This window comes from Mytilus californianus, unplaced genomic scaffold, assembly GCF_021869535.1.
Source record: "Mytilus californianus isolate M0D057914Y unplaced genomic scaffold, xbMytCali1.0.p SCAF_1, whole genome shotgun sequence".
Lineage (NCBI taxonomy): Eukaryota > Metazoa > Mollusca > Bivalvia > Mytilida > Mytilidae > Mytilus > Mytilus californianus.
Genome location: NW_026262581.1, coordinates 92,744,136 through 92,816,224, shown reverse-complemented (window position 1 = coordinate 92,816,224; position 72,089 = coordinate 92,744,136). Strand labels below are relative to the sequence as shown.

The window sequence follows — 72,089 nt, the reverse complement described above, 5'->3', positions numbered from 1 at the left end:
GCACAACAGCAAGAAATCTTCAATTGAATATAAATTCAAATCATATAACCAATTTCAAGTTCTTTGACTACATTTATTCTGTGTCAGAAACCTATAATGTGTCAAATATTTAAATACAATCCAAATTCAGACCTGTATCAAGCTTGAATATTGTGTCCATTTTTGCCCCAACTGTTCAGGGTTGGACCTCTGCGGTCGTATCCAGCTACGTTTGGCGAAGCAGTTTATTTTTGTATTTGTCTATAATGGTTCAGTATATTGTTGTCAAAATAAGTTATATTTAAGAAATAAGTCCTTCATGTCATGCTCTATGTAAAATATCGACAAATATAATGCCTACCTATGTTAAAATTAGCATAGAGCATGGCATGAAGGACTTATTTCTTAAATACTGTAAACCAACTAATTTTCGCGAGCTATTTATTTTCGCGACTTTCGCGAGCAGAAAAATGACGTGAATATAAATCGTCGCAAATATGTAAAATTTGGATTTTTCCTTATTGATCTACATCAAGTAAATTTGAGAATCGCGAAATTCAATCACCGCGAAATGGGCTAGAAAGGGCTAAATGTGAAATAAAGTATCCGCGAAAATAAGTTGGTTTACAGTTTACCTTATTTTGACACAGAAACCATGTCTGCCATAGTGCTGCTTAGTTGTCTTACTTAATGTAGATCTCATCTCACTGTTGTTATATGTCACATGATCAAAACAAATACACAAGTGTTCATTATACGACCGCAAAAAATTTTTTGGATCGTATAATGGTATGATATCGTTGTCGTCGTCTGCGTTGCTGTCCGAAGACACTGTGGTCTCCGGACAATAACTTTAGTTTAAGTGAATGGATCTCTATGAAATTTCTAAGAAGCTTCAATACCACAAAAGGAAGGTTGGGATTGATTTTGGGGATGATGGTCCCAACCGTTTAGGAATTAGGGGCCCAAAACAAGCATTTTTCTTGTTTCAGGATAATAACTTGTGTATAAGTATTTCGATTGCTCTGAAATTGTATGACAATGTTTAATACCACAAGAAGAAGGTTGGAATTATTTAAGGGGTTATGGGGCCAACAGTTTAGGAATTAAGGGCAAAAAGGAGCCAAAAACAAGCATTTTTCTAGTTTCCAGACAATAACTTGTGTGTAAGTGTATGGATCTCTCTGACATTGTACCACAAGGTTCCATATCACAAATGGAAGGCTAGGATTGAGTTTGGGGTAAATTGCCCAAATATGTAGGAATTAAGGGCCAAAAACAAGCATTTTTCTAGTTTCCAGACAATAACTTGTGTTTAAGTGTATGGATCTCTCTGAAATTGTACTACAAGGTTCCATACTACAAAGGATACTACAAAGGAAAGGCTGGGATCGAGTTTTGGGGTTATTGCTTCAAGGGGGTTTCAAAAAGGGGGGGGGGATTTTTTTTATCCAATTTTTTTAGAGGATTCATATTTTGTTTTCAAAATTTTTCAAATTTTGAATTTTTGAAAAGTTTCAAGAAGAAATCTTCAATCGCACAGTATTGCGCAATAGATTTGTAAGATCTTTGACCACATTTATTTTGTGTCAGAAATCTATATTATGTCAAAAATTTGATCACAATCCAAATTCAGACAGTATCAAGCTTGATTATTGTGTCCAAATTTGTACCAACTGTTCAGGGTTCGACCTCTGCGGTTGCATCAGGCTACGCTCAGCGAAGCATTTTATTTTTGCATGTTATGTGTTTTTATTTGATTAAGAGATAATGTCTGATGCAAAAATTTATATTTTTCATTTCTGTCTGTCCAATGAAATTTCCATTGCAATTTTCTTAGGAATTACAGATCAGATCATCAGAGCTTCCTCAAATTTGGCATGATTATTTCATATGAGCATGCTATGCTTGTGATGAGTTCTCTCCTCCATTGCTCATAATTTTCCTATTTATGGAATACTTACAGTTGTGTATCATTACTGCTCACAGTACATCTTGCTTTTTGTCGAAAATTACTACAAGTTTATTTGCTACCACGATAGAATTCATTTCCATTAAGTGACTGATATTTGCATTTGTACAAACTTCTTGACCTTGATTCTGTATCAAGTTATAGTTATACAGAAGCAAACATTTCGCAACAGAAAATATGAATATGCAAAATAAAATTGAAAAAAAAACAAAGAAAAGAAAAAAAGATTATTGTGGGCTTTTTTATGCCCCGGCCGTAGCGGAGGGGGCATTAAGTTTTACCCTTGTCTATCTGTCTGTCCATCCGTCTGTCCGTATGTCCCAAAATTGATTTCTGTTCTCTAACTAAAGTTTGCCTCAACCAAATGTTATGAAACTTATACACAATGCTTATTATCACAAAACACAGATCAAGTTTGAATTTTTGTGGCGCCACTTTTACCGTTCAAGAGTTGTCCACTTTTTCAAATGGAAAAATTGCTGAATTTTTATACGACCGCAAAAAAATTTTGCAGTCATATATTGTATGACGTCGTCGTCGTTGTCCGAAGACACATTGGTTTTCGCACAATAACTTGAGTATAAGTGAATGGATCTCTATGAAATTTTACCATAAGGTTCAATATCACAAAAGGAAGGTTGGGATTTATTTTGGGGGTGATGGTACCAACAGTTAAGGAATAAGGGGCCAAAAAGGGGCCAAAAATAAGCATTTTTATACGACTGCAAAAAAAATTTTGTGGTCTTATATTGGTATGACGTTGGCGTCTTCGTCGTCGTTCGGCGTCGTCGTTGTTGTCGTCCGAAGACTCATTAGTTTTTGCACTCTAACTTTAGTTTAAGTGAATGGATCTCAATGAAATTTTACCATAAGGTTCAATATCACAAAAGGAAGGTTGGGATTTATTTTGGGGGTGATGGTACCAACAGTTAAGGAATTAGGGGCCAAAAAGGGGCCAAAAATAAGCATTTTTGTAACTTCCAGACAATAACTTTTGTGTTAGTGTATGGATCTCTCTGACATTGTACCACAAGGTTCCATATCACAAAGGGAATGCTGGCATTGATTTTGGGGGAATTTCCTAAAAATTTGAGGAATTAGGGGCCAAAAAGGGGCCAAAAAACAAGCATTTTTCTAGTTTCCAGACAATAACTTGTGTTCAAGTGTATGGATCTCTCTGAAATTGTACTGCAAGGTACCATACCACAAAGGGAAGGCTGGGATTGAGTTTGGGGGTGATGAATCATAAGGGGGTTCAAAAAATATGGGGGGGATTTTTTTTCCCTTTTTTTTTCTTTAAAATTTTCCATTTCAAATTGGTTATTTCTGATTTATATATAAAAGCAAATAATAATGATATGGTTTGAATAGGTAAATTAAAATTTTTTAAATTCTTAGACCACTTTCATTATGTGTCAGAAACCTATGCTGTGTCAAATATTTAATTACAATCCAAATTCAGTGCTGTATCAAGCTTGAATGTTGTGTCCATACTTGCATGAAAGAGGAACGACAATTCCGGTAAAAAAACTTTTTGTAACTGTTCGAAAAATGTCTAATGAAACTCCAGTAATTTAAAATCGTGTTTGAACGTTTGCTGCATTTTCATGGAAAAACTCGTTTTCCATCATCAAAAAGAAGTTGAAAATGCTGATGAATGATTCTCGAACACTTCACGAGTGTTAAAATAAGTCAAAATAAAAAAAAAACAATAGAGAAACTTGTGTATGTTTAAACCAGAAGTTCGAATAGCACGTGTAAATGAAATTAAATACGGTGAGAGTGTAAGGAATATCCGTACTTAATAGATATCACTAGAAAAAGACTTTTGAAAGTAAAACAGTTTCATCCTTAAGTAAAATAATGTTTAAAATATCTATCATTAATGTTTGAAGGATCTTAAGCTAAAACAAAACACATGTGTCAGTATGAAACACCAAACCAAACGAGTAATGGATTACATTTTGTAGTTTATACATCGTTATGCATACACTGGTTCCCGGCTGACTTATACACTTTATCGTTGTTAAATTCTAGCAGATTCTAGTTTATTTTATACAATGCAGTGAAAAGAAACGAGAAATTTGTAGTGAAGCATTTAATTTTGAAATTTGTCAGTTTATATTTGATATTGAATAAAAATTGCATATTTATATGGAAAAGGTAAATTATTACTTTTGAAAATGATAAGAGTGCCCTCTACAATATCAATAACAAACATGGCTGAACATAAACAAACCATCTCGGGGAAATCAATTTTAATGCCCCCGCCGTAGCGGAGGAGGCATTAAGTTTTACCCTTGTCCATCAGTACGTCCATCTGTCCGTACGTCCAAAAATTGGTTTCTGTTCTCTAACTTTAGTTTTCCTCAACCAAATATTTTGAAACTTATATACAATGCTTATTACCATAAAACACAGATCAAGTTTGAATTTTGGTGGCGTCACTTATACTGTTCTAGAGTTTTGTCCCTTTGCAAATGGAAAAATTGCTGATTTTTTTCGTTTCCTTTCTCTCTTTAATTTGCCTCAACCAAATGTTATGAAACTTATACACAATGCTTATTACCACAAAACACAGATCAAATTTGAATTTTGGTTGTGTCATTTTCACTGTTCTAGAGTTATGCCCCTTTACAAATGGAAAAAATGCTGAATTTTTCATTTCCTTTCTTTAACTTTAGTTTGCCTCAACCAAATGTTATGAAACTTATACACAATGCTTATTACCACAAAACACAGATCAAGTTTGAATTTTGGTGGTGTCACTTTTACTGTTCTAGAGTAATGCCCCTTTACAAATGGAAAAATTGCTCAAATATTCGTTTCTATTCTCTAACTTTGGTTTGCCTCAACCAAATGTAATAAAACTTATGCACAATGCTAATTACCACAAAACACAGATCAAGTTCAATCTTGGTGGTGTCACTTTTACTGTTCTAGAGTTATGCCCCTTTACAAATGGAAAAATTTTCATTTCTGTTCTCTAACTTTAATTTGCCTCAACCAAATGTTATGAAACTTATACACAATGCTTATTACCACAAAACACAGATCAAGTTTGAATTTTGGTATGTCGCTTATACTGTTCTAGAGTTATGCCCCTTTACAAATGGATAAATTGCTGAAATATTTGTTTCTGTTCTCTAACTTTAGTTTGCCTCAACCAAATGTAATGAAACTTATGCACAATGCTAATTACTACAAAACATAGATCAAGTTAGATTTTGGTGGTGTCACTTTTGCTGTTCTAGAGTTGTGCTGAATTTTTTGTTTCCGTTCCCTTACCTAAGTTTGCATCAACTAAATGTTATGAAACTTATAAACAATGCTTATTACCACAAAACTCAGATCAAGTTCAAATTTGGGTGTTGTCACTTTTACAGTTTATGAGTTATGGCCCTTTATAATGTTATATGCAAGCAGGGGCATCATCTGTGTCCCATGGACACATTCCCCATTTTTTTGTGTTTTGCCTTATATGATAAAAATTATAAAAGATAAATAAACACTTTAAATCATTTAAATGATCAGCAAGTCAAGATCTTTTAACAAGTCAAATTTTGCCGATATAGTTAATAGACTGTTACTCTTTAGGAGTGATTGCCCTTAAATGAGGAATTTTGTTTACCCTCTTTTGTGTTTTGAGCAAAAACTAAAGAAGATAAAATGAAACTAAACAAACTAAATAATAAGCAATACAAAATCAACAAAACAGAGATTTTTGTCTCAACTGTGACGATCGGCGGGGAATGCGAGACAGAAGGATTGCTTTTCCAGCGACAACGATGATGGAGATTACGGCTCAATATCCGGCGTCAACAATTGTTAAGTTTTCTGCTTAAGTTAGTTTGATAGGAACTACTTGTGATAGATCATTGATATTTACTATGAAGTTGCGTTACTATCAGTACATATTAGTTTGATGACTATTTCGAGGCCCTGCCCACTAGGATATGGTCCAGTGACTTTGAATTAATTAGCAGTTTTCAATGTTAAGTTTTCTGCTTAAGTTAGTTTGATAGGATCTACTTGTGATAGATCAATGATATTTTGTTTGAAGAAGTTACATAACTATCAGTTCATATCAGTTTGATGACTATTTCGAGGCCCTGCCCCTAGGTCATGGTCCAGTGACTTTGAATTAATTAGCTATTTTCAATGTTCAGTTTTTATGCTTAAGTCAGCTTGATAAAAACTACTTGTGATAGATCAATGATATTTTGTATAAAGTTGCATTAATATCAGTACATATCAGTTTGACAATTATTTTGAGGCCCTGCCCCCTTGGACATGGTCCAATGACTTTTAATTAATTTTCTATGTTCAGTTTTTCTGCTTAAGTTGTATTGATAGGAACTACTTACAATAAACAAAGATATTTTTCTATAAAGTTAGATTACTGTAATTACATTTCAGTTTGTCGACCATTTTCAGGCCCTGCCCACTAGATCATAGTCCAGTGGCTGAATAAATAAGCAATGTTGCTGTCCATCAGATTGTCTTTTTCTGAATTTTATGCTGAAAGGCAAGACATATCTCTGTGTTTTATTTTCATGAATTCTATTCTTGTCTACAATGTTTGAGAGTGTCCTTTGTTAAATATGCACATAGACCAAGGTGAATGACACAGGATCTTTAGAGCCTCTAGTTAAGGTTTTAAAAAGGCTCTAGTGTCGATCTTGACATAGAATTGGAATTCATATTTTTTTCATTCTTACATTTTGGTTAACCATCAAGTTAAAGTTGTTGAAATTATTGTATTGTTATTTAAATATATTGAAGTTGTATCTTCAAGACCACATATTTACTTATGTAAATACAGACACATAATTTCTGAACTCCAAGAACGATTGAATAAGACTTTATGTATCTTCCGTTTCAGAGCACAGATTTATTCAGGACAGACTGATAAGTAAATTTTCAACCATGTGGGAGTTTGAGAGGTATGCTACGAGTACCCTAGACTGTGAACTATTAGGGAAGATAAAGATTGTGAAAAGTTACCACTGTAACATACCAGTTTATATCAACAAAATACTCAGTAAATGTGTGACAGATCTTAAGGATGCAGGTATGGTGAAAATTTTTAAATATAATATCCTAGATTATATCAACAAAGTATTTAGTAAATATGTGACAGATCTCAAGGAGGCAGGCATTGTGAAAACTTACCATTATAACATACCAGGTTATATCAAGAAAATATGATATGAGATGTATTGAATGATTATACGTCTCGCTACAAAGTAGCGTGGGTTAAATAGTTTTCGACCCGTCAGTCCCAGTCATTTTCGTATCCTTATGCTATCTCAATTGCTTTATATCGAATTGCAACCTTACTTAGATATATATGGTCACATATAATGAGAGGAAGACCCCTCTTGATTTTTAGGTCATAGATACTAAGGGACTTATCATTTTTTATCTGGGAGGGGGGGCTGGTCAATATGCAGGGGGGGGGGGGGGGGGGGTCAAGTTTTTTTCTGTATATGGAAAAGGGGGGGTTCAAATTTTTTATAAATTCAAAGTGGGGGGATCAATATTTTTTGCACATGGAAATTAGTAGTTCATATACTTCAAGAGACAAAATTTCAAGAAGAACATTATAAAACAGTCAAATCGAAAATATATCTTTAACACCATTCATATACAAATGTACAATTAAGTAAGACATCACAAGACTTTGGTGATGTAGGAAGCTGCCATTTTGTGTCATTTTGTCCCATATAAAATGCATAGGTGCTTCATAATCCGAATTATTCAGTCGTTATATTTCACTCTCTTCGATCACTTAATTGACAAGCATTACTGCCAAGTTTTGTTATAATCAGCTTAATAGTTTGAGAGAAATTAAGTATAAATTAAAACGAAATCAGCATGCAGCGATTTGTGCAAAATTTTGTCCAAAAATACAAATCACGCCGCATCATGAAAGAATATAGTGTAGAGCAATATCTTCTCCAATAAATGATTAAATACATGTATTGCATACAAACAGTTGAATATTGATACAAAAGATGATTCTGAGATGATGAACAACCCTTATGTATCTTTTTGTTTTCATTACAAGATCCCTTTGACTCCATTTATACCTCACACTCCCTCAAAATTTGTACTTTTTAGGCTAATAAATCTAAATTTTGAGGTTACTATCACACATTTATGAATGAAATGTGACAATAAATGAGTAATTGAATTGTTCAAGCTGAAATGAACTATCCATATAAAAGTTTAGCGACTCAATGGAGGTTTCAATAAGGCCTAAAGTTTAAGCAGCGTTCAAGAGAAGGACATATAATAGACCCCTCTTAGTAAATAATGTGTTGTTACTGTTTGAAAAGTTAACTTTTTAATGTAAATTTTTACAGAGTTACTTAGGATCAAGTTTTCTTTAATAGCCCAATATAGGAAATTAGAAAAAAAGTCAGAATAAGCCACTCAAAGCACTGGCTTGCTCAGCTTCTAATATTCATGGAAGAGCCCTATTTCAAGGCAATTTTCCCTCAAATATGTTTTTTGACTCAATCCACTGAGAATATTTCATTTTCAATATGTTCGTGAAATAAAATGATAAGTGTCTTGCATGTTAAAATTTTGGCATGTTTAATAGAGGGGGGATCACATTTTTTAAATGTTTTCACAGGGGGGATCAAATAAAAATAGTGAAATATTATGGGGGGATCAAGAAATTTTGTATTTTTGATTTCAAAATGACCAGCCCCACCCCCTCCCAGGTAAAAAATGATGAGTCCCTAATAATAGACTGAAATTTGTGCAAATAAGTGGTTTCCAGATGCTAAATTAAATACAACATATGGGATTGCAAACTTGCTTGGATATATGGTCATATATGATGAGAGGAAGATCCCTATAGATGAAAATTGATAGAAACATGTGCCGAGAAGTTGTTTTATGCATTATATGAGATTGCATCTTACTTGGATATGTGGTCATAATAATTAGCGGATGAAGAGGAAGATCTCTATTGATTTTTGAGTCACTTGGTGTAAGATCAAAGACATCTAATTTTTGTGAGCCAATATTACTGTCTAATATTGTAATTTATATGGGGGCAAGGAGTAAGTGAGATTGCTCCCTAAGGTCTGGCAGGTTTCATCTGACCTTGACATTATCTTCATGGTTCATCTTTCAATGTTAAGTTTTCATGGTTCTGTCTGTTTCTCGAATGTTTCTCCAATATGATAAGCAATAGGTCAACTATATTTGATGTAAGGAATGATTGCAAGGTGTATATGTATCTTACCTTTTCGTGGTACATTGGTTCACATTAAGTTTTCATGGTTACTGTGGATTCATTATTATTCGTGGGATACCAATTTTTGTTGATTACGTTGTTACAGTTGAACCACAAAATTAAATGTTCATCAAATAACAAATTTCTAATAGTTTTGTAGGCAGACTTTGGCAAAACCATGAAATCAAATATCCACGAAAATGCAAGTTTTCCTCAATCCAAGAAAATTGGTACCCACAAAAATAAATGAATCCACAGTATGTCTGTTTTAAAAATACTATAAGCAATAGGTTTACTATATTTGGTGTGAATGATTGCATGGTGTTCATGGCCCTCTAGCATGGTTCATCTGACCTTGATGTTATTTACATGCATCATTGGTAATGTTAAGTTTATGTGATTCATGTAGTAAAGCCTTTGTCTTAAAGACTTTCAAATTTAATCCTGATCAGTGAAGCAGGTGAAATATTTCGGGTTTTGAACTCTTTTTTTTCTAGTTACCAACTTTAGACTTCGACAATTGCATGAAATGTAATAATATAATAGTTATAAATGTCAGCATATATGTACTGGAATTACATAACCACAGGCTAGGCTGGATTTTGAAAACCCTTTGGGTTTTTTTCTTGTTTTGAAAGGGTTTCCAAAATGGGCTTTCTGCATTTTATAAAGTTCATGTTAATTGTATGAGGTTCAAAGGGGGAAGATTTTATTCAAATAGTAGGAGGTGCAGGGGTTGCTATAACTATATAATTTTAATCAAATGATAGTTGTATTTTGTTTCATTAAGAGAATACACTTTAACAGAAAAGGTAAGGGTCGATATTAACAATGTGTTCAAATTTTTTTTTGATAGAGTTTCAAAAGGGATTTTCATCATTTTTAAGACCCATTCTCTTTTTAGTCCCATACCGACGAAGTCGAAGGGGACTTTAGGTTTGCACTCCGTCCGTCTGTCTGTTCACCCGTCAGTCCAGCAAATCAGTTTTTCACACTTTTTTTCTTCGTGCTTGAAGATATTGATTTGATATTTGGTGTATTGTTTTATCAGGACAAGTTACAGATCAATTTCGAATATTGGTTCGGTCTAATGATTTTGTGCAGAGTTATGGTCCTTGGACTTTGAAAATTCACTCAAGTAATCAGTTTTCCTCACTTTTTTTCATCATGCTTGAAGATATTGATTTGATAATTGGTATATAGTTTTATCATGACAAGTTACAGATCAAGTTCGAATTTTGTTCCAGTCTGATGATTTTCTGCAGAGTTATAGTCCTTGGACTAATAAAATTCACTCAAGTAATCAATTTTCCACATTTTTTTTCGTCATGCTTGAAGATATTGACTCAGACATGTGATTCTTCCGGCAGGAGTCGAAATCTCACAATTTTTAAGCCCTCTTCCGTCCCTCCCGTTCATAATTCAAATCTTCCGTTGTTTCAAAATTTCAACCCCAAAAAATTGTCAGTCTCTATTATTTTTTATTACCATCGATGTCAACATTAAATACATTTTTGTGTGACTGATGAAGTTATTTTTACCTGTAAATCAAAGAACTTGTATGATTATATGGCTTCACTTGTCAGCTTGGGTGTCAAACATACTATTAATCAACGATTTTTACCTCAGGCTAACTGCTGTATGTAATAAAGCTTTGTGTATTTGAAAACAACACTTAAAAGAAATTTCGGGTAATTTACCTTGTTTTATCATGTTTTAAGTTACCATCCTTAAAATAATGTAAATTGATAAAAGAATATGAATGAAATACAAATTGAATGAAAAATCACATAAGGATGGTAATTTAATGATTTTAAATGTCTTAGGACAAATAAGAAAATATTATTTTGAAAATTATTTGAGAGATCTATACTTCTTTTCAATGCTTAAATTGAAATTTATAAGACATGTATTGACCTGATGTATTGACTGTGTGAGTATTAATGCCAAATCTGGCAAAATCAAAATTAGCTTGAAAAAAGGAATAACACTGTAAAACAGGTAAACAGTTATTGGATGATAGAATTGAGAAACATACTAATGATGACAAAGATGAGGAAAGGACAAAAATAACATACAAATAGTATAGCTTTATAGTGTAGACAAATATTTCACATGGTTACAATACAGAGAGAATACATTAATAGTAATACTGTTATCTTAAAAAAAGGGGAAGAATGTAGCTTTATCATCAAAATGAACACTGAAAACAGTGATAAATATGTCGATAAAAATCTCCAGTTATGAGGCCCAAACTCCAGCTGAAAATTTTCAAATCTCCAGTTGTGACTTGACAACTCTGTCACATGTATGTTGACTTGATATTTGTTATATAGTTTACGCCATGACAAGTTATAGATCAAGTTAGCATTTTGTTCCAGCACAATGAATTTTTAACCGGTAGGGGACTATGTATTGCCAGGCAATACTCACAGAATGCTTGTTAAAATAAAGACAGGAACATTAGACAGAGTTATACATACTGATACTCAATGAGAAATTATTTGGTTATTAGTTAAATTCTCATCCTTCCCCAATATGGAATAAGGATTTTATTTTATTATATTTTTTCCCCTGGTTTTCAATGGATAAACTTGGAAATTTGGAGAATAAATTTAAATTGTTTGATAAGATATCAGTATTTATATTCATGACAAAAATCAGGGCATAAGTAGGTAAGATTTATGCTTTGTGTTATCTTTCTTAAGCTTAAATCTGACGAATATTGAATTATATGCTGTGACTCTTTCAGATTTTGTATTGTCAACTGCTCACAAGGCCAAGGGGTTAGAATTTAGTACAGTCAGAGTTACAGATGATTATGGTGTTGAACCCATCCTAAAGAGGTATTATGGCAATAAACCTCAAATAGCTCAGCTACCAATGTGTTCAGGTATTTATGGAATTCGAATTTTTTCTAACTTTGTAAATTTAGTTTCATATCTTTAAATAGACGTATAGATTAGTTCTAGTCACATAAGTTTCAGGAAAATCTCACTTTGTTCAATGTTAGGGGTAAAAAAGTTGTGTTAAGTTTTTTTACCCTAAAACTTATAAACAGTATGACAGCTCATGTTTGTTTTTATTATGCCCACGCCGTAGCGGAGGGGACATTAAGTTTTACCCTTGTCCATCTGTATGTCTGTCCGTCCTTATGTATGTCTTTACGTCCGTACGTCCCAAAATTGGTTTCCATTCTCTAACTTTAGTTTTCCTCAACCAAATGTTATGAAAGTTATACAAATTGCTTATTACCACAAAATACAGATCACTTTTGAATTTTGGTGGTGTCACTTGTACCGTTTTAGAGTTATGCCCCTTTACATATGGAAAAATTGCTGAATTTTTCATTTCCGTTCTCTGTTTGCCTCAAATAAATGTTATGAATCTTATACACAATGCTTATAACCACAAAATACAGATCAAGTTTGAATTTTGGTGGTGTCATTTTTACTGTTCTAGAGTTATGCCCTTTACAAATGGAAAAATTGATGACTTTTTTTGTTTCCGTTATCTAACTTAAGTTTGCCTCAACCAAATGTTATGAAACTTATACACAATACTTATTACCTCAAAATTCAGATCAAGTACAAATTTTGGTGGCATCACTTTTACCGTTCTTCAGTTATATCCCTTTATAACTTTATATGATATGCAAGCAGGGGCATCATCTGTGTCCCATGGACACATTCCCCATTTATTTTTTAATTCCTTATTTGAAAAGAATAATTGCCCTTGGGCTACGAAAATTCCTGTATATGATTGTTTTATTGTCAGTGAGAAGATAATCACAAAATACAATTGCTTGGTACATACCTATTTTAATCAGGGTTGTACTCTCTATTATTTCTTAGCATGTTTGAGCGAAACATGTTTAAAGGAAATGTTTTCTGGAACTACTTAGATTCAACATTTAGTTCTGCAGACTGAAGAAAATTTTTAACATTATATTAAAAATTATTTAATGGCCAATTTTTGCTCAAATTGTACCTTCTCCTTTATACCACTGAAATTTAACTAAATTAAATATTCATTGAGTGAACCAACACCTTCTAACGCTATAATCAGGATGGATACTGAAGTATGCTGTGGTTGTCTTAAATCCTCAGGAAAATAAAACTATTAAAAAAATCATTAAATTGTCCTGAAGACGAAACATGTAGACCAGAGTAAAGCATTTCCTTGCAGTTATCCAGGATGTTGTTGTCTTTTTAGTCCCCTACCGACGAAGTTGAAGGGGACTTTAATTCCGTCTGTCTGTCTGTCCTTCCGTCAGTCCGGCAAATCAGTTTTCCACACTTTTTTTCTTCATGCTTGAAGATATTGATTTGATATTTGGTGTATTGTTTGATCATGACAAGTTACAGATCAAGTTCGAATTTTGTTCTGGTCTGATGATTTTGTGCAGAGTTATGGTCCTTTGACTTAGAAAATTCACTAAAATAATCAGTTTTCCGCACTTTTTTTTGTCATTCTTGAATTATTGATTTGATAATTAGGATATAGTTTTATCATGACAAGTTAAGGTTCAAGTTTGAATTTTGTTCCGGTCTGATGATTTTGTGCAGAGTTATGGTCCTTGGACTTAGAAAATTCACTCAATTAATCAGTTTTTCGCACTTTTTTTTGTCATGCTTGAAGATATTGATTTGATAATTGGTCTATAGTTTTATCATGACAAGTTACAGGTTTGTATTTTGTTCCGGTCTGATGATTTTGTGCAGAGTTATGGTCCTTTGACTTAGAAAATTCACTTATACATTGTATAATCAGTTTTCAACACTTTTGTTTGTCATGCTTGAAGTTATTGACTTGATATTTGTTATATAGTTTACACCATGACAAGTTATAGATCAAGTTAGAATTTTGTTCCAATACAATGAATTTTTAACTGATAGGGGACTATGTATTGCCATGCAATACTCACAGAATGCTTGTTATAGTTAAATGAGATATTTAAGAAATAATTCATGGCAGCCGTAGATTTGTTTTCATTTAACCATGGGTTGGGCATTTATATTAGATTATTTTACCCTGAGCGTTAGCGAGGGGTAATTTACGAATATAAATGCCCAACCCATGGTTGAATGAAAACAAATCTACGGCTACCATGAATCATTTCGATTCTAATAGGACAAATTTGGTTATTTTGTTAACCGTGAAAGCCCTTTACATACGATACTGTTTTGGCTGTTCCGTTTTACCCAATTTTGATAATATTAGTAATATTATATAATTCAATGATTATTTTTTTTTCAATCGCATTTTCACATATATATTTTAATCCAATGTAATTTTATTCGTTCTGAGGCGTTCAAGAAGCTTTAAAATGCCCGGTATTTACATTTGATTTTTTGTTTACAGAAACATATTTGTGACGTCACCTTGTTTCGTTGCCATGTCAAGATAATAACATCATTTCACGGAATTTTCGTTTTATGAAATTTTACCATGAAAAATATATTAAATGGACTGATTTGTTTATTTTGCTGTAGAATAGAGATAAATATATTGTATCTTAAGCTTGGCCTTCGTAGACTGGGGATTTTGATGTGGAAAATTGAGAAATATCTGGCAGTATAAATAAGTTGGTCGTAACGCGGAACAGCCGTTTATGTGTATTACTGCATTTGCGCTAAAGGTAGATATGTTGTGATTATACTGGTTGACGATAATAGGTCATCATATTAGAATGTTAAATCAACAACATGTTATCAGTGAAAAAAAATGATTTAGAATTACAAAAGCAGTTTACTTTCTTGCAGGTCATGTAAATATGGATGAAGGAAATCTCTTGTATGTAGCAGTTACCAGAGCTAAACATGCCTTACTGATGTCACCTATATTGAAAATTATTCTGGAATTATGTGGTGTAAGTTGTGGAATGCCTAGGGGAAATTTCACAACATCTTATCATTACACTTCATGTAATTCTCTTCTGTGGATACAAACTTCATTTTATAAATATGTTTATACCTCTGAAAAAAATGTTAGAAAATCCTCTGTGTTCTTGTCAAAGGCGAGAGACTTCTTGACTGGTAAAATTATGTTATCTACCTTTGTATAAAAATAAGGAGATGTGTTATGAATGCCAATGAGACAGATATCTTAAAAAAAACATAGGAAAAAGTTAAACAAAAGTGGTTAGCTGGTAAAAAAAAATAGTTGAGCATGATTTCTCATCAGAAAATAACACATGATATCCTCTGGGAATTGAACCCTGAACCTCTGTGTTCTAAGTCAGCAAACTAATCAACTGAGCTATATAAGAAATACTTCCCCCAACTCAACTGATTACAAATTAATTACAACTCAAGGGAATCAATCCTGTCACACATGGAACATGTCTGATTCTTTGTACACCTGTTACAGCCTTTATTATTGGTAGAACATGATGATAAGATAATATGCTGATTATTCTTATTCGATAATCAATTTGGCCATTCTGCAACCAATTGGGCAGGAATAGTTTTTAAGTTGACTTCAATTAAGAATGAACTGGTTTTCATAATTTTTATACGACCGCAAAAAATTTTTGCGGTCGTATATTGGTATCACGTTGGCGTCGTCGTTGTCGTCGTCGTCTGAAGACACATTGGTTTTCGCACTCTAACTTTAGTTTAGTTTAAGTGAATGGATCTCTATGAAATTTTACCATAAGGTTCAATACCACAAAAGGAAGGTTGGGATTGATTTTGGGGGTTATGGTACCAACAGTTAAGGAATTAGGGGCCAAAAAGGGGCCAAAAATAAGCATTTTTGTAACTTCCAGACATAACTTGTGTGTTAGTGTATGGATCTCTCTGACATTGTACTGTAATGCTGGGATTGATTTTGGGGGTAATTGCCTCAAAATATTAGGAATTAGGGGCCAAAAAACAAGCATTTTTCTAGTTTCATGACAATAACTTGTGTGTAAGTGTATGGATCTTTCTGAAATTGTACTACAAGGTTCCATATCACAAAGGGAAAGCTGGAATAGAGTTTGGGGGTAATTGCCCGAAACGTTTAGGAATAAGGGGCCAAAAAGGGGCCAAAAATAAGCATTTTTCTAGTTTCATGACAATAACTTGTGTTCAAGTGTATGGATCTCTCTGAAATTGTACCACAAGGTTCCATATCACACAGGGAATGCTGGGATTGATTTTGGGGGTAATTGCCTCAAAATATTAGGAATTAGGGGCCAAAAAAGGGGCAAAAAACAAGCATTTTTCTAGTTTCATGATAATAACTTGTGTGTAAGTGTATGGATCTTTCTGAAATTATACTACAAGGTTCCATATCACAAAGGGAAAGCTGGAATTGAGTTTGGGGGTAATTGCCCAAAACGTTTAGGAATAAGGGGCCAAAAAGGGGCCAAAAATAAGCATTTTTCTAGTTTCCAGACAATAACTTGTGTTCAAGTGTATGGATCTCTGTGAAATTGTACTGCAAGGTACCATACCACAAAGGGAAGGTTGGGATTGAGTTTGGGGGTGATGAATCATAAGGGGGTTCAAAAAATTTGGGGGGGGGATTTTTTTTTTTTTCCTTTTTTTTCTTTTTTTCCTTTTTTTTTTCTTTTAAAATTTTCCATTTTAAGTTGGTTATTTCTGTTTTATATTTAAAAGCAAATAATTATGATATGGTAGGAGATACACACCAAACAGGATGTGTAAATTATTATATAATAAGTATTGTGCAATAGCAAGAAATTTTCAATTGCACAGTATTGCACAATAGCAAGAAATCTTCAATTGCACAGTATTGCGCAATAGCAAGAAATCTTCAATTGCACAGTATTGTGCAATAGCAAGAAATATCCAATAGCACAATATTGCACAATAGCAAGAAATTGTCAATTGTACAGTATTGCGCAATAGCAAGAAATATTCAATTGCACAGTATTGTGCAAAAGAAGATACTTCGTATAAATTGCTTATTTCTTGACCAATTTCAATGGGGTTTTTTATTCTTGAATTCTTGGGGTTCTTTAATATGCTGATTCTAACCGTGTATTAAGTTTTTGGATTTTGGGCCCCGTTTTTAAATTGGTCCAAAGGGTCCAAAATTAAAGTTTGTTTGATTTCATCAAAAATTGAATTATAGGGGTTCTTTGATATGCCGAATCTAACCGTGTATTTAGATTCTTAATTTTTTGTTCCGTTTTCAAATTGGTCTACATTAAGGTCCAAAGGGTCCAAAATTAAACTTAGTTTGATTTTAACAAAAATTGAATTCTTAGGGTTCTTTGATATGCTGAATCTAAACATGTATTTAGATTTTTGATTTTTGGGCCCCATTATCAACTTTGTCCACATTTAGGTCAAAAGGGTCCAAAATTAAACTTTGTTTGATTTCATCAAAAATTGGGTTCTTGGGGTTCTTTGATATGCTGAATCTAACCATGTATTTAGATTTTGGATATTGGACCATAATAGGTGAATATCCAATTTAAAATTTTTAAGTTCTTAGACCACATTCATTCTGTGTCAGAAACCTATGCTGTGTCAAATATTTAATCACAATCCAAATTCAGAGCTGTATCAAGCTTGAATGTTGTGTCCATACTTGCCCCAACTGTTCAGGGTTCAACCTCTGCGGTCGTATCAAGCTGCGCCCTGCGGAGCATTTTATTTATTATTGGTTTCCAATAACACATTGAATTTAAATGAAATGTTCTATTTGTAACACAAACCAACATAAATATCTTTTAAGTTTAAAAAATGGTTACATCTGTTGTAAATACCAAAATGTTTTTGTTTGTAGGAAAGTCATCAACTCCAAGAACAAGATATCGCCATGAAATGTAGAGAGTCCCAGCAAGAATTCAAACCTTATGCACTTACCATACAGAAAGAAGTAGTCAAACTGGTAAGATATATTGTAGATTTATAACTTTCTTAAGGGGAGTCGATTCAGTTTCAAGTCTTTTTGTAATTTTCATTTCAAAACATCAAAATATTCTTTTGTAAATTCTTTAGATTAATAATTTTGCACAATTATTAGTTTTTAAAGATTTCAAGTCCTGGGGAAAGATTCCATTATTTTTTATGTCATAAACAAAACTAGTAACAATGGGACCTTGAACTTTCATTACTGTTTTTAATAGTTATCTCCCCTGTAACTGTGTCGGATCCCCTTCAAACAGGTTACTATTTGACCATTAAAGATGTTAGTGGTTGAATCTCTTAAGCAGGTTACATGTGCTGTTTTAAACACAGCACACTGGATGCACTTTACCCTTAATTTTAGAAATATGATATAAAAGGAAAAAAAAACTTCTTGAAATAGACGGGTTATTTCGCATTACTTGTCAGCCAGAATTATGCCATTTAAATTGTTGGAACTTTGTACTGTATCTGTATTCACTAGATTCAATAGTTCTTGTGTTTACCTATAAAACAGTCCATTTTGAGTAAATATTTTTATCATGAAGAAATCTATACGTCAGTAGTCCCAGGCTCGACAAAAAGGCATTAGAATGAATTATTTGATTGGTTTAAATTTGTTTTGTTGCCAATCTCCCTATCTGGGTTTATTTTTTCTTTCAGAAGGATACCAGTGAAAATGAAGAGAGTAATAGTGACTGTACTGAAAGTTATGATTTTATTGATGAAGATGAGGATTTCATTGATGATGAAGATGAGGATTTCATTGATGATGAAGAAGACTTTACTGAGGATGAAGATGAGGATTTTTCAGATGATGAGGACAGTGATTACAGTGAAGATACTGATGATGAACAGTAGTTTGTTTTCTGTATGGTGTATAGAATCAGAGATTTCCAATTTTTAGCCTAACAAAAACGAATTAAAATACCATTGGCATATTACGTCTAAGTCTTAAATGCAAAAAAAGGAAAATGATATATGATTATGGGTTTTAGTATTCATGACTGATTTCCCAATTTTCTAGTTGTTTGAAAGTGGGTAGTTTTCGTGGTATATATTGCTCAAATGTAGATTCTGTGGAACACAGTAAGGAATCTTTACTAATTTGAAGCACGATTACGGTAGTTGACTGAATAGGAACCTAGTTTCCTGTAGAGAGTCTGATAATATAGGCTATTTGGGTATACCAGAATAGAACCATACATTCATAGCATTAGTTTTATTTTAGTGGATATGTTTAGTCTTTATTTTGTTAAGCATGTTACTGTATTATACAAAGGTGTATGAAGAACTCATTTAAATGGTGCTTAATATAGTGCATATAGATTATTATAATAGTCCAAGTTTTCATTCATGTATTATCTAGTCCAAGTTTTCATTCATATATTATCTAGTCCAAAATTTCATTCGTATAATTATGTTTTTTGTTTTTTGTGCATGATGATGAAAATCAGGGGGATTTTGTTTAATACCTATCCATTTGTCAATCTGTATAGTGTGTACATTGATTGCCTATCATACTCATATGCTGGAAATATTTTATTGTTCAGAATATTCATATATGAACATATTGATTAGGATTTAGGAGACTTGATTTCCTTAATTTTTTCACAAAATGACACCCTGTAAAATTTTAAAGAAATATTTATACACATGTCAGGATTGTCATGTTGTCAATTGTTCACTAATTATTGGTTATTGTAGCCTAGTCATGTTTTTCAACATTTTGGATATACAGCACATTGATTGTGCTTAACCCCTCCACTGAAACAGTTTCACCAAAAAACAAAGTTGTAATGCTAGGGTATCATTTGTGATTTCAGTAACAACCATTTTAAACAAGAGTAAAACATCCTATATGCAAAAACAGTATTTAATTTTTACCGGTAGCTAAAATAGTAAAATATGTTATTATAAAATAATATACATGATATATGCCTCAGGGAATAGTTAATATCTCAGGGACCACAAACTTGCTATTACCCTCACAACCATTCAATAGTTGTATAACATTTTATATAGGAACCATTTTTTTTTTATATAAGAAATTTAAAGTTTTAAATTGAACTTAAGATTTTACAAATTTAAAGTTTTCATCAGATTTTATGAAGTATTATTCAGTGATTTGTTAGTGGAGCAGTTTACATGCAAGTCAAAAAGTATTGTTATATATATTTGTTAAATAGTTTACAAGTTTTAGATAATATGTGCTTTTCTTTTTCCTTAGATTTTTGAGAAGTATAGATTCTATTTTGTTTAACATTTTTATACGACCGCAAAAATTAAAAATTTTTTGGTCGTATATTGGTATGACGTTGGCGTCGGCGTCGTCGTAGTCGTCGTCCTCCGAAGACACATTGGTTTTCGCACTCTAACTTTAGTTTAAGTGAATGGATCTCCATGAAATTTTACCATAAGGTTCAATACCACGAAAGGAAGGTTGGGATTGATTTTGGGGGTTATGGTACCAACAGTTAAGGAATTAGGGGCCAAAAAGGGGCCAAAAATAAGCATTTTTGTAACTTCCAGACAATAACTTGTGTGTAAGTGTATGGATCTCTCTGACATTGTACCACAAGGTTCCATATCACAAAGGGAAGGCTGTAATTGATTTTGGGGGTAATTGCCTCAAAATTTTAGGAATAAGGGGCCAAAAAAGGGGCAAAAAACAAGCATTTTTCTAGTTTCATGACAATAACTTGTGTGTAAGTGTTTGGATATTTCTGAAATTGTACTACAAGGTTCCATACCACAAAGGGAAAGCTGGAATTGAGTTTGGGGGTAATTGCCCGAAACGTTTAGGAATTGGGGGCCAAAAAGGGGCCAAAAATAAGCATTTTTCTAGTTTCCAGACAATAACTTGTGTTCAAGTGTATGGATCTCTCTGAAATTGTACTGCAAGGTACCATACCACAAAGGGAATGCTGGGATTGAGTTTGGGGGTGATGAATCATAAGAGGGTTCAAAAAATTTGGGGGGGGGATTTTTTTTCTTTTCTTTTTTTCCTTTTTTTTTTCTTTTAAAATTTTCCATTTTAAGTTGGTTATTTCTGATTTATATTTAAAAGCAAATAATAATGATATGGTAGGAGATACACACCAAACAGGATATGTAAATTATTATATAATAAGTATTGTGCAATAGCAAGAAATTTTCAATTGCACAGTATTGCACAATAGCAAGAAATCTTCAATTGCACAGTATTGCGCAATAGCAAGAAATCTTCAATTGCACAGTATTGCGCAATAGCAAGAAATATCCAATAGCACAATATTGCGCAATAGCAAGAAATTGTCAATTGTACAGTATTGCGCAATAGCAAGAAATATTCAATTGCACAGTATTGTGCAAAAGAAGATACTTCGTATAAATTGCTTATTTCTTGATCAATTTCAATGGGGTTTTATTCTTGAATTCTTGGGGTTCTTTAATATGCTGAATCTAACTGTGTATTAAGTTTTTGGATTTTGGGACCCGTTTTTTAATTGGTCCACATTGAGGTCCAAAGGGTCCAAAATTTAACTTTGTTTGATTTCATCAAAAATTGAATTATTGGGGTTCTTTGATATGCCGAATCTAACCGTGTATTTAGATTCTTAATTTTTGGTTCCGTTTTCAAATTGGTCTACATTAAGGTCCAAAGGGTCCAAAATTAAACTTAGTTTGATTTTAACAAAAATTGAATTCTTAGGGTTCTTTGATATGCTGAATCTAAACATGTATTTAGATTTTTGATTATGGGCCCAGTTTTCAAATTGGTCTACATTAAGGTCCAAAGGGTCCAAAATTAAACTTTTTTGTTTGATTTTAGCAAAAATTGAATATATGAGGTTCTTTGATATGCTGAATCTGAACATGTATTTAGATTTTTGATTTTTGGCCCTGTTTTCAAGTTGGTCCAAATTGGGGTCCAAAATTAAACTTTGTTTGATTTCAACAAAAATTGAATATATGGGGTTCTTTGATATGCTGAATCTAACCATGTATTTAGATTTTTTTTGTGGACCCCGTTATCAAATTGGTTCTTATTAAGGTCAAAAGGGTCCAAAATTAAACTTAGTCTGATTTTAACAAAAATTGAATTCTTGGGGTTCTTTGATATGCTGAATCTAAACATGTGTTTAGATTTTTGATTATGGGCCCAGTTTTCAAGTTGGTCCAAGATAGGGTCCAGTATTTAAACTTTGTTTGATTTCAACAAAAATTGAATATATGGGGTTCTTTGATATGCTGAATCTAAACATGTATTTAGATTTTTGATTATGGGTCCAGTTTTCAAGTTGGTCCAAATTGGGGTCCAAAATTAAACTTTTTTTGTTTGATTTCAACAAAAATTGAATATATGAGGTTCTTTGATATGCTGAATCTAACCATGTATTTAGATTTTTTATTTGTGATCCCGCTATCAAATTGGTTCATATTGAGGTCAAAAGGGTCCAAAATTAAACTTTGTTTGATTTCATCAAAAATTGAATTATTGGGGTTCTTTGATATGCCAAATCTAACCGTGTTTTTAGATTTTTAATTTGGGTCCCGTTTTTTAAATTGGTCTTCATTGAGGTCCAAAGGGTCCAAAATTAAACTTAGTTTGATTTTAACAAAAATTGAATTCTTGGGGTTCTTTGATATGCTGAATCTAAACATGTGTTTAGATTTTTGATTATAGGCCCAGTTTTCAAGTTGGTCCAAGTTGGGGTCCAAAATTAAACTTTTTTTGATTTCAACAAAAATTGAATATATGGGGTTCTTTGATATGCTGAATCTAACCATGTATTTAGATTTTTTATTTGTGAACCCCATTATCATATTGGTTCATATTAAGGTCAAAAGGGTCCAAAATTAAACTTTGTTTGATTTCATCAAAAATTGAATTATTGGGGTTCTTTGATATTCCAAATCTAACCGTGTATTTAGATTTTTAATTTTAAGTCCCGTTTTTTAAATTGGTCTACATTAAAGTCCAAAGGGTCCAAAATTAAACTTAGTTTGATTTTAGCAAAAATTGAATTCTTGGGGTTCTTTGATATGCTGAATCTAAACATGTATTTAGATTTTTGATTATGGGTCCAGTTTTCAAGTTGGTCCAAATTGGGGTCCAAAATTAAACTTTGTTTGATTTCAACAAAAATTGAATATATGGGGTTCTTTGATATGCTGAATCTAACCATGTATTTTGGTTTTGGACATTGGACCATAATAGGTAAATTAAAAAAATTCAGGTTCTTAGACCACATTCTTTCTGTGTCAGAAACCTATGCTGTGTCAAATATTTAATAACAATCCAAATTCAGAGCTGTATCAAGCTTGAATGTTGTGTCCATACTTGCCCCAACTGTTCAGGGTTCGACCTCTGCAGTCGTATCAAGCTGCGCCCCAGCGAAGCATTTTATTCAACATGATATATTTTCAGCTCATTTTATTGATATTTTAATTTAGATTTTGTGTTGATTTCAATTTTCACTTAACCTTCCTATAGAATTTTTGCAGGTTCTGAAATAAATGTGCAGTCGTTAATGATTTGTTTCAACAGATATGCAGCCATATTTGATATACTAGATGAAAACTTCCAATAAGATTATTTGCAAAAATTACATTACCTAAGGCAGACAACAGTTTTGGTTTTGTTGAGTTGAAGGGTAATATATGCATGGGCCCAGAGTTATGGCCCTAATATATGAGAGGAAGAATAGAATTTAGTATTTACAAGTTTTCTGAATCATTGAAATACTTTCATGCTAGAATTCTACAAGGAATTAAATACAGTCTTTTGTGTTCCCCTAACTTGACAGGATAAATATGGTTTTGGCCTAAGCTATGTACAGTGCTGTATCAAAAGGCAAGAAAACAATGAAAGATTGCTCTATATTTCATATAATAGGGAATTTATTTCAATTTTTATGCCCCCGCCTTAGTGTAGGGGTATTAAGTTTTACCCTTGTCCATCTTTACGTCCATACGTCCCGAAATTGGTTTCCGTTCTCTAACTTTAGTTTGCTTCAACCAAATGTTATGAAACTTATACACAATGCTTATAACCACAAAACACAGATCAAGTTCGAATTTGGGTGGCATCACTTTTACCTTTCTAGAGTAATGCCCCTTTACAAATGGAAAAATTGCTGAATTTTTTGTTTCCGTTCTCTAACTTCAGTTTGCCTCAACCAAATGTAATGAACTTTATACACAATGCTTATTGCCACAAAATTCAGATCAAGTGCAAATTTTGGTAGCATCACTTTTACCGTTCTTCAGTTATATCCCTTTATAACTTTTTTTAACTTTTGGTGGCGTCATTTTTATCGTTCTAAGTTCTAAAGTTATGCCCATTTACAAATGGAAAAATTGCTGAATTGTTCGTTTCCATCCTCTCATTAAGTTTGCCTCAACCAAATGTTATGAATCTTATACACAATGCTTATTACCACAAAACACTGATCAAGTTTAAATTTTGGTGGCGTCACTTCTGACGTTCTAGAGTAATGCCCCTTTTAAATGGAATAAATTGCTTCGCTGAGCGCAGCTGGATATGACCGCAGATGTCCAACCCTGAAAAGTTGGGGCCAAAATGGACACAATATTTGTGCTTGATACAGGTCTGAATTTGGATTGTAATTAAATTTTTGACACATAATAGTTTTCTGACACAGAATAACTGTAGTCAAAGAACTTCAAATTGGTTATGTTATTTGAATTTATATTAAATTTTTTGCTTTTGTGCAATACACTATGCGAATTGACCCCCCTCTCCCTCAAAAAAAATAAATTTTACCCCGTTTTTTTGTGTTTGTGCAATACACTATGCTGTTGAATATTAACCCCCCAAAAAAAAATATTTGAAGAAATTTTCTTTTAATTTCTGAACTCTGAAATGAGAAAAATTGTCCCCCTCCAATTTTTGTCACCTCCCCCCCTTTCCCTTATTCCAAAAAATAATTCTTTCCCTCAAGTTATGGTCAGTATCTCAGACAATCATCATTTCTTTATACATAATTTACAAGCAGTGTAAGGGGATAATCACACATTGTTATTTAATTTGATTTTGATTTTGATTTGGATTACCTCCCTTACACTGCTTTTAAATTGTCTCAATTGTCTTTTAACCAGAAAAACCCTTGTTTTTCCCCTTTTTTTGCCCCTAATTCCTAAATGGTTTGAGCCATAACCCCCCAAAGTCAATCCTAACCATCCCTTTGTAGTATGGAAACTTGTGGTATAATTTCAGAGAGATTCATACACTTTAACACAAGTTATTGTCTGGAAACTACAAAAATGCTTATTTGGGCCCCTTTTTTGGCCCCTAATTCCTAAACAGTTGGGACCATAACCCCCAAAATCAATCCCAACCTTCCTTTAGTGGTTATAAACCTTGTGTTAAAATTTTATTGATTTCTATTTACTTATACTAAAGTTATTATCCGGTAACCATCTGTCTTCGGACGACGACAACATGATACCAATATAGACCAAAAATTTTTTAATTTTTGCGGTCGTATAAAAATTGCTGAGTTTTTCGTTTCCATTCTCTTACTTCAGTTTGCACCAACCAAATGTTATGAAACATAAATACACAATGCTTATTACCACAAAGCTTGGATCAAGTATGAATTTGGGTTGTGTCACTTTTACCATTTTTATACGACGGCAAAAAAAATTTTTTGTGGTCGTATATTGGTATGACGTTGGCGTCGTTGTCATCGTCATCGTCGTCCGAAGACACATAAGTTTTCGCACTCTAACTTTATTTTAAGTTAATGGATCTCAATGAAAATTTATCCATAAGGTTCAATACCACAAAAGAAAGGTGGGGATTAATTTTGGGGGTTATGGTACCAACAGTTAAGGAATTAGGGGTCAAAAATAAGCATTTTTGTAACTTCCAGACATAACTTGTGTGTAAGTGTATGGATCTCTCTGACATTGTACCACAAGGTTCCATATCACAAAGGGAATTCTGGGATTGATTTTGGGGGTAATTGCCTCCAATTTTTAGGAATTAGGAGCCAAAAAGGGGCAAAAAACAAGCATTTTTCTAGTTTCATAAAAATAACTTGTGTGTAAGATGAAATTGTACTACAAGGTTCCATATCACAAAGGGAAAGCTGGAATTGAGTTTGGGGGTAATTGCCCAAAAAGTTAAGGAATAAGGGGCCAAAAAGGGGCCAAAAATAAGCATTTTTCTAGTTTCCAGACAATAACTTGTGTTCAAGTGTATGGATCTCTCTGAAATTGTACTGCAAGGTACCATACCACAAAGGGAAGGCTGGGATAGATTTTGGGGGTGATTCCCTCAAAATTTTAGGAATTAGGGGCCATAAAAGGGTAAAAAAACAAGCATTTTTCTAGTTTCAGGACAATAACTTGTGTGTAAGTGTATGGATCTTTATGAAATTGTACTGCAAGGTTCCATATCACAAAGGGAAAGCTGGGTTTGAGTTTGGGGGTAATTGCCCTAAACGTTTAGGAATTTGGGGCAAAAAAGGGGCAAAAAAACAAGCATTTTTCTAGTTCCAGACAATAACTTGTGTTCAAGTGTATGGATCTTTATGAAATTGTACTACAAGGTTCCATATCACAATGGGAAAGCTGGAATTGAGTTTGGGGGTAATTGCCCAAAAATTTAGGGAATAAGGGGCCAAAAATAAGCATTTTTCTAGTTTCCAGACAATAACTTGTGTTCAAGTGTATGGATCTCTCTGAAATTGTACTGCAAGGTACCATACCACAAAGGGAAGGCTGGGATAGATTTTGGGGGTGATTCCCTCAAAATTTTAGGAATTAGGGGCCATAAAAGGGCAAAAAAACAAGCATTTTTCTAGTTTCAGGACAATAACTTGTGTGTAAGTGTATGGATCTTTATGAAATTGTACTGCAAGGTTCCATATCACAAAGGGAAAGCTGGGTTTGAGTTTGGGGGTAATTGCCCTAAATGTTAGGAATTTGGGGCAATAAAGGGGCCAAAAAACAAGCATTTTTCTAGTTCCAGACAATAACTTGTGTTCAAGTGTATGGATCTCTCTGAAATTGTACTGCAAGGTACCATACCACAAAGGGAAGGCTGGGATTGAGTTTGGGGGTGATCAATCATAAGGGGGTTAAAAAAATTTGGGGGGGGGATTTTTTTTTCCTTTTTTTTTTTTAAATTTTCCATTTTAAATTGGTTATTTCTGATTTATATATAAAAGCAAATAATAATGATATGGTTTGAATAGGTAAATTAAAATTTTTAAGTTCTTAGACCACTTTCATTCTGTGTCAGAAACCTATGCTGTGTCAAATATTTAATTACAATCCAAATTCAGTGCTGTATCAAGCTTGAATGTTGTGTCCATACTTGCCCCAACTGTTCAGGGTTCGACCTCTGCGGTCATATCAAGCTGCGCCCCAGCGGAGCATTTTATTGAATTATGTCCCTTTATAATGTTATATGAAAGCGGGGGCATCATCTGTGTCCCATGGACACAGTCCCAATTTATTTATTATGAGGTCATTTTAACAGGTTTTTATACGACCGCAAAAAAATTTTTGTGGTTGTATATTTGTATGACGTCGTCGTCGTCGTCGTCGTCGTCGTCCGGCGTCGTTGTCCGAAGATGAATTAGTTTTTGCACTCTAACTTTAGTTTAAGTGAATGGATCTCTGTGAAATTTTACCATAAGGTTCAATACCACAAAAGGAAGGTGGGGATTGATTTTGGGGGTTATGGTACCAACAGTTAAGGAATTAAGGGCCAAAAAGGGGCAAAAAATAAGCATTTTCTAGTTTCCAGACAATAACTGTGGAACGGTGTATGGATCTCTCTAAAATTATACTACAAGTTTCCATACCACAAAGGGATGGTTAGGATTTGCTTTGGGGGGTTATGGCTCAAACCATTTAAGAATTAGGGGCAAAAAAGGGGGAAAAACAAGGTTGTCCTGGTTAATGGACAAATACTTTAGTACAAAACATAATTTAAAGCAGTGTAAGGGAGATATATCAGATACATCATTGAAATTATCTCCCTTACACTGCTTTTAAATTATGTATAAAGTAATGGTTAATGAACAATTAAGATAATTTAAAACAGTGTAAGGGAGGTAATCCAAATACAACGTTTTGGTTACTTCCCTTACACTGCTTTTAAATTATGTTTAAAGAAATGCATATTTATAAAGGAAGACCAGTAAAAATATCTGCAAATGTTGCATCTTTTTTTTTTACAAAAAAATCCATATGAAAGATTTGACACTATATTTTAAATTCTATTATAAAATAGATTAAGTTAGCACTATGGTAAATTTAAATGGGAAATTATGGTTGCAAACTCCATTGGAAATTTGAATTGAGATTATGACCATATCTTGAGAGAAAGAATTTTTTGGGGGAAAAAAGGGGGGGGGGGGGGGTAAAAAGAAATTGTGGGGGTCAATTTTTTCTCATTTCAGATTTCAGAAATTAAAAAGAATTATTCTTCAAATATTATTTTTTTTTCAAATTTCAAATATTGAAAAATTTCAAGAAGTAATCTTTAATTGCACAGTATGGTGCATTAGATTTGTAAAATCTTTGACCACATTTATTTATTTGTTATGCCGAATCTAACCGTGTATTTAGATTTTTAATTTTGGGTCCAGTTTTCAAATTGGTCTACATTAAGGTCCAAAGGGTCCAAAATTAAACTTTGTTTGATTTTAACAAAAATTGAATATATGGGGTTCTTTGATATGCTGAATCTAACCATGTATTTAGATTTTTTATTTGTGGACCACACTATCAAATTTGTTCATATTGAGGTCAAAAGGGTCCAAAATTAAACTTTGTTTGATTTCATCAAAAATTGAATTATTGGGGTTCTTTGATATGCCAAATCTAACCGTGTATTTAGATTTTTAATTTTGGGTCCCGTTTTTTAAATTGGTCTAAATTAAGGTCCAAAGGGTCCAAAATTAAACTTAGTTTGATTTTAACAAAAATTGAATTTTTGGGGTTCTTTGATATGCTGAATCTAAACATGTGTTTAGATTTTTGATTATGGGCCCAGTTTTCAAGTTGGTTTAAGTTGGGGTCCAAAATTAAACTTTGTTTGATTTCAACAAAAATTGAATATATGGGGTTCTTTGATATGCTGAATCTAAACATGTATTTAGATTTTAGATTTTTGGCCCAGTTTTCAAGTTGGTCCAAATTGGGGTCCAAAATTAAACTTTGTTTGATTTCAACAAAAATTGAATATATGGGGTTCTTTGATATGCTGAATCTTACCATGTATTTAGATTTTTTATTTGTGGGCCCGCTATCAAATTGGTTCATATTGAGGTCAAAAGGGTCCAAAATTAAACTTTGTTTGATTTCATCAAAAATTGAATTATTGGGGTTCTTTGATATGCCAAATCTAACCATGTTTTTAGATTTTTAATTTTGGGTCCCGTTTTTATACGACCGCAAAAATTGAAAATTTTTTGGTCGTATATTGGTATGACGTTGGCGTCGTCGTCGTCGTCGTCGTCGTCGTCGTCGTCGTCGTCGTCGTCGTCGTCGTCGTCGTCGTCGTCTGGCGTCGTCCGGCGTCGTCCGAAGACACATTGGTTTTCGCACTCTAACTTTAGTTTAAGTGAATGGATCTCCATGAAATTTTACCATAAGGTTCAATACCACGAAAGGAAGGTTGGGATTGATTTTGGGGGTTATGGTACCAACAGTTAAGGAATTAGGGGCCTAAAAGGGGCCAAAAATATGCATTTTTGTAATTCCAGACAATAACTTGTGTGTAAGTGTATGGATCTCTCTGACATTGTACCACAAGGTTCCATATCACAAAGGGAAGGCTGTAAATGATTTTGGGGGTAATTGCCTCAAAATTTTAGGAATTAGGGGCCAAAAAAGGGGCAAAAAACAAGCATTTTTCTAGTTTCATGACAATAACTTGTGTGTAAGTGTTTGTATATTTCTGAAATTGTACTACAAGGTTCCATATCACAAAGGGAAAGCTGGAATTGAGTTTGGGGGTAATTGCCTGAAACGTTTAGGAATTGGGGGCCAAAAAGGGGCCAAAAATAAGCATTTTTCTAGTTTCCAGACAATAACTTGTGTTCAAGTGTATGGATCTCTCTGAAATTGTACTGCAAGGTACCATACCACAAAGGGAAGGCTGGGATTGAGTTTGGGGGTGATGAATCATAAGGGGGTTCAAAAAATTTGGGGGGGGGGATTTTTTTTTTTTTCTTTTTTTTTCTTTTTTTCCTTTTTTTTTTCTTTTAAAATTTTCCATTTTAAGTTGGTTATTTCTGATTAATATTTAAAAGCAAATAATAATGATATGGTAGGAGTTACACACCAAACAGGATGTGTAAATTATTATATAATAAGTATTGTGCAATAGCAAGAAATTTTCAATTGCACAGTATTGCACAATTGCAAGAAATCTTCAATTGCACAGTATTGCGCAATAGCAAGAAATCTTCAATTGCACAGTATTGCGCAATAGCAAGAAATATCCAATAGCACAATATTGCGCAATAGCAAGAAATTGTCAATTGTACAGTATTGCACAATAGCAAGAAATATTCAATTGCACAGTATTGTGCAAAAGAAGATACTTCGTATAAATTGCTTATTTTTTGATCAATTTCAATGGGGTTTTATTCTTGAATTCTTGGGGTTCTTTAATATGCTGAATCTAACCGTGTATTAAGTTTTTGGATTTTGGGCCCCGTTTTTAAATTGGTCTACATTAAGGTCAAAAGGGTCCAAAATTAAACTTAGTTTGATTTTAACAAAAATTGAATTATTGGGGTTCTTTGATATGTCGAATCTAACCGTGTATTTAGATTCTTGATTATGGGCCCCAGTTTTCAAGTTGGTCCAAATTGGGGTCCAAAATTAAACTTTGTTTGATTTCAACAAAAATTGAATATATGGGGTTCTTTGATATGCTGAATCTAACCATGTATTTAGATTTTTGATTTTTGGGCCCCGTTATCAACTTTGTCCACATTGAGGTCAAAAGGGTCCAAAATTAAACTTTGTTTGATTTCATCAAAAATTGAATTATTGGGGTTCTTTGATATGCCAAATCTAACCGTGTATTTAGATTTTTAATTTTGGGTCCCGTTTTTTAAATTGGTCTACATTAAGGTCCAAAGGGTCCAAAATTAAACTTAGTTTGATTTTAACAAAAATTGAATTTTTGGGGTTCTTTGATATGCTGAATCTAAACATGTGTTTAGATTTTTGATTATGGGACCAGTTTTCAAGTTGGTCCAAGTTGGGGTCCATAATTAAACTTTGTTTGATTTCAACAAAAATTGAATATATGGGGTTCTTTGATATGCTGAATCTAAACATGTATTTAGATTTTTGATTTTTGGCCCAGTTTTCAAGTTGGTCCAAATTGGGGTCCAAAATTAAACTTTGTTTGATTTCAACAAAAATTGAATATATGGGGTTCTTTGATATGCTGAATCTTACCATGTATTTAGATTTTTTATTTTGTAGGCCCGCTATCAAATTGGTTCATATTGTGGTCAAAAGGGTCCAAAATTAAACTTTGTTTGATTTCATCAAAAATTGAATTATTGGGGTTCTTTGATATGCCAAATCTAAACGTGTTTTTAGATTTTTAATTTTGGGTCCCGTTTTTTAAATTGGTCTACATTAAGGTCCAAAGGGTCCAAAATTAAACTTTGTTTGATTTTAACAAAAATTGAATTCTTGGGGTACTTTGATATGCTGAATCTAAACATGTGTTTAGATTTTTGATTATGGGACCAGTTTTCAAGTTTGTCCAAGTTGGGGTCCAAAATTAAACTTTGTTTGATTTCAACAAAAATTGAATATATGGGGTTCTTTGATATGCTGAATCTAACCATGTATTTTGATTTTGGACATTGGACCATAATAGGTAAATTAAAAAAATTGAAGTTCTTAGACCACATTCTTTCTGTGTCAGAAACCTATGCTGTGTCAAATATTTAATCACAATCCAAATTCAGAGCTGTATCAAGCTTGAATGTTGTGTCCATACTTGCCCCAACTGTTCAGGGTTCGACCTCTGCGGTCGTATCAAGCTGCGCCCAGCGAAGCATTTTATTTAAATTGGTCTACATTAAGGTCCAAAGAGTCCAAAATTAAACTTAGTTTGATTTTAACAAAAATTGAATTCTTGGGGTACTTTGATATGCTGAATCTAAACATGTGTTTAGATTTTTGATTATGGGACCAGTTTTCAAGTTTGTCCAAGTTGGGGTCCAAAATTAAACTTTGTTTGATTTCAACAAAAATTGAATATATGGGGTTCTTTGATATGCTGAATCTAACCATGTATTATGATTTTGGACATTGGACCATAATAGGTAAATTAAAAAAATTGAAGTTCTTAGACCACATTCTTTCTGTGTCAGAAACCTATGCTATGTCAAATATTTAATCACAATCCAAATTCAGAGCTGTATCAAGCTTGAATGTTGTGTCCATACTTGCCCCAACTGTTCAGGGTTCGACCTCTGCGGTCGTATCAAGCTGCGCCCAGCGAAGCATTTTATTCAAGAATTTTCTACTTAATAAAGTAGAATTATTGGTTCTCTTTATGATTTGAATTTTTTTTTATGACAATTTATACCCAATACCATGTCTGAGAATACAGGACAATATTCCTAAAACAATGAAAAATAATGATCCTTCTTTGAAAGGGGAGAATTTTTATAAACGTTTGTTTTGGAGATATGACCTTAAAAATAATTTTGGAAAAATAATTAGTAATACATTGTATATTCCTTGCTAGCATCTTTTGTTACTATAGTACTACATAATTGTTTGAATATGCAGATAATCATCAGATTAAGATTTTCCAACTATTTAAATACTGGTAAAGTTATGTGTGTTTGATATTTTAATTAGAATGTATGTTAAATTTGACCCAGGTAATCATGATACGGTGTTAGTTAGAAAAAGGGCTGACATATAAATTATTTTATTCACACTGGTCTGCCTTTGACCCTTATTAAGGACTAGAAAATATATATGATCACATATTGTGATACTTTGGTTAAAAGTAGGTTTTATGGAATAAAATTATTCCTTTCTGGTATAAAATGAATTTAATTTTGAATATGATCTTGAAAAGTTTAAATGATTGAAAAGTTTTTTAAATCTCAAGAATTTTACAAAAAAAAAGTTCTTCAAAGTAATTTATGATGTTATTTCTAATATAACTTAATTATAGGCAAGCACATATGAAAAATAAGTTTGTATGTGAACTTTTTTTTTTCGTTTCAAAAAATGAGAATGTTTACACTCTTTAAAATTTTTAATTCTGATAATGAATATGCAGTTTTTTTTCGTAGTTTTTTCTGTATTTTTATGGGCACAGTTTTGGTTGTTTAAATTTGAAATATTTTTTGTTGTCATGAACTATTTTTATATGACCGCAAACAATTTGCGTTCTTGTATTTCTATCATGTCGTCGTTGTCCGAAGACACATTTGGTTTCCGGACAATAACTTTAGTTTAAGTGAATGGATCTCTATGAAATTTTACCAGAAGGTTCAATACCACAAAGGGAAGGCTGGGATTGAGTTTGGGGGTAATGGCCCCAAATGTTTAGAAATTAGGGGCAAAAAAGGGGCCAAAAACAAGCATTTTTCTAGTTTCCAGACAATAACTTGTGTTAAAGTTTATGGAACTCCCTGAAATTGTACATTTTTCCTGAAAAGAAAATAATCTTCAAAATTTCAAAAAAAAATTAAGGGGGGGGGGGGGTTTCCAATTTTTTTTGGGGTTCATATTTTTTTCTTCAAAATTTTTTGATTTTTTTTTGGGGGGGGGGGGGGGGGATTTTTTTGCAAATTTTATTTGGGGGGGGTGGGGGGTGGTTATACTTTTTTCTTCAAGATTTTTCAAAATTTCAAATTTTTTCCCAAAATTTTTCCATTTTTACATTTATTATTTCTGATTTATATATAAAAGCAACAAATACAGATATGGCAGGAGATACACACCAAACAGGGTGTGTAAATATAGATTCTACCACTGCATCGAGTGTGATACGATATTTATCTACTCGAGACAGTTAAATTTTCAAATTTAAAACGCGAGGCTCGCCGAGCGTTTTAAATATTTAAAATTTAACTGTCGAGAGTGGATAAATATCGTATTACACGAGATTTGGTGGTGGAATCTGTTTCTCTAATGATTTTCAAACAATACGCAGGCAAATTTATTCCTCCTTTTCGAATGATCTGCAAAAAGATGTGTTCTTTCTATGTGACGTCATCAGGCATGGTCGCCTTTTTTCATGCCGTCATAATAGGAAATTCAGAGGAAAGCAAGAAAATTCAACGTCATAATCGGATTTTAACCAATGAAGAACTGAGATCAAACGAACCACACGTTGATTAAATTTTTTTTATACAATGGGTGCAGAAAGGGATAAATTGACGAAGAATTAGAGAAATTATTATATATAACAGATTAACTAAGTATTGTGCAATAGCAATAGCAAGAAATCTGCAATTGAAAATAAATACAAATCTTTTAACCAATTTCAATGGGATTAATTTAAAGTCTTAAATTTTTGGGGGTTCTAACCTTGTATTACTATTTTGGATATTGGGCCCCATTTTTAAATTGGTCTACATTGAGGTCCAAAGGGTCCAAAGTTAAATTTGTTTGATTTCATCAAAAACTGAATTATTGCGGCTCTATGATATGCTGAACCTTATTGTGCATTTAGATTTTTATTTTGGGCCCTGTTTTCAAATTAGTCCATATTAAGGTTTGAAGGGTCCAAAATGAAACTTTGTTTGATTTCAACTAAAATTAAATTTTTGTTTTTTTTTTTATATGCTGAATCTAACCATGTTGTTAAATTTAGACCATACTAGGTAAATTAAATGTCCCATTTCAAATTTTTAAGATCTTTGACCACATTAATTTTGTGTCAGAAACCTATATTATAACAAAAATGTGATCACAATCCAAATTCAGACAGTATCAAGCTTGAATATTGTGTCCAAACTTGCCCCAACTGTTCAGGGTTCGACCTCTGCGGTCGTATCAGGCTGCGCTTGGCGAAGCATTTTATTTTTTGTGTGTTAAATAAGTTTGTGTTCTATCATATTGTTAGGATATTTACTTTAGAGAGAATTTTTTCACAATTTAAGGAAGATTGCTGAAATATAGATTAGAGATGTTTTTTGCTTTTATTCTAATCTTTGGTATTTTTTTACTAAAGTTTTTGTATGTTTTTCTAATAAAACATGTATCACTGGTTTTAAGTTGTTACTTTTCTGTACCTTTTCATATGCTTCTGTGTACCTTTGATATTTGAACAAAGTGTCACTAACACTAGCACCAGCGGTTTGCATTTGTGCCAATTTGCACTTCATTTGTTCCAATTTATTTTTCATTTGTGCCTAAATTTTTTTTTCATTTGCGCCAATTTACAGTTAAACACAAGTCATGAGACATATATGTTGTATATGTGAATTTAATGATATAATAACAAAAATTGAAGGTGATTTTTTTGGCATTCCTGGTAACTCGGTTCTTACGATTTTGGCTGATCTACTTGATGTATCACCAGATTATTTTCTACTTCTGACACAGAGCTATTTTGCCTCAGTCCTCTGCAACATGGTTATGCTCATGTGAAGTTTTCACAATTGTAATTCCATCACATTCAGTTGTAATTCTAGCTATATGTGACTTATTTGTACATCTTTAGCAAATATTTTCATTTTGGAGAATGTTGGATTGCCTATAAGAATGTCCAGCAAAGATTATTGACTTATTTCCCTGGTTAGTTTCTGTGTGCAGAAGATCCATCTTATCATAACAGAAGTGTTTAAATCAATGAGCCCCCTACTATGTTAGGTGAACATAAGTAACGGTAATTATCTAAATTGTATCAGATCTTACCTGTTTAAATTAAATGGGTGCAAATGAAAAACTAATAGTTGGAAGAAATAACAACTTTGTTTTAGCACAAATGAAAAATATGATATTTTCAAAATGGGTGCAAATGTCATACAATCCACAAGCACATATATTTAAAGATAAGGAGATATGTGCTAATAAGTCATCCAGTCACCACTAAAATCAGCTACATATTTTACACATGAACAAGCTATAACACTTCAATTTTGCTTGTTTTAGTCTGATCTTTCTCATGCTTTATATATAGTAACAGTAGCCATGTTGACCCCAAAGAGACCTTGCCCACTATTTATTTCAATATAAAAATAAGTAGATGTGATATGAGACAAATATTTACCATAGTTCAATTGACAAAGATATAAGCAAATAGTAGGTCTCCTTAAATTTTGTTAAACAATTCAAATGAGAAAACTAACGGCCTAATTTATAACAATACAATTTATTAAACACAAATTTGACAGACAAAAAACAGACAACTACTGAATTACAAGCTCCTGACTTGGGACAGACACAAACAAATGTGACAGGACATGTTTGTGAGCCCTTAACCCTTCCTCTAACCTGGGACAGTGGTACAACAACACAACATAAGAATAAACACTAAAAATAAGTTTCAAATTGCTTAACTCAAAATTAGGTACTAAGCATGAAAAAAAAAAAACAACTAACAAAAAACAATAGATACAACAAAGTTACTGAAAGCTAGTTCAAAGCCAATTACAGCTAATAAATGAATCATGTTCTCCCACACTACAGTATCAATCAGTACACATCCAATGGATTTATTGTAACAACTTCATAAATATCTTTTCTGTATCCCAATACCAGTATGGGACATCATCCATGTACTTAGATTTTATCATTAATTTTTAAGTTGGATGAGTACTGAGATAGTCTATCAACAATACAAACAAAAGAGCAAGTGAAGTAAACATCTATGAAACTAAAAAATCAAAATACAAGTAGAAATCAACATACAGTCTTTATTCTATGTTTTAATATTATATTTATATTGTGTCATAGATCAAACTTATTCCTTAAGTGTATGTTTACTTGTTTTTGTTTAAATGTCTTTTTGATCAAGTTAAGTCATTTCAATTGATATTTTATAGTGTCTTTTTATTTTGTAATGTTACACTACTGTCTCAGGTTAGGGTGAAGGTTGGCGCCTGTTAAAACGTTTAAAACACTCTGCATTTTTATGCACCTGTCCTAAGTCAGGAGCCTGTTGTCTAGTGGTTGTCGTTTGTTTGTGTTGTTCATAGGTGTTTCTCGTTTTTAATATAGATTAGACCGTTGGTTTTCCTGTTTGAATTGTTTTACAGTAGTCATTTTGGGGCCCTTTATAGCTTGCTGTTTGGTGTGAGCCAAGGCTCTGTGTTGAAGGCCGTACTTTGACCTATAATTGTTAACTTTTCATACATTGTGACTTGGATGGGGAGTTGTCTCATTGGCACTCATACCACATCTTCTTATTTATATTCAGCAGAATGTTGAACATGTCCAGAGAAGTATCAGTATATGAAAATTCTCATTTGTCAAAAAAAATTTTGTAATCGTCCATTTAGGAAGGCCAGTTGTGTAGATTCCAATATGGCAACTACCTCACTAGATTTTTTACAAAGAAAACTACCCCCTTAAGGCTATCTGAAAGTTGTTCAGGAAAATACAATATTTCTTTGGTATTAAGTGAGAAATATTTTGATTTCCATAACATAACATTATCTATTTCTTCATACCTGTTTGATGTATGCCCATGATATTTCAGTATAAGACAGAAATATTAAAATCTCATGAAGGCTATTGATTTAAACAAGTCTATCACATATCTTAAGATAGAATACACCTTTCCTTGAAACTACTAAAAATACATGTAGTATGAATTCTTTTATTTGTTTCAAGTAATTTTCCCATGAACTTTGAACACATCTTTGACAATGTCTTTTCTGGCTAGTTTTTCTGGAGTAGTACCAGTTTTATCGTTCAGCATTTGTGCACCATGTTTCAATAGAAGCCTCACTGTGTATGCATGCTGACCTCCACTGGCAATGTGAAGTGCTGTAATAAAGAAAGAATCATTATCATACATACTTACTGAATAAAAATCTCCAGCATCATTAAATCTAAAGCTGCACAATGGTAGTGACATACTGTCACTGTATGCTATGATACCTCTTCATATGTTCTCTGTAAAGGGTTTAGATAACCTGATATTTGATAAGGTTTTTAAACTGTTCTATTATAATCTGTGAGTCAAAACTTGCCAACAACTTTCACAGTTCACCATAGCAAGCCTACTGTCTGATGTGGATTTGTTAACCAACTGCTTGTGCACATTATATTTGCCAGCAGGTAGCATATAATCAACCATTAGATCTCTGAACCTTGGATTTGCTGATTGTTTGTGTATTTGTCCATTGGCAAATATTTCATGCATATTCAGAACAATCTGATGTTAATAACTAAATATAAACGCAATTACGTAAGAAGAAATTTTCTCAATTTGCTTAAGTCACACATCAATAATAATCCAAAAAGAATATACATGTACTATTAATTCAGAAATTATTCTGAGGTTTTAAGTAACACAAATAAAGCGACTGGGTAGATATCCCAATACTAAGAACTTGCATTCTGTATCTAATACATCTTATATCTGTATTCAGCTTTTCCTGAAATCTCAATAATTAATCTTGCATTTTTGTCAATTCTTCAAAAATCGCAATAATAAATGCACACATTAGTTTCTGAATTTACAGTATACAATCAAACTGAAGATTTAATTGAAAAATTACTGCAATATAAATCTCTCTACTTATCTGAACTAAATGCATTGAAAATACATAAAATGAGCTGATGACAAATAAATTAAAAATAGACCAAGTCTTGCACATTTACAACTACACCATAATAGTGTTGAATGACATTTACCAAGAATTGAGGCTAATAAATCATGAGATTTTAAGAATTTTTAAACAAAAATTTCCGGATATAATAAAAGGAGATATTGATTAAATTGTAATTAGACAGAAACCAAACAAAAGAGGGAAAATCCAAGGAATCTTTTTTTTCTTCAATAAGCTTATTGTGGATTCATTAGTATTCGTTGGATATCAATTTCGTGGATTTCGTGGGTAAAGGTCAACCACAAATTTTAATGTTCAAAGAAATACAAATTTGCTATAGGCTTGTATGCACACTTTGGCAAAACCACAAAATAAATATAAACGAAAATAAAATTTGTCCTCAATCTTGGTACCCACGAAAATAAATGAATCCACAGTATGTGAATATCAAATTGCTGATATTTCAATTTTCAAATATATGTCACGATATAGTAAATGGGCAGATTCTAAATCTTATAAAAATCTTAGTGTCAATTTAATTTGACCTTTTACACAGTAATGTTAGGTTCAGAGAGATGATGATTATATTTATCCGTGTACCTGTTCTTCCCATTGTATCTGTATGATCTACATCAGCACCTGCAGACAGTAGAAACCTTGCAGTATCAGTCTGACCTTCCTGAAAAAAGAAAAAATAACAGATACTAACGGATATATTCTACATGATGTCACTAGTAATGGTTGCATTATAATGCTAAGGTAAGTAATTTTTATATAGCAGTCCAAAGGGGTACATAATATGACTTATCCTCTTTCGTCCACAATCTGACAAAAGCAAGAAAATGATTTCATCAAATTTTTTTGAGACTTGGAGTATTCATCATATTTTACTGTCATATATTAGGTAGTGTTTCTATGTCACACTAACTAGAGTATGCTTGGGTTAATTTACTTCTAACTTCTAACTTAATATCTGTGTGAAAACTGTAGGAGGTGTGACGGTGTTGATCATACAACACTTGTACTCCCTTTTATTAATTTTGCTGTAAAATGAGTTAAGTTCCCAAGTTTGAAAAACTACTAGGTCAGAACTTCAACATGTGTGCAATCTTCCTGTGAAGTTTTAGGTATCTGGGTTGAAAACTGTAAGAGGAGTTGAATACACAAATTAGGTATCCATTTTTCCGTGCCCACCTGCCTGCCTGCCTGCCATCACCATAATATAAGCTGGCCAAAAATAGACAGAACATACAAATAAAGAAAGAAATGATTATATGAATAAAAGAGTACTGGGTATATTATATGTCAATGAGCTAGCAATCCAATGACACAAAACAATGAAATCCCTTAAAAAAATTTAACTTAAAATGTTACTGTGACTTGAATGTAAGTGTTCCTTTCCACCTATAACAGTTCATTCAAAATTAAAACCCAATTGCAATTTGTTTTATCAACCCAAACTGTTCAACTGGTCAGAAATTTTAACCAAATGTAGAAAATCACAGTTAAGACATCAAAGTGCAAAGTGATAAAACAAAGCATACTTAGAATCCTATCAGACTTTAATTTCACTTCATTGTTATAATGAAAATTTGGATTAAAATTTCTAAACATATTGTTATTGTAAAGAGTAATTCGAAAGGTGAGAGGAAGTAAGTTCTTAAAGGGGCATTATCTGTCAAATTCATGTTCACCGATTTTGACTCAATTTCTCATATTTGATTTATAACATACTAAAATGTATATCCAAAGTATAAAATGACTAAAATAAACAATTTACAATGCATGGGGTCGATAATATATCAGCATTTCCTGTGTATTTTGGTCTGGACACAATCTAATTAAATATTGAGGTGACCTCTGAAGTCTGCCTACAGTCATATAGCCCGATGTAAACTTAAATAGATAGCGAACTTATGCAATTGGATTTTTCAAAGTCTCTTTGCTCTCATATCATAGGTTAAAAATATATGTTAATCATCGTTTTAACCTGTATAAGAATGAAATCAGTCAATCAAATGGTTTACTCTTGTTTCACTTTCAATGTTGACATTCTTTTTCTTTTGATAACTGAACACACCTAATTCATGCGTAACCCATCTCTAGCTACAGGGTTAGATTGAAGGTCACATGAACACGGATTCAATGAGGTCGAAATATTTACTTGCAAGAATTCATAAGTGATGTTTCTTAGCTCATATTGATAAATTGAACCAAACTGGCTGCTAAAAGCGAATTATTATTTCACAATTTCACTTTCATTAATGATTGAACAAAAAAAATCATATTTTAATTTTTTTTTATCTAGTATCTAATGCCCCTTTAATTGCTACAAAAAAATGTCCAAAATTAAGTTTTTGAACTATTTCTTCAAAATTGTGTTTTTCTATGCATGCTACAAAGCTTTCTTTAAATGTATACCTAAAACACTATGTGAAATATACTTTAAGCTTGAAAATGTTCTCTGTAAGTTTTAAAGGGAGATAAGATCAATATTTCAAAAGATCAATGATTTTAGATTATCTCTCATGGAAACTTATTGTAATTATATATTGTACTGAATAAAACTTGTTTTATTTGAAACTGATGTCTGATTCTTATGAATATAGAAGAGTTTTTAAAAGAAAAATAGTATGAAAGCTTAGTTTGGACATTTTTATAACAATTCAAAAATTGATACCCCTAACTTTCTTTGAATGACTTTTTACAATAACAATATGTATAGAATTTTAACATAATTTTCATATTAGCAATGAAGTGGAATTAAAGTCTTATAGGATTGTAAGTATGCTTTATGTTATCAGCTTGCACCTTGTTTACTTGACTGTGGTTTTCTACAGCAGTTGGTTAAACTTTCTGACCAGTTCAATAGTTGGGTTTGATAAAACAAATTGCTATTAGGTCAGAATTTTAAATGAACTGAAATAGGTGTAGTGCAACACTTACAGTCAAGTCACAGTCATTATCAAAAAAAAGTCCATTTATCAGTAAAATCCTGATAATTAAAAAAAAATAAAAATTTTGTTCTAGATACCCTCTTTTGATCATAAAGGAGCTTCTGTCTAAGTTTCATAAAATTCCATGACGGTTTGACAGCTTTTGATGTCTGAAAAGATTTTAACCACAAATTGAACATAATGTTGATGACACAGTCAGATTGTAGGACTGCTCTCTGGACAAAAATCAGATCAGCATCTGCAGGCATAATGAAAAAAAGTATTACAGAGTGATAACTATTTAAAAGTCACAAATATTGCCATAAACAAACCTTATATATGTTTATCTTTATTGGTCACTGATGAAAATTTAAATGTGCTTTCACAGATAAAAGCATATATCTTTTGTTAAAAAGCATTAATTTACAGACAATCAAATAAAATATCTTGGCTTTGACATCAATACAAATCCACATTATCCATTTAAAGTAAGGATGTCAACGAGTACTCGAGTATTCGAGTATTGCTCGGTAGTAGTACCGAGTATCGAATACCAAAACGATACTCGACTAATCGGTTTCCTGTTAGAATATCACTGTCTTCTTTATATAAAATTGATCTTCTTGAGAACCTCTTTCGAAAAATTAAATAGGCATCACTGATTAATCATACTAGTAAATAAAATACATTTTGTTCCGATGCTTGTGCTAAATTGTCATTTGAAATGCCTCCGAAAATACCTAGGTTAACACTTTAAACTAAACATGTTTTAGCTATTCCGTCACATCCGTACCGTCAAAGCAAATATTTTCCTGCAAGACTGTAATTTACAAAGTTGAAAAACCGACTGTCCCCAATAAAAGTTGACAAGAAAATGTTTCCAAATAAAATAAAATGCTCCGCAGGGTGCAGTTTGATACGACCACAGAGGTCGAACCCTGAACAGTTGGGGCAAGTATGGACACAACATTCAAGCTTGATACTGTCTGAATTTGGATTGTGATTAAATATTTGACACAGCATAGGTTTCTGACACAGAATGAATGTGGTCTAAGAACTTAAAATTTTAAATTGGACATTCACCTATTATGGTCCAATATCCAAAATCTAAATACATGGTTATATTCAGCATATCAAAGAACCCCAAGAATTCAATTTTTGATGAAATCAAACAAAGTTTAATTTTGGACCAACTTGAAAACTGGGCCCATAATCAAAAATCTAAATACATGTTTAGATTCAGCATATCAAAGAACCCTAAGAATTCAATTTTTGTTAAAATCAAACAAAGTTTAATTTTGGACCCTTTTGACCTCAATGTGGACAAAGTTGATAACGAAGCCCAAAAATCAAAAATCTAAATACATGGTTAGATTCAGCATATCAAAGAACCCCACATATTCAATTTTTGTTGAAATCAAACAAAGTTTAATTTTGGACCCCGATTTGGACCAACTTGAAAACTGGGCCCATAATCAAAAATCTAAATACATGTTTAGATTCAGCATATCAAAGAACCCTAAGAATTCAATTTTTGTTAAAATCAAACAAAGTTTAATTTTGGACCCTTTGGACCTCAATGTGGACCAATTTAAAAACGGGGCCCAAAATCCAAAAACTTAATACACGGTTAGATTCAGCATATTACAGAACCCCAAGAATTCAAGAATTAAACCCCATTGAAATTGGTCAAGAAATAAGCAATTTATACGAAGTATCTTCTTTTGCACAATACTGTGCAATTGAATATTTCTTGCTATTGCGCAATACTGTACAATTGACAATTTCTTGCTATTGCGCAATATTGTGCTATTGGATATTTCTTGCTATTGCGCAATACTGTGCAATTGAAGATTTCTTGCTATTGCGCAATACTGTGCAATTGAAGATTTCTTGCTATTGTGCAATACTGTGCAATTGAAAATTTCTTGCTATTGCACAATACTTATTATATAATAATTTACACATCCTGTTTGGTTTTTATCTCCTACCATATCATTATTATTTGCTTTTAAATATAAATCAGAAATAACCAACTTAAAATGGAAAATTTTGAAAGAAAAAAAAAAGGAAAAAAAAAAAAATCCCCCCCCAAATTTTTTGAACCCCCTTATGATTCATCACCCCCAAACTCAATCCCAGCCTTCCCTTTGTGGTATGGTACCTTGCAGTACAATTTCACAGAGATCCATACACTTGAACACAAGTTATTGTCTGAAACTAGAAAAATGTGTTTTTTGGCCCCTTTTTGGCCCCAAATTATGGTCCAATATCCAAAATCTAAATACATGGTTATATTCAGCATATCAAAGAACCCCAAGAATTCAATTTTTGATGAAATCAAACAAAGTTTAATTTTGGACCAACTTGAAAACTGGGCCCATAATCAAAAATCTAAATACATGTTTAGATTCAGCATATCAAAGAACCCTAAGAATTCAATTTTTGTTAAAATCAAACAAAGTTTAATTTTGGACCCTTTTGACCTCAATGTGGACAAAGTTGATAACGAAGCCCAAAAATCAAAAATCTAAATACATGGTTAGATTCAGCATATCAAAGAACCCCACATATTCAATTTTTGTTGAAATCAAACAAAGTTTAATTTTGGACCCCGATTTGGACCAACTTGAAAACTGGGCCCATAATCAAAAATCTAAATACATGTTTAGATTCAGCATATCAAAGAACCCTAAGAATTCAATTTTTGTTAAAATCAAACAAAGTTTAATTTTGGACCCTTTGGACCTCAATGTGGACCAATTTAAAAACGGGGCCCAAAATCCAAAAACTTAATACACGGTTAGATTCAGCATATTACAGAACCCCAAGAATTCAAGAATTAAACCCCATTGAAATTGGTCAAGAAATAAGCAATTTATACGAAGTATCTTCTTTTGCACAATACTGTGCAATTGAATATTTCTTGCTATTGCGCAATACTGTACAATTGACAATTTCTTGCTATTGCGCAATATTGTGCTATTGGATATTTCTTGCTATTGCGCAATACTGTGCAATTGAAGATTTCTTGCTATTGCGCAATACTGTGCAATTGAAGATTTCTTGCTATTGTGCAATACTGTGCAATTGAAAATTTCTTGCTATTGCACAATACTTATTATATAATAATTTACACATCCTGTTTGGTTTTTATCTCCTACCATATCATTATTATTTGCTTTTAAATATAAATCAGAAATAACCAACTTAAAATGGAAAATTTTGAAAGAAAAAAAAAAGGAAAAAAAAAAAAATCCCCCCCCAAATTTTTTGAACCCCCTTATGATTCATCACCCCCAAACTCAATCCCAGCCTTCCCTTTGTGGTATGGTACCTTGCAGTACAATTTCACAGAGATCCATACACTTGAACACAAGTTATTGTCTGAAACTAGAAAAATGTGTTTTTTGGCCCCTTTTTGGCCCCAAATTCCTAAACGTTTAGGGCAATTACCCCCAAACTCAAACCCAGCTTTCCCTTTGTGATTATGGAACCTTGTAGTACAATTTCAGAAAGATCCATACACTTACACACAAGTTATTGTCATGAAACTAGAAAAATGCTTGTTTTTGCCCCTTTTTGGCCCCTAATTCCTAAAATTTGGAGGCAATTACCCCCAAAATCAATCCCAGCATTCCCTTTGTAATATGGAACCTTGTGATACAATGTCAGAGAGATCCATACACTTACACACAAGTTATTGTCATGAAACTAGAAAAATGCTTGTTTTTTGCCCCTTTTTTGCCCCTAATTCCTAGAATTTGGAGGCAATTACCCCCAAAATCAATCCCAGCATTCCCTTTGTGATATGGAACCTTGTGGTACAATGTCAGAGAGATCCATACACTTACACAGAAGTTATGTCTGGAAGTTACAAAAATGCTTATTTTTGGCCCCTTTTTGGCCCCTTATTCCTTAACTGTGGGTACCATAACCCCCAAAATCAATCCCCACCTTCCTTTTGTGGTATTGAACCTTATGGTAAAATTTCATAGAGATCCATTCACTTAAACTAAAGTTAGAGTGCGAAAACTTATGTGTCTTCGGACGACGATGACGACGACGACGCCAACGTCATACCAATATACGACCACAAAAATTTTTTGGCGGTCGTATAATAAATTCGTTGCATCCTCTGGTGACCCTCAGTAAATAGTTAAACTTCTAATCCTTAAGCCTTTGTAAACATTAAATGTGTTTTCTTAATGATTACCAAATACTATTATTTGATATGGTTTTTCCTTGTTATAACTTTTAAATAGGTGTTCATTAAATTATATTGATTAGATTATTGTTTTTTTTACTTAATAAGTAATTGTAGGTAATGAGCTATTAGTTATGGTGTGTAATCCCTTGTCCCAGATACTTATGTAGATAGTTTTTTGTCCGTTGAACAACAAACCACAGAATGTAAAATACGTATTTTTGTGTTTCCATGTTGTAGATATATTCCAGAGCGAGTACTCGAGTATCACTCGATAAAACCAACGAGTACTCGATTAGTAATTGTTCACTGAGTTGACATCCCTTATTTAAAGTCACCAAGGTTACAACTGATGGGTGCCAAATATGGATAACATCACATATCATATTGTGAAAAATAAACCATATCACATATTTTACCTTGGATGCCACTAACAAAGGTGTAAATCCTTTAGAAGACACTGTATTTGGTGACAAACTAGTATCATCTATAAGGAACCTTACAGATTCTATACATCCTGCTTGGGCTGCTTGATGGAGTGCCTGGTACCCTACATTATCTTCTGAGTTTACATCAGCCTGGAAGCATTTAATAGAATCAACTAGAGACCAATTTTATCAGATCTAACACCAAGTTTATTTGTAACAGGCTAAATAACTCATATTTCTGCTGTAATTGTTTTCTTTTAAACAAAATTAATGTTGCTTCAGAAATTTGTGCTGATAGAAAAAATTGACTCCTAATCAAAAACTAGAAATAAAAAATCTAAACTAGAAATAAAATGGAACTTAAAACAATTGATTTCTAAGGAAGCATGTGGTTGATTGCATATATTTCTTTAGAGAGAAGCAGAATGCAGAAAATATGGCAAATTTTACTTTACAATTACGCATTGGTTAGCAAATTTTAAATCACTTGCATGATTTGTACAAGAAAAAAATTAAAATATTTCCATGACACCTTGAAAGAAATATTTAATTAAATTATCACCTTTTGAATGTCCAGTAAAAGCTTTGCAATGTTTGTATGACCTGATCTTAATGCATCCATTAAAGGTGTACTTCCACAACTGTCTTTCTGGTCTACTGGGTAGGCACAATTCTTTAAAAGAAAAGAGACCACTGAGGTGCAGCCATGTAAAGCTGAAAGATATATGGAGGAAAGTATGGATAGGACTGAAAAGGCATAATAGTAAGAGCCTGAATTGTTAACCTGGCAAAATTATGCAACATTGAAATCATTAGCAACAATGGCAGCCATCTTTCGCACACTAAGTAAGAATGTAACTATAGGCCACTTTACTAAAGCTCCTTCATTGTTTAACTGTCCAACTTTTTCTCATCCTGAATTTGCATGAAATATTTGCCACTGGATGTTAAAGCAAACAAGTCAATCAATTATGCAAGAGGTAAACTTGGCACCATAAAAAAACTAGTTTACACACCACTTTCATTTGAAACTATAAGGTAAATTTGGAAATTTTATGAGCATTTATTATTGCATTTGTTCAATGATAGACAACCACACAAGATTTAATATTAGGAAAATTACTGCATATAAACATTGCTATTAAATTAATTTTAAATGCAAGTTTTCATTTTATACAATTACAATTTTCACAAGTATAACATCACAAAATTTTCTGAATTTACAGTGTACATGTACTTACTATATGATGAATATGGTTGTTCCATCTGCTGAATCAGTGTTTTCCAGTATAATTAGTGAACTTAATCATTCAAATTTATCTTGGGAGTTTTATATGTTTATCATTTTTGTCGAGCCTTCGACTTTTGTCGAAAAAGCGAGACATAGCGATCCTACATTCCGTCGGCGTCGGTGTCGTCGTCGTCGGCGGCGGCGTCCACAAATATTCACTCTGTGGTTAAAGTTTTTGAAATTTTAATAACTTTCTTAAACTATCCTGGATGTCTACCAAACTTGGACAGAAGCTTGTTTATGATCATAAGATAATATTCAAAAGTAAATTTTGTAAAAAAAAAATTCCATTTTTTCCGTATTTTACTTATAAATGGACTTAGTTTTTCTGCCAGTTAACATTACATTCACTCTGTGGTTAAAGTTTTTAAAATTTTAACAACTTTCTTAAACTATTCTGGATTTGTACCAAACTTGGACAGAAGCTTGTTTATGATTAAAAGCTAGTATCTAGAAGGAAATTTTGTTAAAATTTTGTTCCATTTTTTCCATATTTTACTTATAAATGGACTTAGTTTTTCTTCCAGTTGACATTACATACAGTCTGCAGTTTAAGTTTTTAAAACATTTATTAGATTCATAAACTATCCTGGATTTTTACCAAACTTGGACAGAAGCTACTTACAATCAAAAGATAGTATAGAGAGGAATATTTCTATTAATTTTTTTCCTCATTTTTGTTGAGCCTGTGATTAACAGCAAAAGTAGGCGAGACACTGGGTTCCGCGGAACCCTTACGAATTTTATATTCTTTAAAAGTTTATGCTTATATCATAATGTGACATCACATATTATTTACCTGCTGTGTGTAATGGTGATCTTCCATTTTTACTACATGTATCCCAGACTTCCGAGTTCTTTGAATGGAGGAAATCTACAATGTCTTCATGACCTTCCCTGGAATTACCAATATAATCTATCTGAATAAGATGTAATTTTATGCATCAATACAACAAACTCTGACATTTTCAGAGACTGTGTAGAGCTTGTTCAGGTATGATTTATAAAGTGCCTGCAATTTCCTATTGTTCAGCTTCATGTATATTTAATGTTTACTGTGAGTATGAGGATTACTTCTTAAAAAAAGTGAAAAAATAATCAAGTCTGTATCACTTTGACAAAGTTTAGAACTCTGTAGGAAGCATGGCACTCTTTCAACATGTATCTTTGGTGTGACATCCCTTGTAAAATCAAAGAGAATCATTGCTTGTACACCAAATGAAAACAAATTTATGCCATCGGTTGAATATTCAAGTAGTCAATCAATCACAACAATTTTAGTGTGTGCTTTTTAAATTATTACCTGCAATGCATTTTATTCTGAAATGTTGAATTGTTCGGTTCTCACAAATGGCAAACAAGTTACAAGACACCATTTTTTTAAGATTTCCTAACAAATTTCTTAACTTAGCCAACATTTACCTTGTAGCTATGTGGAAACAATTCCAACCATCTTTATTTCTCAGCGTCTGATCTGCTCCTCTGTCTAACAAGGCTTGTATTATTCTAAGATTTGACTTTGTGCAAGCTAACATCAAAGGTGTCCTATAAAAATAAATAGAAATATACTGTAAACAACTTGCTACAATCTGTTATATTACACACCTAATGTGTAGATGCATCAACTAAAATTTATTTCCAAATTCTAAGACATGTAGCCAATTTAGAAATTTAAAGCTACATGTATCATATGGCAAGTCATATCTTGATTTATTCAATGTTAGATATGTATCTCATATTCTTTACAAAAAATCTAGAATTGTTTTATTCAATCCTTTGCAACTGCATCATATGGTGTCAGAATTATTGACATTAGATACACACATAATATGTACATTTAGTTATACATGATCTCATAAGATGCTTAATCTGACCCTTTTTATTATGAATATGTGCATACATTATATTTGATTACTTTCATAATGACAAATGTACCAAATTTACACTGTCATACTGTCTAGTGTAGAAATGGCTCTTCTGCAAAACTAAAGAATAGAACTATATTAGTTTAATATAAGTGTACACCTCTAAAACTTTTGTGACAAAATAAAGACATAAATGTAAATATACCTAAAAAAATATTCAACTTATTCATCTGAAGATACCATTTCTGTCTACATTTCATTTTAGTTTTTACTTAATGGTTAGATCATTTTACATGTCATGATCTGATCAGATTATTTTTTTTTCAAAGACTTTCTGATAAATTTACCAATCAGCTCTTTTTAAACTGTCCACTTGAGCTCCATAACTCAATAAATATTGCACACAACCTAAACAACCATACTGTGCAGCTTCATGTAATGCTCTCTTCCCATCAAAGTTTACAGATTCTAAATCAGCACCATTGTCCAATAAAACTTTAACAAGCTCTTGGTGACCAAATCTACAGGCATAATGTAAAACAGTGTCTCCAGACTTAGAATATGTCTTATGAAGCCATGATGATAATTCTTTCTTCCCTAAATCTTTGAATAAATCTATATTTCCTTGCTGAGCTGCCTTGAAGATATCATTTGTGTCAATTTCATGCATTCCTTAAATACACTGAAAAAAATATATTGAATATTGTTTTCAATGATCATATGTGTGAGAAATCTTAATTTGTATTTTGTATCATATTATTTTTAAATATTTAACTAGTTTTTAAAACATATGTATTTTATCTGAAAACTTCTTAAAGGAGAATGTATATGACTTCTGTTCTAGATCAAAAAATAAAAACTCACAAAGTAATACAAATGCATGAACAAAAACTTTAGTGTTAAAAAAGAATCAAATAGCATTATAAAAACTTCTAAAATTGTCAAAATTGCAGTCTGAGTCATATTTGTAAGTGGTCTTCCAAAAGTTTCTGTTATAGTATGTGAAAGCCTTTTAATATTGTTACAAAAGAGGGACAAAAGATACCAGAGGGACAGTCAAACTCATAGATCGAAAACAAACTGACAACGCCATGGCCAAAAATAAAAAGACAAACAGACAAATAATAGTTACAAGCTTTTAGGGCTATATAAATTGCCAATGACAATGCATTTTGTAATCTAGGAGAAACACCATTTAATAAAAACCTGATAATGGTCATGGATGCCAAGTGAGAAATACAACTTTAATAAGGTTCATCATAACCTTTAAGCAAATATGGCCGTATTTACACCACAAATTTCACTCTGAGTAGTTACAAGCTTTTAGGGCTATATAAATTGCCAATGACAGTGCATTTTGTAATCTAGGAGAAACAACATTTAATAAAAACCTGATAATGGTCATGGATGCCAAGTGAGAAATACAACTTTAATAAGGTTCGTCATAACCTTTAAGCAAATATGGCCGTATTTACACCACAAATTTCACTCTGAGTACAGACAATGACAGATTAACCTGTGCACCTGGAAAAGTTTTGGAGCATGGCTGGACCTAGATATACAAAATTTAAATGCATTTTAAGTTTCAGAATATTAAAATCTTCACTAGATTTTGCTATTAATTTTTTTTTTCATTCCTGCAGAAGGTTCCAAAATAAACTAAGTTGAGAGAGATGTTTGAGGAGATACCCTCATATTATAAATGTTGTTGAGTTGTATTGATTTAAATGGACAATAGATGGACAATAGACACCTACAAACAATAGGTGATTTAAACTGTGTAACTGAGTGGACCGTATCAAGGATTTGTATAGTAAGATACTATAGTAGAGAATCTTTAGTAGATACTATACAAATCCTATTCCGAGACTCCAACGCCAACGGCTGTTTTGCCAGACAAGCTGGGTACGTGGGATGGCCCCAGCTTGTCTGGCAAAACAGCCTCAGAGCAATCTCGGACTATACAAATCATTGACGTATCAAATGGAACTCATGTGTTTGTTTATTTTCCTGTTTCTGCAAACTGGAAAAAAAATACACAGCAAAATATAGGTAAGTTTTTGATTTTCTGAAACATAAACTACATATAACTTTTATATATCTAGGTCCTGCCGTGCCTGAAAACTTTCCTAGAGGCATCAGTTTGTCTGTACTCAGAGAAGATTTTGTGGTATAAACACTGCCATATTTTTCAATTCCTTTTGGTGAACCTTGGCTTAAGTTACAAGCTACTAATCACCTCTATTCTCTAATTTGATTTATGCAAATTAAACGTATTTCTTTTGCATGCTATCATTAAAATATTCCTTAAAATGATGAATAATTTAAACAAGATCCCATAAATTATGTCTCTATGTCTGTGTCTATGTAGATAATTTTTGCTAAACTTTTTATACGAGGAGTCTGACACGGAAATATCCTCCGAGGTAGGTTTTAATATTATCTTTGCCTTCAAAGGGTAAAGTGTTCATTTCGTCTTATATTAGCAACACTGGGAAAGGCATTTTTATACACAGAAAAAGTTCGACATTAATCGAGATTCCTTTCAAAATTTATCTTAACCAAATTGAATCACTATTTTATTTGAAATTATTCCTCTTATTCAATATGATGAATGTATAGGTCCATCATTGTAGACTCGATTATTATTCATGACAAAAATCTCTCTTGTTGATCTTGTCTTGCTGGTCTCTTTTTTACAATTCCCCTCTGTCTACTATATTTTTGCCAAAAACACAAGAATGATTTAAATCATCAATCAAGACCAATAACTTCTGCAAGAAGTGGACTAACAATCTTGGCACAGTCAACCTATTTATAGATCGTGTCTTTTACGATTTACTAAGTATCTTTCTATCTTCTATAGTTCGTCCAAAATGCAAGAAGGGCAAAAGTGAGGTGAGAGATACCAAAAGGACATTCAATCTCATAAACCGAAAAAGAAATGACAATGTCATTGTAAACTGGAATCCGCTTGTATTTAACGCTTCGCTCAAATGAACCAAGGATTTGTATTACTTTACAAATCCTTGAATGAACAAAGTGTAGTAGTCAGTCGAGAACCAGCTTAATGTCATTGCAAAAAAAAACCGAAAAAGTACAAAAAGATAAATAATAATTTACAAATGACAGCAGGGGAAACTGAAGACAGAGCAACACGAACCCCCACAAAAAAACGGGGGTGATCTCATGTGATCCAGAAGGGTACGAAGATCATGCTCCACATGTGGCCTCCGTCGTGTTACTCGTCTAAGCACAATCCTGCGGTGAAAAGTCTAATTCGGGTGGTCAGATTCGGGGAAAGAGGTCAGGATTGTGGTTATGACAGTTGGAACATATCCGTCTTCATCCATGAAACAGGTATTCAATAACGGTCAACCAACTCATGATGTCGTCCCTCAAATTTTCGAAGCCGGATGACTTCAACTTTGACACTTGGAACTTTGATTGCTTCCTATTAAGTAGTAACACTCTATCAAGGAAATAACGATAGGAAATGCAAGCTCTTGAATATCATATCAACAACGAGATATATACTCCATTTGCATGCGCTGCTGGAATGTTGATACATAGAATTGGAAAGTTCACAATTGGGGTTATGAAGTCATTTCTTTTGTCGTAACTTTGTTATCAACAGACCCTCATTGTTAGTTTCTAAATTCCAAAGGGACATGGAACAGACCTATGATTATCCAGGATTTTCTCCTTCTTATTTTTATATGTAATAGTTTATTTTTGTATTATGTTGTGTGTGGATCCCATTAACTAATGCTGTATTCAAGTTTTGGTCTCGCTATAGATTGGTTTGCACGGGAATTGGTGTTGGTGGTTGATATTTTTAGGTTTCTCTTCAGGAAGCAAAGAGATTTGTTTGGACTTAGTACGATATTTTCGTAGTGATTGTTCCGTTAAAAATTTGACTGTAAGGTTATACCAAGATATTTTGCAGATGTTACTGGTTCTAAAGTATGGTTATGTAGGATATAATCGTGTTTGAATTGTTTCTTTTTCTGTGTAATGGTTTGAACAGTACATTTGTCAAGATGGAAGGTTCATGAACCATTCAGCCTCCCATTTAGCAGCCGTATTTAGACCTGCTTGTAGTTACATGCAATCTTATTGACCTGTTATTTCACGGTATATAATGTTATAGTCAGCAAAGAGTCTTAACTTCTTGTGATTGAGGTATTCTAGAAAATCATTATTAAAGTATATTAAAAATAGTGTAGGCCCATTGACAGTTCCCTGAGACATACCTGATGTAACTTGTACTGTGCTTGATGTTATTCAATCTATACCCAATAGGTGTGTGCGGTCTGATAAAAAAGTCAATCCATTTTAGAGTGTTGTCTTGTATACCATAGTATTTAAGTTTATAGAGTAGAAATTTATAATCAAAGGCTTTGGCAAAATCATAATAATGAGGTCTGTTTGAATATTTTTGTTATTGTTGTTATGCAGCTCTTGTATAAATTGAATAACATTATCTCAATTTTCAAATTGGAGGTCCTAAAGGATGTTATTTGCCTCCAGAGGGTGCCCGATGTCACAATTATTAATGTGCTCCAACAATATCTAACAAATACAAGTTAGAAAGATTGGCCTATAATTGTAAGCCTTGTATTGTTCGCCCGGGCCTTTTTAAATGTTGGTACGAGGTTTCCATGTTTACAGTCTTTTGGTGTTTTGCCTGTTTCTAGTGATTTAGTAAAAATTATTGTTAAGATTGGTGTGATCTTTGTTTTTTGTTCTTTTAATACTCGTCCAATGATGTTATCTGGACCACTAGCTTTAGTTTGTGTAGTAATTTTTCGACACCTGGTGATGTGATTTTTCTTTTTGGCATTTCAAGTTGTGTATGGACTTGGACCTTTATCAGGCATATTGGTCGATGGTTCATTAGTGACTACTGACTGAAATTGTTGGTTTAGGATGTCTTCTTTTTCAGTAGTGTTGTTTTCTATTATGCCTTTTTTCGAAAAGGGGAATAAGCTTGAAGTTCAGTGGTTGTCGTTGGTTCATGTCTGTCATATTTGTTTTTCGTAAACAGTTTTGTTATAAATTAGGCCGTTAGTTTTTTAAATTGGTCTGTTTTCATTTTTCATGTCGGGGCCTTTTTTTGGCCGACTATACTGTATGGGTTTTTCTTTCTCACTGTTGAAGGCCGTAATTTTGCCTTTAATTACCTACGTCCACTTCATTTGGACTTTAGTGGATAGTTGTCTCATTGGCAATCATTCCACGTCTCCTTATTTTTATATCAGTATAGTTTTGACGAGAATGGCTTGCCATACTACTTTGCTACTTCTGTATAAGTCATGTTAAATCATTGAGAAAAATGTAGTTTTAATGAACATATAGTTTGTTCTTGTAAAGGATATAACACTATATACATCCTTGTTCTTATGTTGTGCTGCTACACCACTGCCCAAGGTTAGGGGAAGGTTGGGCGCCCGCACACATGTTTAACCTCGCCACATTCTGTATGCGCCTGTCCAAAGACAGGAGCCATTACTCCAATGGTTGTTGTTTGTAGCTGTATATCAAATTTTTTTTTTTTTTATTGTTTTGAATTTGTCATTGTGTGGCCTTTTATAGTCTGATATGCGGTATATGTTTTGCACATTGTCGAAGGTCGTAGGGTGGCCTATAGTTGATAACTTCTACGTCTTTTGATAGAGAGTTGTCTCATCGGCAATCTTTCAACATTGTCTTATTTTTATATTATTTAAATTTTATATACCTAATTTCACGCTACCGTGAGCTTGCTTTGTGGCGTACTCTGAAAGTTTTTCATTTTTTAAACAGACCACGGTGATCTTAAAGTGTATAATTTGATACGAATTTAAAGGTTCAAATGTATGAAATAACAATTTATTTCCTTTTCATAGTTTAATAAATTAATAACAATGATATATTACTCTCTAAAACATAACAATATTTGCACATAATAATTTATAGTTTTTTTATCAATGTATTAAAACTTCACACTGTGACTTGGTGACTGGAACAGAGCCATCGGAGCACGAGATCTCGGTGTTGACATAACCCGCTGAAGCTTGAGTGGCACACTCTTGAAGAACTGAGATATGGGTGAATGTTGAATTGGTTTAACACGGGCCACTGGTTTCTTGGAAGAAGATACAGGTGCTGTATGGAAGATAATGGAATTAGTCTGCTTACTGAGTTTTGGCTTAAAGTCGAGTACATTGCATGCTGGTGAAAGAAACATCTCTGGTGTAGGTCTTTTCTCTGGGATACCATCACTAGTGTCACTACTAAGTCTCTTACGTGATGTTGTTCGAGGTGTGAAGGGCACTGGTAGTGGACTGGTGGCTGTTGGCTTGTCACAGAGGTCTACGACGTGAACTTTCGGTGACGTACGATCTGAAACAACTGAATCTGTGGTTTCTTGGACTGTTTTGTAGTAAAGCTGATTGGGTATCTCCATCTCTCGCCAAAACTTAGCTACGGATCGAGACAAGTCTTTAGGTATGCTGAATATATGTGGACCATTCTCTATCATTATGGAAACCAAATCGGAAACTTTCGGTAGAACGGAGTGGAGATTGTCTGCTGACGAATGACGATCACAAAGGAGATGAGGTGCAAATAAAATTCCTAGAGAATAAGCTGTCATCAGGTTACTAGAGACAGATGCGGCTTTGTTGAGGAGTGTCATCAATGGCTTCAATAGGTTGAGGTTGTCGGATGGTAAAAGATGGAGAACAAGTTGTATAGCTTGGATCTTGGCAGACTTTGTTTCTTCTTTTGTTGACTTGGTGATGTTGGTAATATGAACATATACGTTGAAGAACTTTTGAGTAAGAAGAGGTTCTGGTAGATTGTGAATGTAGCGTTTGAGAACGTTGGCACTGTCATGTGGAGATAACGAAGACAGGTATTTCTGAGTAAGTGTTGCTGAGTCTAACTTTGCTTTCAACTGCTTCTGTCTGCATATGTTACCGGTTTTACGGAATAACCCTTCTGTTGATATGACGTCATCTTGGGAAAGGTAGTTGATCAACTGAAGCACTGATGCAATATTCTCTGGTGAAAGGTCGGAGCCAAACATGGACTGTTTCTGAGCTTTTCTTTTACTGAACGAAATAGGCGTCTTGTGTTGTGGAACCGGTACTGCTGCTGATATCATCAATGTCTCAAGGTGATCTTGTGGTAGTTCAAGGATTGATGATAGGTGTGACTTTACGAACTCTTTAAACTTCAGAGGCATACAGTTCTGTAGTCGACATACGTGCTTTTCTGATGGTTGGAACCGGGTTCTGCGATTTTGAGGAAGTGTTAATCTACTGACAGACTGTGCTGGAGACCCTGAAATAAATTTAATATAAAAATATAATCACTAGTTCTGAAGATTCTTAACTATAAATTAACAATAAAACAAAAATAAGGAATCACAAACCATCCTCTGCATTTTAACGTATTTTCAGAGTTGAGTGGTAGAATATACATATGTTCTTATATGTATTGACAAATTTACCAAACTCCATGTTATTTAGAGCTGGACAGATATAGGATTTTAATCGTCTTAATTATTGAAGACCATAACTTGTTCTCGTGGTGTATTTGTCTTCAAGTTGTTGAGATGCTGTCTCATTTATGTATACCCAACATCTCTTTATATTTGTTTACGTGACCATCTTGTGTCTTGGAATGGGTGTAAAATTTATTGAGGGACTTTGAAATCTTCATTTAACTGTTGCTTATGTTTTACACAGTGTAGTGCGTCTTTGTGTAATCCTCAGTTCATCATGAACCATTAACATTATCTTTAATTGAGGTTTTACTGTGAATTCTGAACTTATATCTTTAATGTGTATTTCTTGATTGTTAATTTAGAGGGTTCCAACAATGACTAATATACAATTTGCCAAAACGTGCCCCGATGATTGATATTCAAAGTGTAATGGGATTTTGATTCTTGAATAATATGGTCCGACAAATTTATACTAATATACTCAAATACTAATATTTTTATTTTCCTAATCCTAGGGTTCATTTCAAGCATATAAAACCAAGTTAAAGATACAGAAATAAAACATAATTATGATTATAAATACATATATCTACAAACAATAATTGTTCAATAAAAAAGGGGGAGTCAGTCCATACGGTACACAAAGAGGATAACTGAAAGTCCACAGCAAATATTCATAAACTTATTGTTAATTACATATTTTTTTTTAATAATTTTTGTCAAGATAGAATATCTGTTATCGATGATACATAATTTTGTTAAATCAACTGATATTAGTTCTGAATCTCACTTTAATATTTTACTAAAAAAATTTATCAATAACTCGAAATAACTTTTATAATTAATTTTGCCTTGAAACTTTTGTCTTAACACGAACATTTTATATACATTAGTACATGAATATATATTTAAATATCAGGACTTACATGAAGACCGGTTTGAAAACATCCTAAATCAGTTATAATCCTTCCTTGTTAAAATTTCATATGATAATAAAAAGTTAAACATGAAATATGATATGGAAATAATGAGTGTCAAAATGTCATGTCCGTAACCGGGAGGGGTTAACAGTTCTCGTGTGTTTGTAATGACCCCATACCTTCAAGTGTTAAACTAAATTACATTAAGTAAATATAGAGTGTTTAAGTCAATTAGCTATAATATGATGTAGACAGCATTCAAATGAATTGTCAGTTACAAGCTGGAAATAAAATATTACTGTGGTCTTCACATTTTATTCAAGTTTAATATAATAGCAATGGAATCGACTAAAACTGTAATGGTTTTACTAACATTTATTTAGTATTAAATGTTTTTGCATAGAAACTCACCAGAGATAAATTTAATTTTCATGAAATGATTACCTATAAAAGCAAGCAGACAAAATTCTAACTTGTTTTCATAATTTTGGAAAACTTTGTTTTCATAATTTTGGAAAAACGTTGTTTTCATAATTTTGGAAAAAAACTATGTTTTCGATTTTCGATAATTTTCAAACTGTTAACTTTAATTGATAACAACCAGTAAAAACTATTTATATATTACTGTGCGAGTACGGAACGTTTTGAAAGCAGCTGGATATAATGTGTTTCTCGTAAAACTATTTTTCAATACATTTTCTAATTTATAAAAGAAACTACATATATTGAAATGCATCAAAATATGGTAAACAACAATACAAAAAAATAGTCAATCCATCAATATAAAAGAGACATTATTTTGATGGTTTGACATTTTAATATTTTTGTTCCCTTTTTATATTATTTGACTTGCATGGAATCAAAATTTACTTATTACATATGTATCTAATGAATAAGAAAAGAATATTAACTATTTTGTTCGTAACAATATATTTCAGATGTTATTTTTTCTCAGAAAGCATGGACAAATCAAACAAATAATAAAATAAAATTTATAATATGTATGTACAATTCCAAATCAAAACGTTCTATATGAAAAAAAATCGACTAGGTACGAAACGACCAAGTTACGAAACGAACTGCACCCAAATATTCATCTATGACAGGAGAGAATGAATAAACGAACAAAACATATTTTCGATAAAAAAAAAAGGGGTTGGAACTGTCAAATTGACTACTGATGAAGATATTGTATATATTAATCAATAAAACTTTTTCTGTTTGGAATTTTTAAGTTAAGAAGAAATTATACCTGTATTTCTTGTAAATCTAAAACTTCTATACTTCAAAACATGTGCATCTTTGTAATCCATAACTGACAATGAATAGAGGATGTTGTCTTCATTCACAAAACAAGAGTTTATGATTTTTTGTTTAATGTGATTTCTATTTATGCTGTTATGATTAATTATGTATAATGAAGTGAATGGATATCTGTCATTGTCCCAATCAACAAAGATGGGGTATAATGATAATACACTAATAAATATATTGGTCTTTTCACGTGTCAACCCCGTTATCAGATTTCACACCCTTGCGGGACATGGACAATCACATTTAACAGGTTCAGGAACGATTATGACACCTATATTAGTTTAAGGTGAAAAAGGGACGGGAGTCTCGTAGTCATGTTAATTGTAATTTTATGACACGATATCCTGAAAATGAAAACTTTGGACATACAAATAAACAAGTGAAATGGATATAAATTATTCGCGATTTGATACACTTCCATTGAATTTACACACCCAAAAAATGAAATAATTAAATTTTAAGATAATTGTAAATACAAGTCCAATTCTTTGTTTTATCTAGGAATAATATATCATTAATTATAATTAAATTAACCACAAGTATTAGATAACGATTCCTAACCAAAGGTCCTATGTAGCAACTATTATATATAAAGTTAACAATACACTAATGACAATACTAAAAGAATTGAGTACAAAATACAAAATGTACTATCTACAATTATATGACAAATATTGAAATTGTACTAGAAAGGGCATTTTCTTTTCATTTTTTTTTATATTTTCATTCTAGATCACAACATAGATTCTGTCAGAAATTTGAGATTTTGTTATGAAGTTTTCTTATTACAGTCTTGAGTGCAGAACTTTTTATTTATAAAGGTCAAATATACGGTTTGTACCTACATGCCAGAAGGGAAATAAAAATTTTATCTAAAAAATGGCGTTCAATAACTTTTTTAAATATCGATAGAAATAAGGCTTCGTTTACTAAAGAACGAAATTGCACAATCTAATTAAAATATAGAACTCGGATTTCGTTATACTGCATACGAGTACTCGTATGCAGTATAACGAGTATAACGAAATCCGAGTTCTATATTTTAATTACATTGGAAATTGCAATGCACAAGAATTATTTTTGACATCATAGAAAAGTTAGAGGACAACGATGTGCAAAAACTCAGAGACACAAATGTAGTATATATGTTTCTGACAAAATATATATAAGATTTTGTAAAGTCTTTTGATACTCAGTGGCCATTCATCAGGCGGTTGTACCCAAAACACTGTCGATTGATTGAAACACGAAATATTAACGCGCAAAACTTTGTTGTCATTTTTTTTTATATTAGAAAATGTGTCGTCGAGTGGAATCGTTTGTCACTAACATATATTTATGTATCCCGTCATTACTATTTAATGAAGTCCGCATAAATAGAATGCTGAGGGGGAAAGGGGGCGAAAACAATGTTTATTCCTCAAGATATACTCCACAAATATAAAGTTCCCATATACAAAATAAGACTTGTCCAGGCACTTACTCAAGGAGTGTTGCACTCTATGACAATTTTTAATTGTCTTCCGAACAAATTATTTCATTTCCATGTGATTTATGTGTAAGACGAAGTTTTTATTTATTTATGTAAAAATGCATTCGATGCCTTTCGTCGAAGTGTGTATTGCAAAGAGCTATAATACCAATATTTTTCCAGGTGTGAAAAAAGCACACGTTAATACCAGAGGTGTTAGTCATTAAAAGGGTGTTAAATATGAATATTGTTTTATTAATTGTTCTTAATTTTCATTAATTAATCGATCGTTTAAACTGTGCCCCAAGGTATTACTGAATAATAAGTTTTTATCTTTTTGCAAAATAAAATAGAATAATATTTAATAGACTTTAGGAACTAATTATAACATTTGAATCTGATAAAATAAAGTATTTCTACACTATCGTTATATAAAAGCATGAATTTCTAAGATTCAATTCAAATAAACTTTAACCTACTGAGTTTACTTAAAATAACAAGAAAAATGGAATTGTCAAGAGAAATAAATAAATACAGAAGTTTTAAAGTTAAAAAACATTCAGGTAATTTTATATAAGTAATTGATTTATGGTGTCGAAAACAATTTTCTTGAATACAATGTTATATTTTTACAATTGAAAATTTTGGATATAGAAGCAATGTTTGCTATTTATTTCAGGGAAAATATATTGTCCAAATTTAAAAATATTTCATTTTAGCGGTCATGCATTCGATTAATATAGCCCTATATATATGTTATTATGAATATTTTGTAAAGTTTACCAATTCGTTTTGATAATCATATTTCGATTCAATTATAAGAAATCATTTAAACAGTTAATTATCAAAACAAAGATAGACCGCTCATTCATGACTCCACTTCTAATGACAACTCTTCTCAACTAGTCCTTAATACGTGCACAATAACGAGTCATGCCATAATAGAGTAACATTTCTAGTATATAAAAATCGTAGATAAAATTAATTATTCATACTTCTTCAATTATTCTAACCTATTCACAGCGACAAAAAGACGACAAATAATGTCTACGTCATCCCTAAGACGTAACAGATGCCAGCAACAAGCAGAACGGAATGTCTTCAGATTAAAAAATAGCATGCCAAACAAATTCGAAGAAATGATGTTAAGTAGTCTTGGTAAAACAGTGACTATGACAACACAAGAAATTGATTCTCAAGAGAATAAAAAGACCCATGAGAAGGTTACACTCAAACGCAAAAGCTCCGGACTCTCGTTCTACAGAAAGTCTATTAAGAAGAAAGAATTCACACAGCTAACGCCAGATTCCATTTCTGCTCTAACAGTCTTAATAGAATTTATTGGGAAAAGCTACAACATCAAAGACGAAGGATTGTTCCGTAAAACAGGTAACATAAGCCGCCAGAAAACGGTAAGAAAACAACTTCTGGAGAGTTCCATGATTGACTTGGAACTAATTTCGTCTCATGATGGTGCAAACGTGTTAAAGAACTTCATACGAGACCTCCATGAACCACTTTTAACAAACAGATTCCATAATGTGTATACTAGATTGGCATCTCTACTGACAACAGAAGATAAAGCCAAGACAACAACTTTGAAAGCTCTTCAACTGCTGATGTTTCTGATGCCAAGTGACAACTATTGCTTACTGCGACAATTGATCACACTTCTTCATCGGACATCAAAAACACCGGAAAATCTCATGACAGCGGAATCATTAGCTATAGTATTTACTCCGCATTTCCTTTGCAACAAATCATTGAGTGGCTCCGAACTGCAAACAACCACCAATACATTTTGTCACTTGGTTGCATTCATGATTGAATCTGGAAATAATTTGTTCAAAATTCCACAAGATCTTGCTGAAGAAGTGTCAAAATTTTGGAAAGAGATGGAAATTCCTAATCATTTGTATCTCCAAAGTGCTACAAAAAAGAATCGTCCACTGAAAACGTTAGATGACAGCGTGTTGATAGATTCGCCTAAAATAACTCCCAAAAAGAAGTCAGGAAGACGATCTCTTGTTCATGTTATTGACTTAGGAATTTCACCAGATAAAAGGAGGAAGAGTAGATTGTTTTCACCCCGCCGTAGACAAAGTAGCGAAAGCAGTGACGCTAGTTTGCCAGAGAGGAGACCTGTTCCAGATATCGTGGTTAGAGAAGTCGATGAAAAGTGTTGTATTGGCAAAAACCAACCAGAACAGAGGCAATGGAATTTTCCTCCCTCGACGACCAAAAACAAACCTGTTGCCATAATTAAACCCATCTCTCGTTCTCCGATTTCACAGTTTTTCAGGAATGTTCCTCAGCAACTACAGAAAGTTATGCAAACTCCAAGATCAAGGACGCCAATGTTATACCAGTCGCCACAGTTGGACATGCCTCAACCGGACATAGAAGACGATATAGAAATTATGTGTTGAGGAAATTAAAATCTGAAATGCAATATCAATCAAGTGCCAAAATCAAACATTTAGAACTGCATGACAAAAAAAAGTAATTGTATTAATAGTTGTATATTGTTGTACATAACTGCTATCATATGTATTAGTGCTTAAATCTAAGGCTTAGATGTAAAATAAAATTTCAGTTTATCAGAACATTTGTTTATACGTTTTCTAATCAAATATGAAAATACGGAGCTATGATATGAAAATACTTAATGAAACGAATCATTGGGCGAAGAAGACGAATAGGTTACTTTATGTCATTCAGAAGCGATAATATAGGTACACTCTATATGAATAAATTCTAATCCCTTTTGGTAACCGACAACAACAAAAACAAACAGCATTTCATTGTATATGAGATAATAAAGTCACCCGGATGTTGATTAAATTTTTTTATATTAAAGCAAAAATGATTGCAGTATACCGATGTTATCAAAGGATCACAAGTCCAGGTATAAACCGACAAACATGGGAGTAAAAATATTTACATCAATTCGAAATGGAGACGCCAACATCTTATGCAGCATCCAATAGCAGCACTTTCAATGTCAGGAACAAAACAAAACCGGTGTAGTATTGTCTTATTCATGTGGGTGAAAACGTTGGACCTATGACAGAAGTCAAACAGTTTTCTATTTTTTTTTTAGAAACGATTAACCTATTCGTGATGGTGTTAGCAGAAGTTGTGAAGTAATAATTTCAACTGTTCTTCCCCTCTTAACCTATTATAGAGACGGTATACTTCTGTTGTTAAATCACCATACCAAAACATTAACATGAAAATATTTAAAGGGGCATTAGCTACGAGATAAAAAAAAGAATTAATTTAAATATGATTTTTTTCCCAATCATTTATGAAAGTGAAATTATAATTCGCTTTTAGCAGCCAGTTTGGTTCAGTTTTGTCAAAATCAGCTAAGAAACATCGCTGATGAATTATTCACTTGCAAGTGAATAATTCAACCTCGTTGAATCCGTATTCATTTGACCTTCTATTTTTACCCCTTAGCTAGAGATGGGTTACGCATGAACTAGGCGTGTTCAGCTATCAAAAGGAAAAGAATGTCAACATTGAAAGTGAAACAAGGTAAACCATTTGGTTAACTGATTCTTTTAACCTATAATATGAAACCAAACAGACCTGAAAAAATCAAATTGCACGTGTTCGCTATCTATTTATATCTATATTTATGTTTATATGAATGTCGGCAGTCTTCGGAGGTTACCTAGATGGTTAATTAGATGGCGTCTAGACTAAAATACACACGAAATGTGGATACATATTATCGAGTCCATACATTGTTAATTGTTCATTTTATTCTTTTTGTAATATAAGTTGGATATAGGTTTTAGTAGGTTATAAATCAAACATGAAAATTTTGGTCAAATCGGTGAAAATGAATTTGACAGTTAATGCCCCTTTAATACAATATAGTCTTCTGAGTTAGTCAAGGAAAACAATTGGTCAAATGTAACAATCATTGACTGTGTGATGTGACACAATGGCTTATGATGTGACATTTGTGGTTAACACGAGATACGCAAACGCAACACACTGGAACAAATGGTATTTTACAACTTAAGAATATGGTTTACTTTAGAAAAACTGAAGTCATCACGTTTGTCATTATACTCCCGTTTACGGGTACTATGGTATACCGTTGTCCGTCCGTCTGTCCGTCCTTCGTCAACATGTCGGACAATAATTCAAAAAAGCTTTCACCAATTTGCATGAAACTTTGGTGAATTGTTTATATCTATTGACGTGAGCTCCCTTTCGTTTTTTTATAAATTTTAGATTTTAAGTTTCCGAGTTATGGTGTTCTATTCATTAAAAAGGGGGATTTTCAAGTTTTCGGACAAAAACTCAAAAACGCTTTCACCAATTTGCAAGACACTTTGGTGAATTGTTTATATCTATTGACATGAGCTCCCTTTCGATTTTTTTAAATTTTAGATTTTATGTTTCCGAGTTGTGGGGTTTTATTTATTAAAAAAAGGGTGATTTTCCAGTTTTCGGACAATATCTTTCAAGTGCTTTGAGGAGTTTTTCATGAAACTTTGGTGACTGGTTTATATCTATTAAGATAACCTCCCTATAGTTTTTCATAAATTTCTGATATGACATTGAGAAGTTATTGAACTTTATTCTTTTAAAAAGCGACGGGCGTGTCATGCGCCCATGGCGCAGCTGTATATTTATAATCGTTTTGATTTTTCCAATAGCCCAATTTTCAAAAAAAAGATCATGCTAAGAATCCACTGTGAGTGTGAAACCGTGCATTTCAAAGTTTTGCTAAGTAGCCATAGTATAGACGACCAGTAAAATTAAATGGAAAGTTTGAATAAACATAACATATATATATGAAAATCTCGAAAAATCTTATCTCTTCGTTGATTATGGCTATCTGCTCGAGATAGTTAATAGTTCCGAGGTGTAATAATACAATAAAAATATGTAGACATATTGATTCGATCCTCTTGTCTCCATTGTGTAAAAACTCATCAGAGGTACCAGGTTTATAGTTTTGAACGCCAGACGCGCTATTCGTCTACATGAGATTCATCAGGCGCTCGAATTAAAACACATAGAAGACCAAATCAAATACGAAATTGTAGAGCTTTAAAAACCGAAAATTCCGAAAAGTAAGACGGATTGCATGAGAAAAAAATACATCAGTGTTTTTATTTATTGCCATATTCATTTATGAAATAAAATGCAAGTACTTACCGGTACTAAAGAACACAAGTCCGCCGAGTCATGCAAGTACAAATGCCATAAATTTATACAACAAATGATTAAATATTTTATAGAAAATAATTTGAATATATTTTTAAGAAAATTCTTGGTTTATAATTTCATACTGCAAATGTAGTAATGGGTCTACATACTATGGACTTTGAAAACCTTCAAAATCATAGCAGCGTTTCTTTTGGAATTTTCCATAAACATTTCTCAATTAGAATACGATTTCCCGACAATTTCAACGGTAACTGATTTACCAGATTTGTATATCTTATGGCCGAAAATTTCAAAAGTAAGATCGAACGTGCAAGTTAAATACAGTTATGATAAAATTCTTACCATTCCAACAATAACCTTCGGGAATTTATCAGGTAGCACCTGCTTCATAGTATATAAGCTCCCGAATGAAGATGAAATGGTTTTTTGCCTATATACTATGGCAATGGAAAACCGCCGTCCGTTCTATACAGACATACTGTTCTTAAATCACACAAAGCTATATAGAAATAATTAAATAACATATTGATTGAAGCGGGAGAGGATCACCTGACGAGTCAAGTGGAATCAAGGAATTGTGTCTGACTTAAAACAAAAATCCACATGTTGAATAATATGCAATACCCTTCGGGAGCACACCAGATTAGCAACTGCCTCCTTAAATAGACTTTTATATTGGGGTTCTGTTTAGCGGTCACTTTTTCTGTAATCCGGTTAAGCAATATTTTTCTTTACTCCCCTAATGATTCCTTATCGTATAGTTTCTCGGCTGAAAACACGGTTAATAATAGGTGTATCCGAATACGAGTCAACATTTAGAATATTGACTTCCGGAAAATTAAACGATGAATATCAACACGTTTGACTGGACTGAAGGACTTGAAAACGAAGAAATATACAGCAATGACAAAGTTCTCATCTCCAAGCTGAAGATTTCGAAGGTATGTCCCCGGTTTCTTATATGGAGACGAGTTGAATATCAGATAATCTATAAAGTGTTGATTTTATGTATAAAATTTACCGGACTTGCTTATTATTTTGTATTGTATTGTTTCTATTACCAATAGATGCTGCCATCATGTAACTTCCTTAAATTCTCGGTGCCCCAAGACTGTCCGGGTACGCAATTACGTTTACAGCCCGACACAGTAAGGCGGGTTTATTATTTTAAGAAAACTTGTTACCTTAGCGACAATGTCAATTTAAACTAGATCTATAAGGGAGCTGCCATTTGATTTTAATGGGGGTGGGGGGGATAAGGATGAAAAATGTTGTCCTGCATTTTTATTAGTTGTAAAATCTGTCCTGCCTTTTTATTTTCCACTCTATTCGGTCCTGCCTTTTTTTCTTTAGTTTATCCTGACTTTTTTTGCATAAATTGTCATCCTGCCTTTTTTTTACTCAAAACTCCAGTCCTGCCTATTTTTTTAAAATTTCATCCTAGCCCCCCCCCCCCCCCCTAAAAATCAAATGGTAGCTCCCTAACTTAGATATCATGTATGTTGTAATTGTTGTCACAAGATTGTCAGACAATTTGTTCATTGTGTAATAGACCTGCAACCTGCAAGTTTGCGTACTTGTAGGGAGTACAGTAGATAAACAAGACGGTGACGGGTATCTAGTGCATCTGTATAGTTTTGTACTAACGTACACATTACTAATGGCACCTAACGTACACATGACTAATGGCACCAAAATATAAACTGTGATGTATGAGGGTCGTAATGGGGGTACCTTCATGACGAATAACGGTAAAAAATGTTTGCCAAATGACGTTTACGGTAATTTTTGATGCGTGACGATAAAATGTAATTTTTAGCTCACCTGGCCCGAAGGGCCAAGTGAGCTTTTCTCATCACTTGGCGTCCGTCGTCGTCGTCGTCGTCCGTCGTCGTTAGCTTTTTACAAAAATCTTCTCCTCTGAAACCACTGGGCCAAATTTAACCAAACTTGGCCACAATCATCATTAGGGTATCTAGTTTAAAAAATGTGTCCGATGACCCCGCCAACCAACCAAGATGGCTGCCATGGCTAAAAATAGAACATAGGGGTAAAATGTAGATTTTGGCTTATATCTCTGAAATCAAAGCATTTAGAGTAAATCTGACAGGGTAAAACTGATTATTAGGTCAAGATCTATCTGCCCTGAAATTTTCAGACAAATCTGACAACCTGTTGTTGGGTTGCTGCCTCTGAATTGGTAATTTTAAGGAAATTTTGCAGTTTTTGGTTATTATCTTGAATATTATTATAGATAGAGATAAACTGTAAACAGCAATAATGTTCAGCAAAGTAAGATCTACAAATAAGTTGTCATGACCAAAATTGTCAGTCGACCCCTTTAGGAGTTATTGCCCTTAATAGTCAATTTTTAACAATTTTTCGTAAATTTTTGTAATCTTTTACAAAAATCTTCTTTTTTGAAACTACTGAGACAAATTTAACCATACTTGGCCATAATCATTATTAGGGTATCTAGTTTCAAAAATTTGTTCCCCTGCTTTCCAACCATCATGGCCAACTTGGTTAAAAATAGAACATAGGGGTAAAATGCAGTTTTTGGTTTATATCTCTGAAACTAAAGCATTTAGAGCAAATCTGACAGGTAACAAAAATGTTCATCAGATTTAGATTTATCTGCCCTGAAATTTTCAGACGAATCCGACAACCCGTTGTTGGGTTGCTGCCCCTGAGTTAGTAATTTTAAAAAAAATTTGCAGTTTTTTGTTATTATCTTAGATATCATTATAATATCTTATATCTAATACAATTAATTATGATTTTAACCTTATTTTACATGATTTCCAAAACATCAGTAAATACAGGTGAGCGACACAGGCTCTTGAGAGCCTCTAGTTTTTTATGACGATAGAAAAATCGACTGATTTTGACGTATCACATTCTTTTCAAAAAATAACGGTAACGGATAATTATTTTAGACCTATGACGAATCACGATAAGGATATTTTGACGAATCACGATAAAATTTTAACCAATTTCATTTTGACGCTAACGGTAGCCAAAAAATGACCGTTTGGCATTTGAAGCCTGACGGCAAAGGACATTCTACCATCATGTATATGTGTATATATATGAGGCCCCTCATGGGGCGTCCAAGTAATCACATAATCAACAATTTTTTGCCAATATAATCACATAATCATTAATTTTTTTTTTTAAACAAGATAATCAAATAATAAAAAATACAGTCCTAGATTATCAAATAATCATGAAATATTTGGTCTGGTAATCAAATAATCACTATATAAAAACGGCCAAGTAATCACACATCAAAAACCCATGAGGAGGCTCATATATATATAGAAAAGTTTTTTTTAGGAAAAAAATTATACAGCTTATTAATATACAGTAATTCTATTGATTTTTATCATTTTAGGAGTTTGAGTTTTGAAGACGATAACTCAGATAATTTAATTTTGTAATTATATTTAAAAATTCTATCGTTTGGTTTTCATGAGTAAAAGCTCGTCTTGGAGTCAGAATATTCACTGATTTATGTGTCTTTGTAGGATGATACGATTTCCTACTGACGAATACCTAGTACGTTTAAAATCTGGCTAAGCCCGAAGATGATTCATATTCATACCACAGCATGGAAGTATTATATTAACAATATAATATTTCTATGATCACAGTATCCACGCCTGGGAATCTTCCTAATCTCAACTAAATGTTGGGCATAAAGAAAAATCTGTGGTCGTTCATGGTTGCGATCATCGATGGTATGACTGTCGAAGCGGAGAGAAAGTCGTCAGATAATATGTCCAACGTGCTTATTGTACCTTTATTAAAAAAAAACAGGACAATGTCATGCAGCGTAAAAGAAAATGATCAACGAAAAGAAAAACTGCCAAGCGCTTGTCAGACTTTTAATTTTCAGGTTGGAATCATTTTTCTCGACAATTGAAGGTTCTTAGTATATTTTGTGTCAACCATGTGACCCAGTTACATATTAAACCCATTAGTCTTTACTATACACACCCACTATGTTCTAGGATCCAGACAAGATTAGGACAGATGATATATTTTTTACAGCTTTTGTGCATTAATTCAATAAAAATACAATAAATATAGTGGAGAACATCCAGCGTACGTACGATGCGATAATCGGGGGAATTTAGCGACAATCGGGCGTCCGGTAAATGTTTTATTCGACGGGTATCTGTGTAGTTATGTCACCACAGAGAAACTGCGAAATGAATCGATCATTTAAAGCGCGGTTATAAATTTTAGTCTTAATTTTATTTTCATCTGAATTGACTCGGTGATCTCCCGGTAGTGCCCGGCGGTAGTGTCACTGCGTTCGCCTCGAATGTCGAAGGTCATGGTTACGATCACCAGGCCAAGTGCAACAAAATACGTTAAAATGGAGTTTGTTGCTTTTCCGCCATGTAACCGGGTAGATTGTTGTATTTCTGTCGATTCTTACCATGTGAGCCTCCGGGTTATAATTCCAACTCAACATATTGGTCTAGTTCAAATCATAGTACCGTATTCGTATCACATTAACGTCCTAAATATGCAGGTGATATTTGTCGCTTGACGTTCAGCAGCAATTGGTCATATGAGATGACAATAATTTGGCATTTTTTATTTTATCAATAACTTAAAACTGATGTTGTTGCTTATACATGTGTATATGTTTATACCTCGTGAATTCTCATTTCAGTACATCACACAAAACATACCTGGTCCAGGATGTGAGATGGAGGACTTTGAAGAGAAACTTCTTGGCTGTCAATGTGCATCTTGTGATAGAGACTGCAAATGTACTGCTCGATATGGAAACGCATACAATGATAAGAAAATAGACGTAATCCTTTTTGGATCCAGTGTTAAACCTGTATTCGAATGTAATTCTAACTGTTCATGTGCTACGCAGTGTCAAAACAGGGTAGTCCAGCACGGTATCAGTGTACAACTACAAATATTCAACACTGACAAGAAAGGTCTTGGTCTTCAGACTTTGGAGAAAATGCAAACAGGAACCTTTGTATGTGAATATGCAGGAGAAATTATATCCTTACAAGAGGCACAAAGCAGATGTAGCAAACAAAAAGATACGGACATGAATTATATACTCACTGTAAAGGAACATTGTAAAAATGGCGTACTAAAAACCTATGTTGATCCAAATAAATTTGGAAATATTGGGAGGTATATAAATCACAGTTGTTCTCCAAATTTATCAATGGTTCCCATTAGAGTAGATACTATGGTTCCAAAAGTTTGCTTATTTGCCAATAGAGATATCGACCCCCTTGAGGAGCTATCATTTGTTTATGGGACTTTAAGGCCAGACCAGAAAACCGGCACAAAATGTTATTGTAATTCAAATGTTTGCACAGGATTTATGCCATTCGATGAAGAATTAAAAGGATCTTCTGATTAGTTGGAGTAGACCACGAAGAAAACCAAAAATAATCAGCCGTCTGTCCATGGAAGACAGCCATGTATTGAGCTAGGTCTACACATGTTCATAAATTAAATATAATAGTTTTAGTATATATATATAATGTACTTTTTTTCGGCAACCAACAATCTTCACAACAGAAAGAAATGAATTTATGGCAATTTAACGTCAAAATAACATCAATCATGATTATACGTCACACAAATATATTTATAGATGAAATAAAAGAACAGCGTTCCAATGTCCCCTATGATGTACTTATTTTATCTTGCATTATTTCCATAAAAAATATATGCCATGTCGTTCTAAGCATACATCCACTCGTGATCAAGTTATCAGAAAACAGGAAGTAGGTGTCTAACAGATCAGTAAAGCTCTCACACCTTACAACTCATCTCTGCAAAGCTGTTGACCAAATATGAAGTCATTCTATTCAGTTGTAGTGAAGAAATGTGTTACGGACATGTTTAATATTAATCAATATCAACAAACAGAACGTACGTAATACACCTAATCGCTATTTATTCCATTCCGGATAAGTTCTAAAATTACACAACTTTTTCATCCAGTTGACGCTATCTGGGACCCTGTTTAAACAATGCACCATGCATGATACTTTTCAAAGAGACCTGTTTAAAACATCGTAAATACTTCAAACACAATATTTTTTTGACTTTAATTTGAG

General features: G+C 32.8%; 3 protein-coding genes and 2 long non-coding RNA genes across 5 annotated transcripts; 4 read left to right on the top strand and 1 right to left on the bottom strand.

The window, feature by feature from the left end:
• The first annotated feature begins 16,031 nt into the window (after window positions 1–16,031).
• Window positions 16,032–33,162, top strand: LOC127726500 (uncharacterized). Its single transcript, XR_007993545.1, has 3 exons — window positions 16,032–17,242; window positions 21,583–23,282; window positions 31,962–33,162. It is a non-coding gene; the product is annotated as an uncharacterized LOC127726500 (long non-coding RNA).
• LOC127726489 (uncharacterized) lies at window positions 17,967–19,254 on the top strand. The gene is made up of 2 exons (XM_052233852.1): window positions 17,967–18,062; window positions 18,743–19,254. Exons 1-2 carry the CDS (start codon window positions 17,991–17,993, stop codon window positions 18,938–18,940), a joined length of 270 nt encoding a protein of 89 aa, XP_052089812.1. The 5' UTR covers window positions 17,967–17,990; the 3' UTR covers window positions 18,941–19,254.
• Window positions 33,163–33,935: 773 nt separating the features above from the next.
• On the top strand, window positions 33,936–35,327 carry LOC127726522 (uncharacterized). The gene is made up of 2 exons (XR_007993556.1): window positions 33,936–34,068; window positions 34,507–35,327. It is a non-coding gene; the product is annotated as an uncharacterized LOC127726522 (long non-coding RNA).
• Window positions 35,328–37,869: 2,542 nt separating this feature from the next.
• On the bottom strand, window positions 37,870–51,985 carry LOC127726405 (ankyrin repeat domain-containing protein 16-like). Its single transcript, XM_052233808.1, has 8 exons — window positions 51,808–51,985; window positions 49,916–50,250; window positions 49,126–49,248; window positions 48,503–48,600; window positions 46,975–47,126; window positions 46,404–46,562; window positions 39,442–39,520; window positions 37,870–38,053 (listed from the first exon to the last, which is right to left on the bottom strand). Exons 2-8 carry the CDS (start codon window positions 50,236–50,238, stop codon window positions 37,893–37,895), a joined length of 1,095 nt encoding a protein of 364 aa, XP_052089768.1. The 5' UTR covers window positions 50,239–50,250; window positions 51,808–51,985; the 3' UTR covers window positions 37,870–37,892.
• Window positions 51,986–66,791: 14,806 nt separating this feature from the next.
• Window positions 66,792–71,644, top strand: LOC127726455 (histone-lysine N-methyltransferase SETMAR-like). The gene is made up of 2 exons (XM_052233836.1): window positions 66,792–66,911; window positions 70,661–71,644. The coding sequence occupies exons 1-2, from the start codon at window positions 66,816–66,818 to the stop codon at window positions 71,381–71,383; spliced, it is 819 nt and encodes a 272-aa protein (XP_052089796.1). The 5' UTR covers window positions 66,792–66,815; the 3' UTR covers window positions 71,384–71,644.
• Window positions 71,645–72,089: the final 445 nt, after the last annotated feature.

What these genes read in the sequence shown, in the direction of transcription:
- LOC127726489 (XM_052233852.1), top strand. Translation starts at nt 17,991, where the DNA reads ATGAAATGTAGAGAGTCCCAGCAAGAATTCAAACCTTATGCACTTACC. An exon ending in AGAAAGAAGTAGTCAAACTG is followed by an intron (nt 18,063 to 18,742) that starts GTAAGATATATT and finishes TTTTTCTTTCAG; the next exon opens with AAGGATACCAGTGAAAATGA.
- LOC127726455 (XM_052233836.1), top strand. Translation starts at nt 66,816, where the DNA reads ATGAATATCAACACGTTTGACTGGACTGAAGGACTTGAAAACGAAGAA. An exon ending in CCAAGCTGAAGATTTCGAAG is followed by an intron (nt 66,912 to 70,660) that starts GTATGTCCCCGG and finishes TTCTCATTTCAG; the next exon opens with TACATCACACAAAACATACC.
- LOC127726405 (XM_052233808.1), bottom strand. Translation starts at nt 50,238, where the DNA reads ATGCATGAAATTGACACAAATGATATCTTCAAGGCAGCTCAGCAAGGA. An exon ending in TGTTTCCACATAGCTACAAG is followed by an intron (nt 48,601 to 49,125) that starts GTAAATGTTGGC and finishes TGGTAATTCCAG; the next exon opens with GGAAGGTCATGAAGACATTG. An exon ending in ATCACCATTACACACAGCAG is followed by an intron (nt 47,127 to 48,502) that starts GTAAATAATATG and finishes TATATCTTTCAG; the next exon opens with CTTTACATGGCTGCACCTCA.